General features: G+C 39.6%; 1 long non-coding RNA gene across 1 annotated transcript; it reads left to right on the top strand.

Annotated features, from left to right (window-relative positions):
• Positions 1-45,777: 45,777 nt before the first annotated feature.
• On the top strand, positions 45,778-47,354 carry LOC133282623 (uncharacterized). The gene is made up of 2 exons (XR_009747676.1): positions 45,778-45,879; positions 47,131-47,354. It is a non-coding gene; the product is annotated as an uncharacterized LOC133282623 (long non-coding RNA).
• The last annotated feature ends 24,735 nt before the right edge of the window (positions 47,355-72,089 follow it).

Here is a 72,089-nt window from a genome sequence, read left to right as displayed (position 1 = left end):
ACCTGCCTGCTGATTGTGATGGGGATCAGCATGTTGGCACACGTACAGACTGTGTGCTACCCACAACCATTTTGTCTGATCTCAAAAGTTAAGCAGAGTCAGGTTTGGGTCTTGTCTGGGGTTAGACAACAATATAGGGGGACCAAGAGATTTTCCCCAAGGCTGGAGAGTCATGAGTGGCAGGGTGTGTGGGACAGTATGGGCAAGTATCTAGTCCACTGGGCCCCTCCAGTGCTTTGGAAGCGTCGGAGATGGAAGGCAGCTGTATGGAGTCCCCAGCAACAAGCTGCAGAAACTGCTGAAGGGGACAGTGAATTATTTTAAGCCTGGTGGGCCCATGGCACTTCAGGCCATCAGAGCAGAGATGCAACACAGAGATGGACTCATGATCGAGGGGTGGACTTAACAATGGACACTATTGCCCAGGTTATTCACGAGTGTGAACACTGCACACAGTCTCTCCTGCTCTGGAAGACTGTTACAAGAGATGGAGCCTGACATGGACCAGATGGACGCAGCAGCTTTATAGGGACTGGTCCATGCACTAAGATAAGAGTGCACCGAGATAAGAGTGATGGTATATTGAAAATGTGGGATCTGAGCATGACGTGAATGGTATGGAATAAGGGGTGGATAATGTCCTGGGTTCAGCAGTAGCAGTCATGTTTCTCCTCCTTGGTAGCTGGTGCAGTGCAGTGTTTTGACTTTCGGCTCGGGAACAGAGCTGATAGAGATGTTTTGGTTTGGCCAAGGACTTTGTGAGCCTCATGCTCTGCCAGGGAGGAGGGGAAGCTGGGAGGAAGCAGAGACAGGACACCTGACCCAAACTGACCAAAGAGGTATTCCATACCACAGCACGTCATGCCCAGGATGTAACTGGGAGTTAGCCGGAAGGGCTGGGAGACTGCAGGGTTGGAGGAGGTATCGGTCGGAGCTTGGTCGGGCTTGGGGGGCGAGTTATCGGTCAGCGGGTGGTGAGGTGTTGTATTCTGTTCCCTTGTTATTTCCTTTATCATTATTATCATTGGTGGTAGCAGTAGTGATTTGTGTTATACCTTAGTTACTAAACTGTTCTTATCTCAACCCGTGGGAGTTGCATTCTTTTGATTCTCCTCTCCGTCCCTCCGAGAGCAGGGGGAGGGCAAGAAAGGGGGGGGAAGTGAGCGAACGAATTACCTGACTGGGTTTAAACCACGACACTATGATTAAATCATCACTGCAGGAAAGCTTCTAGAGGTGTAGGTATGCCTGATTAAGATGACAAATGCATCTTGCTACAGGCTGGGAGTTCTGAGTTTTTTCTTAATTCTTTTCTTCTCAGACTCCATCATGAATGTAGGTTTTAGGAATGGCTTGTCCTGTGGCTACATGGAGCAATTCAGATTAAACTGAGATAACTGAATGTGGTGCAGTGCAACTTATCTCTGAGTGACTAAGAGACATGAACCAGATGAAGAAGGATTTCATCACCACATTATTCAGAGATAGAATCAGAGAATCATAAAATATGTAGGGCTGGAAAGGACCTTAAGATCATCTAGTTCCAACACCCCTGCCATGGCCAGGGACACCTCACACTAAACCATCTCACCCAAGGCTCTGTCCAACCTAGCCTTAAAGATTGCCAGGGATAGAGCATTCACAACTTCTTTGGGCAACCCATTCCAGTGCTTCACCATACTCACATAAAGAATTTCCTCCTTATGTCCAATCTAAACTTCCCCTGTTTAAATTTTAACCCGTTACCCCTTGTCCTGTCACTACAGTCCCTAATGAACAGCCCCTCCCCAGCATCCTTAAAGGCCCCCTTCAGATACTGGAAGGCTGCTATGAGGTCTCCATGCAGCCTTCTCTTCTCCAGGCTGAACAGCCCCAACTTTCTCAGCCTATCTTCATACGGGAGGTGCTCCAGTGCCCTGATCATCCTCGTGACTCTTGTCTGGACTTGTTCCAACAGTTCCATGTCCTTTTTATGATGTGGACACCAGAACTGCACACAATACTCCAGGTGAGGTCTCACAAGAGCAGAGTAGAGGGGCAGGATCACCTCCTTCGACCTGCTGGTCACGCTCCTTTTGATGCAGGCCAGGATATGGTTGGCTTTCTGGGCTGAGAGCACACACTGCTGGCTCATGTTCATTTTCTCATCAACCAACACCCCCAAGTCCTTCTCCACAGGGCTGCTTTGTATCTCTTCTTTGCCCAACCTATAGCTGTGCCTGGGATTGCTCTGACCTGGGTGTAGGACCTTGCACTTGGCATGATGTAATAGTCTGAACTCATTCATCTGCAAAAGAAACAAAGTAAATGAACAACTTGATAACACCTTGCAGTTTGAAGATTGCTTCTAGATGAATGAGTTGCTTGTCTGTAAGTATAAGCAGAGGGCTGCTTCTCTGACATATGATAGGAATTAAGAATCTATTTCTTCAAAAGGGATTTTTCATTTGATGATATCTAGAATGTATACAGTTTTGAAAAAAATTCTCCCCTGCATCTTTGTTTCACCATTAATTAGAATTAAGCTACAATTTATGTTCAACACATCTGATTTGATTCTATACTTTACAAGAAAACTTGATATTTTTATTTCAATTTTTATTATTTTTATTATATTCTGAGTAATTCAGTGGATGATTAATGTGGGCATGTGACAGTTCATAGGCCATCAGCTTATTTGTTAAACTGATTTATTTGTAGTTCATAATTTGTTGATGGTGCTCAGTAATTATAACTAGGTCACCTGCTATTTTTTTATAATCTGCACCCATATACTCTTCAGACCAGATCTGATGTATGCAAACTGGCGCACAAACTTTTTTGTAACAGCTCTTTGTAATTCCACAATAAACACATATTCATACATCTGCAAGTGAGATAGCAGTGGCTCCTGACCTCTGAATGTGTCCTGCTGCCTCAGAAGTTGGGCTTTCTGAGACAGAGACCTAAGCAAAAAGTATTTCAGTGTTCAGAGGGGGATCGCTGATGGAGATGCCTGAATGAGGTGCCCTGGAAACTTCCAGGTGCCTCAGGTGGAGGTTCACTTTTATTCATGATGGTGCATTTCTATGTGTATTTTTCCAGATTTCTGTTTATTTAAAGGGTTAATATTGAAAAGGAGCAGATTTGAAAGCTCCTTGAATCAATTGCACATCTGTGGTCCAATTTTTGTCATACCACTCTGAATATCTCTGCTGCTAATGAAGCTGAGGGTAGTTTAGGAAATATTAGGCACATGGACCATTCTTCTCTCTGCCTGCCACCTCAGTAGCTCTGCTTGCATTACTGAACTTTTCTGTAAACCTTACCAGCTAGTTAGAATGCATTAAAAATGACAGTGCCTGTTGATTGTAAGGCTGAAAACCAGAGATTATAGTGTCATACAACACCATGCAATATATGAGTCAGTCGGCCCCCTTTGAACGCTCTTCACATCTGGCTGGCTGTGAATGGACCTACTGTCAAAGGGTCTGCTGCTGTAGTACCTGGTTCCTTATATACTAATTGCAAGTTCTGGATGCAGGAGTTAAGACAGTCTGGGGACTTGTGGCTGGAGTTCACACAGGCTGGTGAAACAAAGGATGCCCTGTTCCTCATTACGCTCCTACACTTAATGAGGAAGTGAGTTTGTTGATCACTGGCTGTGTTAAGAATCACTCATTTGTAGCAGAGTGCTTTGTGATTTTTGTGAGTTTATTTAAATGACATCTTACGCTTTGGCCATAAGGGACATGCCTTTATTTTATCTAAGATTAAATATGGCTCTTGTAGTCTCCCAGTCTGACGGAAAGAGAAACAGGGGTGTTTTGTTTCATGGGACAAGCAAGGAGGAGGGTGGGGGGAGTGGACTAAGGGAAGGATTTCACTTCAGGGCTCAGCTGATTGTTTTGGGATTGGCACATTGCTGTGCGAGTGCTTGTAAACCATTTAGAATTTTGTGCCTTGAATTTAGAAGATAGGGCTGACAGTGATGGCAGTGCCACTCTCCTGCATTCTGGCAGGGAGTTCAAGGTCAAAACATATATTGGTCTGACAGCTTGTCATGGTGAGCCTGGATGTGGAGCTCTGCCAGGTCTATGAGCTGGGGTAATGTTTTCCCTGCTTCTACCACCATGTCTTGTCTGGAGGTTGATGAGACAGAGGTGGAGGCTGCATGCGGACCATTGACATTCAGAGATGTTTTGTCCTTTGAGAACTAAATGCTGCAGCAGTTCTTTCAATGCAGCTTGTGTTGGGAGTCAGTTGCTTCCTCTTCTCTATTACAAGGGTGCCATTAATATCCAGTGCCACTACAGCAGCTAGCAATTCTTCACTGCTAGAGCAGGTGGAGATGAATGATGGACTGTTTTCCTCATGCAGAAACAGAGTTCCTGGGCTCTGACACAGACTGGCAAGGGAATTGCAAGAAAGCAGAGTGGAGAAAAGCCTTAAGAGAGAAGCCAAGAGTGAGCTATAATGGAAAAAACAGAGACCCATCTGATTTTTTTTATAGTAGCTTTAAGAGGTATTAATCAGTGATTTATGGAGAAAAAATTACTGTGATCTTTGCTCAGATACTATACGTCATTATTACTTTATTACAGACATTTATCCAAACAGGGCTTGCTATCCATCCTGATTCCTCCAGCATAAAATGCCTCCAATGTAAATTCTCCTAGCTGCACGTCTGCAGGAAAACTAGAAAGCAGTTACGAAGGGGAGCCAGTGAGTGTTTCTTGGAGGTCTTTTCATTAAGGCAGGTTAGTTTTAGTGTATATGAAGTCAGTTCACTAAGCTGAACAGAAGGGAAGTGAACAATGTGACACTCGTAAAAGGAAAAGTCTCTCTTTTTTCCTTAAATTTAACTAGTTTTAGTTGAGTTTCTGTGGTGTTTGGTAAACTGCCTCTGACTTTTGCACTTACCTAATAACAAAGACTGTTTCAACCTCATTTTTAATATGTGTATTGTTTCTTTCCCTACCCAAAAGAGTAAAAATCAACTGATAACAGTCTCAGACTCTGCAGGTCATAGTTGATACTGAGCTTCTGCCCACATAATATTTTCCAGATGAGAGACTGAAAGCTTGCCTTGCTTAGAGGAAACCATTCATTCAATCCATAAGGAGCGTTTGGCCCCTACCCAGGAATCTGAGTGGATTCCTTATTGATACTGTTATTGTTTTCAAGAAATATCTGTGTATTGAAAAGAGTGGAGAAAAAAAGATGAGATTAAAAACCAAAACAATCATGTTAGTGTGATTTGTTTGCATAAAGGGTATTTTCAGGAATAAAACACTATGGCACTAATAAGAAGCTAGGTGGTTAATAGTGTGTTTCAGATGCATGAAGTGTTTGCAGACTATCACAAGGAATTATGCATATCTATCAATCCAACAATAAAGTATGTGATTATGTTGCAGAAGACTTGCTTCCAAAAATATTAAGTTCAGCCTGGAGTCTATAAACATTTACACATGCATTTAACTTCATTACATAGCAAACAGCTGTAACTTCCTTTACAGCTATCCACCATTCTTGCTCTTGAAAGACCTCTTTTGATCTCTAGGGGCATGGAGTTTAGATTTTCTTCAGGTCTGGTGCTGACCAGTAGAAAGGAGGAAATTCTCCTCTTTGATTGCAAAAGCGCTAATGAAGGGTTTGATGCTCCAAATGCAAACTTGTATGTCAGCTTTACTTAACTGTTCCATTGTTTCCACAGGAACAGTCTCCAAATGTAAGTCAAAATATATAAAGCTATTGAAGATAATGAAGAATAAAAAAAATCATGGAGGAGTGGGAGGCTAGATCTTTTCCCTGTACAATTTTACATTGTCTTTAAATGTTTAGGCAAAGCAGAGGGCTTTCCTATGATGAATGTTGACACAAATTTCTACAGGGTGCCACATGCCAATGATTCCTGAGCTAGTACTTACCACGATGAGATTTTCTACCTTCAGGGTGTTTTAAACATTGGCCTGCTCCAGCATGAACCCTTCCATTGCATTACTTGTCTGCAGAATCAGATATGGGATCAACTACCACCCAAACCCAGATACATTAAACCTCCAAATCACTCTCTGTAATCTTAACTCATCTGTCAGCTGAGATGTGATAGTACTGTGACTAAGATCCTCTTCACTTGAGCCTTCAGTCCAGGATGCATGTGATTGGAGAAGACCAGCTACTGTCACTGGGGCTTCTACTGACTTTCTGAACCAAGCAAACTCACTTGTCTTTTTTGCTGCTTCTAGTTCTGAGTTGATCAGTTCAAGACATTGTCCATTTAAAGCAAGGCTCTACATACATAGTGTTAAAAATGCTCTTGAATTGGCACTATTGCTAACGACACTATGCCTGGGACCAAGGTATTTATCACCAATACAATGTGTTTTAATTTTTTTTTATGCTGTTTGAAAACATCTCTTTGAAATACTTCCTTTTGAAATGGAAGACAGTACCATTCAGCATGATATGGTTTAGCTTTTTCTATGTGATTTGACTTATAAGTTTTTGTGAGATACAAAGATACACAAGAATAGGGTGAAATGAGAAATAATTATGGATTATGGAATTTACCTTTTAAAAGGGTTCTGGAAACAATCCTACTGGGGTGCCCTAACAGCCAGTTACTGGAGTTAATCTCTCTGTCTCAGTGAAAAGGGCCTCACTGTGTTCTACAAAGTAAAGTCCAACATCTGAAGCTCTAGTTTCCAATCAGATCCTTGTTCTTCAGGTATTACTTAGCTATCAAGACAATGTAATTCTGGTATGACAGTTCTCGGTGGAATTTTTGATCTGTGGTCCTATGATTCTCATTCATGAGGGGAACCCTCTTTGTATCATGTAGGATTGTCGTGGTTTAAACCCAGTCAGGTAATTCGTTCGCTCACTTCCCCCACTTTCTTTCCCTCCCCCTGCTCCCGGAGGGACAGAGAGGAGAATCGAAAAGAACGCAATTCCCACATGTTGAGATAAGAACAGTTTAGTAACTAAGGTATAACACAAATCACTACTGCTACCACCAATGATAATAATGATAAAGGAAATAACAAGGGAAGAGAATACAACACCTCAGCACCAGCTGACCAATAACTCGCCCCCCAGGCCCGACCAAGCTCCGACCGATACCTCCTCCAACCCTGCAGTCTCCCAGCCCTTCCGGCTAACTCCCAGTTACATCCTGGGCATGACGTGCTGTGGTATGGAATACCTCTTTGGTCAGTTTGGGTCAGGTGTCCTGTCTCTGCTTCCTCCTGGCTTCCCCTCCCCCCTGGCAGAGCATGAGGCTCACAAAGTCCTTGGCCAAACCAAAACATCACTATCAGCTCTGTTCCCGAGCTGAAAGTCAAAACACAGCACTGCACCAGCTACCAAGAAGGAGAAAAATGACTGCTACTGCTGAACCCAGGACAAGGATCAAGCAGGACCATTACTGAAATTTTTCTCAACTGCCCTATAATATAAGTGTTTGCGCCCACCTTCGTTGATACTTAGCATTTCCAGTTCTGGATTTGGCAGAGAGCTCTGTGAAAAAGTTGTGGGTAAAATCTCATGTCACTGAAGGAGAGTTTCTGTTGTGTGAAGGCCTTAACTGCTTTCTTGGAGATACTTTTGGACACTGGTTTTACACTCATCTTTTACACATGCTTCAGTCAACTTTTCCTGACTTATTTACCATGCTGCCATGTGGATGTTGTCTTCATAGAATAAATCTCGACATCATCCAAGGAACACATCCCTCTTTTCTACAGAATAATAATCTAATGTTGCATTTCCTCACATATAGAGCAGGAAAGAGCAGTATTTCCAAACTGCTGTAGGGTATGAACCGAGGGTGACTTCTAATGTATGGCTGCTCTACATGAAGCTGGGAGTTAAGCCTTCAGTGAAATGCAGTTTCATCAGAGAAGCTTTGCCTTTCCATCTGTTCCTTAGATTTAGATTTCTAGTGTTTCATTGTGTTCATATTATCATGCAGCACTATGTCTGGCATAGGTATTAAAATGTCTGGGTGCACAGGTTCCATAATCTTACCACTAGCTTCATCTTTCATGTATTGTAATACTTGGTTTGTGGTATTTTTATTGTTACCAGTGTAATTGTATTGTGAGGGCTCTTACCCCAGCTTTGGCCTGTTAAATAAACAGAACATATCCCTGTGTCTCATGCCTCCACATCTGGAAGGGATTTAAAACTCTTCTTTTGTCTGCATGTTTTGGCTGAGCTAAGATTTTCTCTTGGAAGACCCTGCAAGTTTCAGGGTATGTGTGTATTATGCAGAGTTCGCTTTCGTTAAGTTGTGAGTTATTACAGCTATGTTTGTGCTGCGGGTGTTGAGAATCGTGGAGTCCAGTCCCTTTTAAACACTAAAGAGTACAAAATAGACCAGGAAAATGCATCTTGATTGATGTAGCTGCTGCTGCAGCTCACATGTGGTATAACTCTACACTGTTGTGTTTCCTAAACAGTGGGTTTCATAGACTGTAGTATCCCATGATGGCACCTGGTAAAAGGTCAAGAAGTAGTAGAAAGAAAGAGAGCCACCTGAACACTGCAAAATAATAATATTTTTCTAAATCTTATCCACTGTTATTATTCAGCCATAGTCTGGCATGCTTATTTTCCACCATTCACCTAGAAATCACCCTAAAAGGTGTTCTATTCATGTGAATACATTAGGATTCATTCTTCAAGTAAATACTAATATTCAACATACATAAAGTGATACTTTTCTGAAACCTGCATTTGGAAGGTGCTTGCTTGGGAACATCTCTAATTTGTCCCTCCAGCCTCAGCCAGAGGAAGCAGAAACATGAACTTTCTTCACAAAGTTTGGGAGGGAAAAATCAGTTAGTCTATCTTATACCTAAAAAAATATATATTTTTTACAGTAATATTAATAAACTCATTTTAAGATCCTTATGAGATGAAGTTTAAACAGCATCCTTAGTCATTTTGTGTCAGGCCTTAATCAATCTAAAATGGATTTCCTCATTGGCTGCCCTACATTTGCCTTGACTGGATATAACTATTTTTCCTACATAGAATCATAGAACAGTTAGGGTTGGAAAGGACTTTAAGATCGTCTAGTTCCAACCCCCCTGCCATGGCCAGGGTTACCTCACAATAAACCATGTCACCCAAGGCTCTGTCCAACCCAGCCTTGAACACCACCAGGGATGGAGCATTCACAGCTTCCCTGAGCAACCCATACCAGTGACTCTCCACCCTTACAGTAAAGAATTTCTTCCTTATATCTAACATGAACTTCTCCTGTTTACGTTTGAACCCGTTACCCCTTATCCTATCACTACAGTCCCTAATGAAGAGTCCCTCCCCAGCATCCTCATGGGCCCCCTTCAGATGCTGGAAGGCTACTATGAGGTCTCCACGCAGCCTCCTCTTCTCCAGGCTGAACAGCCCCAACGTTCTCAGCCTGTCTTCATATGGGAGGTGCTCCAGACCAATCATCCTCCTTGTACCCTCCTCTGTGCTTGTTTCAACAGTTCCATGGACTTTTTATGTTGAGGACACCAGAACTGCACACAATACTCCAAGTGAGGTTTCACAAGAGCAGAGTAGAGGGGCAGGATCACCTTCTTCGACCTGCTGGTCACGCTCCTTTTGATGCAGCCCAGGATACGGTTGGCTTTCTGGGCTGAGAGCGGACACTGAAGCTGTCTCATATTCTTTTTCTCATCGATCAACACTCCCAAGTCCTTCTCCACAGAGCTCCTCTGTATCTGTTCTTTGCCCAACCTGTAGCTGTGCCTGGGATTGCTTCAACCCAGGTGTAGGACCTTGCACTTGGCATGGTTAAACTTCATGAAGTTGGCATCAGCCCACCTCACAAGCGTGTCGAGGTCCCTCTGGATGGCATTCCTTCCCTCCAGCGTATCAACTGAACCACACAGCTTGGTGTCATTGGCAAACTTGCTGAGGGCACACTCAATCCCACTGTCCATGTCACCAACAAAGATGTTGAACAAGACCGGTCCCGACACTGATCCCTGAAGGACACCACTCGTTACTGGTCTCCAGCCGGACATTGAGCCATTGACCACAACTCTTTGTGTGCGGCCATCCAGCCAGTTCTTTATCCACCGAGTGGTCCATCCATCAAATAGATGTCTCTCCAATTTAGAGACAAGGATGTCATGTGGGACAGTGTTGAGCGCCTTGCACAAGTCCAGGTAGATGATGTCAGCTGCTCTACTCCTGTCCATCAGTTCTGTAGCCCCATCATAGAAGGCCACCAAATTGATCAGGCAGGGTAGCGGGATTTTCTATGGTCAACATTTATACTGTTAAAGTCACTTAACCTTGTTTTCTGCCATCTTCTTTATGCGGCGTTATTTCTCCCAGCTTTTTCGACAGGCTGCTCAGTTGTCTTCTGGGATCAAACTGGGTGGCTGACACCTTTCTCAAAGCATTGTGCCCCAAAATGGACACAATGCTTCATTTTAACCACTATGAGTCCAGCGTGGGTTTGAGGGATTACTTCATGATTCCCATCTCTTCATCAAGGACCGTAGTGGCAGGACAAGGGAGAATGGCTTTAATCAGACAGAGGGGAGATTGATATGAGCTCTTAGGCAGAAGTTCTTCCTTGTGAGGGTGGTGAGGCATTTGCACAGGTTGCCCAGAGAAGCTGTGGCTCCCCCACCCCTGACAGTGTTCAAGGCCAGTTTGGAAGGGGCTTGGAGCAACCTGGTCTAGTAGAAGGTGTCCCTATCAGTGGCACGGGTAGGAGCTAAATGATAGTAAGGTCCCTTTACAACCCTAACCATTCTATGATTCTATGATTCTATGATCATTGGTCATCCTTTCGGGCATCCTCCGAGGGTGTCCATCTCCTTGCAGTGAGGAGGCACCAATGACTCATGTTCAGCTGTGGTTCAAGACAATCCCCAGCTACAGTCTGATCTCCAGCTGGTCATTCCCTATCTTCTCTTTACACAGTTGTTTTTTTTTATCTGTCTCACACTTCTACAGTTTATTTACATTGTCTTGTCTTCTACATATTTCAGACAATCATTGTGGTTATATGTATCTTCTAAAATTTGAGTTCCTTCATTTGAGTTCTCTCTTACAAACTGGCCTAGTTACAGTCTGATATAATGTGCGCAAATGTAAGTGAGATACCTTCTTCCACTCTTTGACACACACAAAAATGCCAAATATTGCCAACCACACACAGACTCTTCTGTAGATAATTGCTTGAAGGTTTATTCATGAGCTGTAAAGCCTTTGTAATAGTTTAAATGAAAGATACATGTGGCAAATCATTATTTACTACCGAGTTTTAATAATATATTTATGTTTAATTTCTCAACATAAGTTATTTACCAAACTGGGCCTTTTCCAAAACATCCACATGTATTTCTTTCCGTTAATTTGTTTATCTATCCTCATCCTTATGTAAAACACCTTGTCTTCCACCTGTATTGTAGTGAAGACAATGGAGATTTATTCTTTCGTCCTTAGCTTTTGAGGCTGAATAGATTATAGACATGGAGGAAAGTTTCCAGCCTTTTATAATGAAGAGAAACTTCACAGCTTGCAGATACGTCATTCTTTAATAAAGGAAATGTTTAATGCTAGAAGATATGATTACTTAATGAGTGTCTCTTCTTCGCAAGCTCCTAGCTAGGATTGTAAACTTAGTAGCTCATTTTTGTTCCCCAGCCCTTGTTTCATGCATGAACTAGGACCCTACAACCCACCTCTCAGAGCATGAGCACAGGAAAAACAGAAGTCACCAAAGGTGTCTGGAGTACAGCTGTATGAATAACTCCATCTGCACATAAATACATGCAGAGTCAGTTCAAGGCTTCTCAGCACCACAAGCAAACATGAACTTTCTTGACCTCAGGCTTTTGCAACTGCAGAGCTGAGATGGCTACAGTTAGGTGGGCTCCTCTTCCCTCCATCACAGCCCTTTGCATCTCATGTCTCTTCCCCTGGGGACAGCAACTAGTTTGTGACATTGGCCTTAAACACTGTGAGGCCACAAGTATTTTGCAGCCACACAGCAGTCTGTTGTGCAAAGCTTGCTTTGCTCATATGTCAAAGTTAGCCCTGAATGTGCACAAAAGGCCTGGTGTGAAACGCATCATTCTTCAGATCCTTATTTATAATGAAATTGCTTGGGAGTTTATAATATTTTTCCTGGTTGCAGTTTAGAGGCTGGTCTGTATTATGAAGAGTACTTCCTTAATTATGTGAGGTTCATGTTTCCAAATGTGTGCTGTTTTCCTCAATATATCTCTTGTCACAGTGATCTGTGCTATTAAAAAAGTATTCACTTTGTCTGAGTTGCCCTCAGTTTTACTGGCTTAGCTGAAATGAGCTTCTCTGGAATTGGGCTGAAATCACCTGCAGAAGGATATTATTCACAATTTTTCATGGGATTAACCCTACGGGCAACTTTTGTGAAAACACATGGAGTATTGAAGGCATAGCTGAAAGCACTCACTACCCTTCTAGAGAAATTGGAGTGCAAAAACTAGTGATGATGACTGCTTATTCGTGCAACGTATCTGATCTTTTTTCAGGTAGAAAGAGGCACAGCGATCAGTATAGGTGTTATGTTTCTGTATGAACCACAAGGTTTTGATACTTGAATTTCAGTAAGAATGAAAAAAAACTTTTGGGTATGATTTATCCGATTTTTACTGTGAGAAAAGCACTAGGCTATATCCATGTTCTCATTACCTAAAAATTACAGTAATAATATACTTTAATGGATTAAATGAAATTGGTTTGGGCTGAAGATGAGGATCATTACCTTTTATTATACAGAAAACCAGCCTTAGAAAGAAAGGGCAGTTTGAAAATCTTTATGAAGTAGCTTTTACCTTACAAGAAACCATGCATTATATTAATGTGTGGTGACTGGGCAAATATATAGCAAAATGTGTGCTTTCTGGAGACCTTATTTTATGACTTCAGTGATTTCCTTCTCAGACAGAATGTGCCTTGATGATGAAGCTGAAATCTCTTCTCAGTTGCCAGAATTACTCCAGGTTTAACATACATGAGACAGTAGTTTCAAACCAATCATCTTTTTAAGGCAATGGACAACTTCCATTATTTCTAGTGAAGATTATGTTGCCTTATTGTTGAATATGTAATTGAAAACACTCTAGAGATGAGATAAGTGAAGCACATTTTAATATGGATTTGTAGTCATTTTGCAATCCCCCAAGGACTAGCAGTAATCAGCAGACAGCAGTTTGGAAATGTCTCTGTTTACTGAATTACATACTTGCCTCTCTGCTTTGTGTTGTTTCCTCTGCTGTATGATGCCTTTTTTTTTCCCAAGTATCTCAAACATTCCAGTCTCTTGACTGCTAAGGAGACTTCTCTTCAGATCCCATTTCTGCAGAATTTTAATCTAGCAAAAGTAACTAATACAAACACTAAATAGGCGAATGATAGAACAGTTTGAAATTTCCAAAGATGTTTCATGTTAGCAAAATTATTTCTGCTTGTCAATGAAAAAAATTAAATGCTTTAAAATCCATTTAACTTGAGACAAAAAATGTTTCATTTGCTTTAGTTTTTGCTCCCTGATTGAAGTTTTCTGATTAAATCGGTCTGCAAAGGTATAAAAGTGTAAATTTTCTTGTGGAATAAGAAGAGGATGAATAAATAATAGCTCTTCAGAATGTCTTTCAAACTCTGTTTGGTTTGAGGTCTAGACTTTTTAATGTATTCATAAGTGGTGTGAAAAAGAAGCAAGAAGTGACATAATTAAAATTGCTGATATGCAAATGGTTCAGGACACCTGCATCTAAAGAGGTTTGCAAAATTTTTTTGATAGATTTGGCAAGATTGCCTAGTAGGTAAAGAAATTTAGTATATTTAAAATCCTTCACTGTACATATCCTAAAGAAAGACTCTTAATTTTTATTATCATCACCCAGAAAAGGAAAAAAAAGTAATCTTTGGCTATTATTTTGGGTAGTTCCCTAAGAATTTAACTCATTGCTGCAGGATGTGTTGGAAGCTGGATGCAGAAATGAATTCTATAAGGGCTGAGATATATTTGTGCAATGTGTACTATTTAAAGGCTGTTTAAGACTACTACATCTAGGCAACTATTATCTCAGTCTCTAAAATGCTGGCTGCTGGGGACAAAAGAGGACATGTCAGAAAAGATACTCAGTGGCTGATTTTTTTTGTATATATTGCTGTCCTCCACAATTCTCATAAGCATGTATTCCTGAGACATATGTAGCCACTGGCTTGACAAGAGGAGTTCTCTAAATGGAGAATGTCCATTTTCTTCTTTTGTGGGAAGCATCTGGGATATTTTTTTGTCACATGTTCCTGACATGAAGTATCCCTGCCAGGCAGTTGCAGCCGCAGTTGGAACAGGTCTAGCAGGGAGAGAGCATTGTGCAACCTCATAATTGTCAGTTCGGGTCTGCCTCAGGAAATGTGACCCAGAGTTGCAGAAGTCTGTCAAGTTTCAAACCCAGTTGAATGAGTATTATCACTAAATAGACAAATTCTAAAATAACTTGAAAAAACACCTGAGATAATACATTACATAAATATCTTGCTTTGTCTTTTTTTCCAGCTGAGTTATGTAGTTGCAATCTGAGGAAACAGAAGCTAGTGTAAATTCAAACCCTACTGATTTTGGATAGTTTTTTTTCTGTTTCTGGTGATCAAGAAAATTCTGGATTTACTCACTTCATAAACACTATACACTTTGAGATACTTTGAATAGCTTCGGTTTGCAGTATGTTTGAAATTGAGTTGGATTAGCTGTAGTGTATAAATGTGAACTATATGGAATCCCTGACAACCTAAAAATAATGGTAAACTTAACCACAAAAATGCAATACTTCTTCAGTTATGGATAATCAAACATTTTTACCTGCCACATATAATAAGATGTGTTATAACATGACTATCACTGAGAATTAATACATTATTTTTCAAAGTAAGAATCACCTTAATAAAATTTGGATTTTTTTTCCTTCCATTTTTCTCCATTTTTCTTATTACCCTTCCCCACCCCTATTAGTGGTGCTTGGGAAAAGTGAGGGAAAGGGAAAATGCTAGTCCAGAAGCTTAGCAAACCTATATACATTGTCAACATTATCTAGTTAAAGAAAAAAAAAAAAAAAAAGATATTGAGAGGAAGAGAGGGAAAAAGAAAGAAGGAAAGAGAAGATGAAAAAAGGCAGGGAGGGAAGTTAAGGCAGGCAGGCAGACGGGCAGAAAGAAAGGAGAGAAAGAAAGAAAGAAAAGAAAGAAAAAGAAACAAACAAGCAAACAAACACTGGTTCTTCTTAATGGCTGTTTTGTTGAGAAGCTATTGTTCACCTCTAAAAAGGAGACAGTAAAACAAACTGAGATGATTCGGGCCTGGGAGAATTCTGAACTAAGTGACTGTTTGCCTGTGCTTTTCTTTGCTTTTCTCTGCCTCAAAGAAACAGCACCAGCACAGTCATGGCAGCAAATCCCTATCTTTCTTCACACAGGATTCCGCCAGAGCAGTTTTAGATGGATTGGGAGCCTGAGACCAGAAAAGGACAGAGTTAGCAGTCTGTGGGGCATTCCCTCATTTCATGTCGCCCTGTTGAGCTCAAGTTACCAGAAACACAGTTTGGTATGTGGCCATATTCCACTTTCTTCTGGAAGATCCTTCTTCTTTGGTAGAGAACCTGGTGGCATGGCTAAAGTCCTGAAGTGGGTCTTCCACTTGTTGACTGATTCAGGAAGAAAAACCTCAGTACAAATGTCACACACTTTGAATGGGAGAAAAAAACCCTCTCTTGGATTATACTCGAGACTTATTCAAGAAAACTTCTCCATGAGCAAAACATGAAGAAGAGCATCAGAAATATGACACTTCTGCTTCCATGCACAAGTGGCACCAAAGCCTTGGATAGTGGGTTGAGTGGCAGACAGCAGTGTGTATGCAGGAATACAGATCCAGTTTTTGGCCCTCAGACTACAATGATGATAGGATTACAGCACTGCCCTTGGGTGGCAGGTGCTGGGGAGAGGCTGGAAAGTGTTGATTCCTCCACTCTAATAATTTCGTGTGCTCCAACACATATCACAGTATGTTAGAGATTGGAAGGGACCTCGAAAGATCATCTAGTCCAATCCCCCTGCCGGAGCAGGAACACCTAGATAACGTTACACAGCAATGTGTCCAGGCGGGTTTTGAATGTCTCCAGGGAAGGAGACTCCACAACCTCCCTGGGCAGCCTGTTCCAGTGTTCCGTCACCCTCACTGAGAAGAAGTTTCTTCTCAAGTTTAAGTGGAACCTCTTGTGTTCCAGTTTGGACCCATTACCCTTTGTCCTATCATTGTTTGCCACTGAGTAGAGCCTGGCTCCATCCTCATGACACTCCCCCTTTATATATTTATATACACTAATAAGGTCACCCCTCAGTCTCCTCTTCTCTAAACTATAGAGACCCAGCTCCCTCAGTCTTTCCTCATAAGGGAGATGCTCCACTCCCTTAGTCATCTTAGTTGCCCATGTGTTTTCAACCTCCCCTGCAAGAAGAGAGACAGGAAATTTCCCAGGTGGACTTTTGCATTGGGTTGCAGTTTTGTCTTTACAGCAGTTTAAGGTAATGAACTCTTTTCAGAAATACTAATTTTTTAACAAACTCTAATAAAAGCATTTTTTTTGGGGGGGGGGGAGGGGTGGAGAAGGGTTTGTTGTTTTTTGTCTGTTTTTTTTTAGCTTTAGTATACAGTTGTGTATATTTCAGGTAAGATGAAATGCAGATTTACTTTTTTATGGGAACTACTTTCTGAAATTAATTCCTATTAGTGTATGTAAAAATGAATTTTAACTTTGGTTTTCATCCAATATCTTGTGAAGTTACAGCTGCTTTTAGTCATTTTTATGAGTGAAAATCTAAATAATCTTTTATATCTATTAGACTACATACAAAAGAAATTTTGAAGCAATTCAGTGATGCCAAAAAATAGAAGGATGTATGCAGGAATGTAATTTATATACAGAGATGATACAGTTGCAAGAATAAGTGAGAGCAGCTGTTAAAGTACTGGCAAATGATTGCTGCGCTTTATTGGCATTGAAGACCTAAGCTAGGTTTCCTTGGGTGTGACTGCATCACTTAGAGGCAATCTGAGCAATAGTGACACAAAATCCTGTGATTCCACTGGGGGGTTCTGGGATAGCACCATGAAATGGGTAGCACACTGCAGAACTTGCTGGCTGAGTGCCAGCACTATGCAAGTGTGACAGTCTTCCTCTGGGCTCCAGCCAGTGCCCTTGCACCTCATCTCAGAGGCATGAGACACTAAGGCTGAGAGAACTAGGTTTGCTCAACCTTGAGAAAAGAAGGCTCAGGGGAGACCTTATCACATCTTCCAGTATATAAAAGGTAGATATAAGGAAGATGGAGACTTCCTTTTTACAAGGAGTCACATGGAAAAGACCAGGGTGATGGGCACAAGTTAATCCTGGGGAGATTCCAAATGGGCACAAGGAGAGAATTTTCCACAGTGAGAACAATCAGCCATTGCAATAATCTCCCCAAGGAAGTGATGGATTCCCCAACATGGACACTTTTAAGGCTCAGTCACTTTTAAGGCTCAGCTGGACTGGGTGCTGGGACATCCAGTCTGCTCAAGATTTGCAGAGAAAGGTTGGACCATAACATCCATGAGGTCCTATCCTACCTGGTATTCTACAGTTCGATGAATTCGATGGCCTGTGGGTCCAAGACACTGAGTATGGTGGATCACTACACAAAGGAAGGAGAGTCCTTCTTCTCTTAATCCACGCAGGAGCACTGAACACGGCTGCTCTTTGGGATCTGGAATCCCCAGGGACCATGTTGCCAACATTGCCCAGCTTCTCTTGATGGATACAGTGGAGAAGAGAGAGCTTCTGCACAGGACTGAAGACTGTTTGTGTTGGCTGTCATCTGTAGGCAGCCATATGTTGGTACCACATAAGCAGATTACGGTGTTGTTTGGCATCTCCTCCTCCTGAGCCCAAATGTGCACTGGAGCTGGAGCTGCGGTGGTCCTGTAAGGCGGTAGCTTACAGCATTGTCCTGTTTGTGTTAGACAGACTCGTGTGAATGGTTTTCCTCCTGAAAGTGAGTACAGGGACTTATCACAATCTCTCGGAAAGACAACACATACAAAATAAAGTACCCTAAAACCTTTTTAAGCCTAGCTTCTGCTCTGTAACAAAAAGAATATTTTCTGAGAGCTATTACATGATTTTAACTGACTTATCCAGTTTCTAGCCTTTAGTAGAATAATTTGGGAGAGATGGAAGTAAGGGTGCTTATTTATTCATTCACATTTCATTGGATTAACATTTTATTATTTTAATAGAAAAAAAATCCTACTTGAAGACTGAAAGTTAGAAAGATATTCTGCTTCTACCAAAAATCTTCTTGACTGCTATGCCTATGGTAAATTATGAAGTATAAAATACTTGACAATGAACTGAGACTTTCAAGAGGACGATATAAGAGAAGCCCTGGTTTTTAGTCACATTGTTGGATGCTTGATCTTCCTTCCACTTTTGCTGCTGCAGCATGGTCTTAATGTCACTGTGAGCAGGGGAGCTGAGCAGTGTGACTCTGGCAGAAAGGGTCAGAATGTCCTGCTCGTCTGAAAATATTGTTTTTCAGGCACATGCACTATTCCCAATAACCCAACTATACCGCTTTCTTCACACTTTATCCATAAAATGGATACTAACACATCCAAACCAAGTGAATCCTTACATCCTGCCATTTTATAGCTTATAAAGCAAACTTCACTCCTTTAAGCCAAAGGATTGTGCAGCCAAAACCAGGACAAAGCCAGTGAAAAAGAAAGAAGTGTGTGTGTGTGTCTGGCTCTGTATATGAATTATGACTATTCAAGGAAAAAAAAAAAAGAATGGTTGCCAAAAAGGCAAGTGTGTAAAGGGACAGCTGGAGTTTTATGCTGGAGTTTACAATGCATTACTGTTTAATAAAAAAAGGAGTCGTTTACAGCAGCAGCTCACGCATCACATGGTACATAAGCTACCTCTGAATACAGAGCACCTTCTTCAAAGGAAATGTCATTTTCTATTGAACTTGCTATTAAAGGAACAGTAGGTGATCTAGCAAGAGGTGTGTCATGGTGTGGAAAAGAGCTGACTCCAACGTTTATAATGGTTTGGTAGTACACCTACTAGGTGCAACCATCCTTTCCTTCCCATCATACTGTTCATGTCTGAGCACTTAACTTTTTTCTCTTTTCAAGGGTAACAAGCTATAAAACCCAGGCCAAGTTTTTCAGATTTGGCAAGATCCAATAGCTGTTTGGGTGCCCACAATGAGGGAAGGTAGAAGAAGGAAGAAAAGATGGAAGATAAGCTGAATCTTTGTCCAAAGGAAAGCTGGCACTTTTCATGTCCAAATTGTCTGAAAGCCTTGAATTTTCAGAGAAGGTTTGATGCCTAGCCATTATTTTTTTCTTCCATAAAGGCCAGTCAGGCTCTGTTGGATGCTTATAAGGTATTCCTTCCTTCATTTATTTTGTATTGTCTCTTCATGCAGAAATGGTAATTATGTGTGTAAAAGCTCCACACTTCTCTCACTGCTTGTTGAAATACAGCAGCTTTAAGAGATATCTGATATAGATCAGGAGGATTGGGAGACTGGGAAGGAAGAGAATATCATGATTTAAACCAAAAAAAGTGTAAGGAGGAGAGAGGGTCAGATCAAAAATGTTAGGGGATGAGAAAGATGTTCAAAACAGTGTGAGGTTATGGGAATAGCAGCAAAGAGGTATTTGTACCATCTGGCCATTGTGGTTTACCCATGAGAGAAAACCTCTGCCTCTCCATGTGCAGAGAACAAACGACTTCCCTCTGTTATTCCCAAATTTCATCCAGATACACTCCCTTCTGTAGAGGTAGTTGAATGCTGGCTGAAATGGGCCAGACACCTGAGCTGCATCATTGAACTTGGTATTTCTCTATGTTTCTGCTGACTTTGAGGATGCCCTTCTTGGGTTCAATGCAAAGCAAACCCAAAATCCCAGTGCTAACCTGTGTACTGCTTCTAGAGACAACAGCGTTTATGCTGTCACTGAATTTCTTTTTACTTTTGCTGTGTATCTTCAATTCATATTTCAATTTTTTGTTCTCCCTAAAAAAATAGATTTTGTAATGATAAGCACAGGGGGTTGTCATGGTTTAAACCCAGTCAGGTAACTTGTGATGCTACAAGCATTCATGATTTCTTGTGTTATTCATGATACTTAATTTTCTTGCAATAGTTTCATGAGTCCTTGGATAATGTGATTAACTTAAGTACTAGTCAGCTTTCAAAAAGAACTTAATGGTGAAGAAACTCTGAACCTGTGGACTGTAGATTCTGAAACAGGGAACAGAAAATCTCCTATATAGTAAATTAAACAGCAAAACACAATGAAGGAGGTTATATGCAAGGTATAATGGCTTCCTGAAACCACCCAGACAGCTCAGAAATACCAGTTTTGCTGTATTTCTGAACAATGCACAGTATCTGGCTGAAAATGTTGCTGTTGAACAGTCATGTTTAGTAGTAATCACAAAGTACTCAAATTCTTTGGTTTTTTGTTGGCTTGTTTTCTGGGTTGGTTTTTCTTTATTGTTGTTTATTTGTTTTTCCAATGAAAATCACAGTAGAGTTAACTAGAAAAAATAAATTTAATGAAAATGAGGAAGAAATTGAAATGAATAGGCAAAAGAGTAAATAAAATACTGAGATTTTTTGAAGAGAGGCCCAGTGTAACACAGAACTGCTGATCAACCAACAAAAAAACTTTGAAAGGGAAGTTGAAGGAGAAACACAATTCAATAATAGTGTAAATAAGGCTGTTTGGTCAGGGAAGCCTAGGCATTTCTAGGCAACTCAGGATTAGAAAGAAGTTTTCTCTAAGGAGTATCCAAACAAGGAAACCACAAAGGACCAAAAAGGACCAAAAACCCAAAAGAACTAAAATGATCTTGAGGAAGAACTTTTAAAGGCGAAAAAATTAATGATAACCCTTTTTTACAAACACATATATCTTCCAAATTATCTCCAAGGCCAATAGAAGATGAAAGGATAATGAAAGCTCTTGGGGAAGATAAGAACTGGCATAAAATTAAAATAATTGTTTGTATCAGTGCTCACAGAGGAAAAGTTTAGGGGATTTCTCCCAGCAGATGAGTCACAGCAGCTTGCTCCAGTTGTGGTTTTGTGGTAGGCTTGAGTGGTTTTAAATACATGCTGCTGCCAAAAAGGGCAGTGCTGTTCTCCCCTTCTTGACCCTGGCCATGCCATCCCACTCCCTCCCTTGTTCCATGATTAGCATCCCTGCAGCCATATGGGCAGCCAGATCAAGAAGCTAATCCCATTAATTATCAGGCATGGGTCTGAGACAAGAGAAATCAAGTTTGTTTGTTTGGTTGGTTGGTTGGTTTTTTTTTCGCCTGTATTGCATAGTTAAACAGTACTATGAGATGCTATGGGGATCTGAAGATCAATCAGATTCTAAACTGTGCTGGTGAATTTGTGAAAAGACTCATCCAGAGCAGGTAAAATTCTCATTCAAGGAACAACCAAGTCAATAAACTTGAGTGTGGTGAGCAGGTGTAAGGGAGATGTGCTTGCTCTGAGCTTATGCTCTTCCTGAGTATTTCCTATCAGTCTCTGTCTGGGTAGCAGGCTAAACGGACTGCTGGCCTGAAGATGTGCTGTCATGCTCTTTATGACACCAGAAGGAAACTAGCAGCAGCCAACGGGCACCTTTTTTAAAATGTTATGGTTTTAAGCCAGTCTCATGAGATTGGAGACGTAGCACTTCCTGTGGTATTATGTTTTGAATGTATCGTGTATGCAGAGTAAGCAGGGTGGCGATTATAGTGGTCAGTTTATTTTTCCTATATAAACTGTTAACAATAATATATTTTGATATAACTTTCATGGAATAAGGGAGAAAGAAACAAGGTTTTCCATTATTAATCCAGCCTTCTGTTCCAGTGTGAAAAGAAATTAAAAAGCATGTACTTTTTACTCTGTGCAAGAGGACAGGAGGGTATCGCTGCACTCTCTCAGGGGCTACAATTAACAAGACCTGTCCTTTTTCCCTTCAAAATAAACCTTTTGATCCACACTGAGACTAAACAAAGATTTCTCTGTTTACTTTTGGAAGCACTAAGCATCAAGACACTAACGCTAGGGGATAATCTATTAAAGGAGCTTTCTTTGTATTAAAGTCCAGTCTTTGTAGAAGACTTTTTCAACAAATCCTACTAAAATATTCTTATATTATCTTAGTCTCCTTGTGGCAAAAATGCATCTGTAAATGTTCGTTGGTGCTTAACTATCTTTAAAACAAAAGAGAATAGAAGAAGTAAAAAGCATGCATCTGGAAGAATTTTGTTTTTATCAGCAGTCCCCCCACAGTTAAGGACACTGGATTTCTGCATCTCTGGTGCTTGGTTGCTTCATGTTGCAAAAGCTTCATTAGAGGATACAAACACCTCATGTACAGGTAATTTTTTTTCATGACTCACAGCTTCCACAGCCAATGAAAATTTACTGTTAAGCTAAAAAATTCAGCCTACCACATGCTTCCAGGCCTGAGGCTGCAGAAGGTATCAGCTGCAAGCACTGTGCTAAATAGTTGCATAGAAAGGACAACACAATTGATTTCCGCTGCTGGATCTCTGCAAGAGACTGAGACTTATTAGAGGGAGGAGAATGAAAGCAGATGGGAAATTTAAACTGTGTCGAGTGATATAAAGATGCATGGATGAGCCTCTTATTACACGGGATGATTGATGATGCACCAGCAACTAATACTGACCACACTTGTAAGAATGAATTTGGATGTCCAATTAGGGCTAGATTATTACTTAGTCCCAGGCTGCAAAAGAAAATCCCGCCTTTTGTCCAGGGCAATCTGAAGGTTTGGGATAGTTATCTGAAGAAGGAAACATGGTTTTGGCTCGCTTTACTGTATTGTTTTTAGCATGTCTGCCTCTTTTTTGGTCTTACAAGTTTACTTTTCTTCCGTTTTAACGTAAACTGCACCACCTGCTTCATCATGAAAGTAAGTATGCAAGGCTCAATAAGATCCTGTGTCAACATTGACTGCAACTCTAATATTCACACAATTTTATGTATATTATCTGCCCAGACTGTAATCTGTATCCAGACGGACAAGATAGCAGTTTGTTGATGCTGTGTGCTCCTGCTTATTGTCAGCAGTCTTGACAAATATGTTTTATTTCCCTTTGAGCCTGCACCAACAAGCCAGAAGGTGCCCATGGTGTCTGCACTCCCGTCTTTCATTCTTATCTGCATCAGGTCCCGGAGGTGAGGAATTTGTTGCATGTAAATGGTTGGTTTGTTCTGATTAAACATGCTGTGGAAAATCCAGATTCAACACCTATACAGCCACAGGCAAGTAGCAACACTACTGCCACCATGAGTAGTATAATTTGCATACGGTCTTTATTAACCATACATCTGCCTATTGTGGACTGGGTGAAAATAAGTCATAATGTTTGTGCACTCACTAAAAAATTGATGAAGATTTGTTTCCATTCACACCTTATAACTGTGCTAAAGACATAGTGGTCTGCTAATGAGAGTGCTGGGTTTTCTTCTCCATTGCTAAGTCATCATGTTGAGCTGAGGTTTTGAAATCGCATGAATCATAGAGTCATAGAATCAATTAGGTTGGAAAAAAACTTTATTATCATCAAGTTCAACCATTACCTCAAGACTGCCAAGACCACCACTAAACCACATCACCGAGGGCCTCATCTACAGGATTTTTGAATATTTTCAGGGATGTTGATTCCCCCACTGCCCTGGGCTGTCTGTTCCAATGCGTCACCATACTTTCAGGAAAGAAATTGTTCCTAATATCCAATCTAAACCTCTCCTGGTGCAACCTTGAGGCTGTTTCCTCTTATCCTGTCACTTGTTTCTTGGGAGCAGAGATCAGCCACCTTCTGTCTCCACGCTCCTTTCAGGCAGTTGTAGAGAGCGGTAAGGTCCCCTCTGAGCCTTCTCTTCTCCAGACTACATACCCCCAGTTCCCTCAGCTGTTCCCATCACACTTGTGCTCCAGGCCCTTCAACAGCTCTGTTGCCCTTCTCTGGACCCACTCCAGCACCTCAATGTCTCTCTTGTAGTGAGGGGCCCAGAACTGAACACAGGATTCAAGGTGCACCCTCACCAGTGCCCAGTACAGGGGGGATGATCACTGCCCTGGCCCTGCTGTCCACACTACTGTTGATACAGGCCAGGATGCTGTTGGCCTTGGCTGCCTGGCACAAGATGGCTCATGTTCAGCTTGGTTAATCAATACTCCCAGGTCCTTTTCTGCCGAGCAGCTTCCCAACCAGTCTTCCCCAAGCATGGAGCATTGCATGGGGCTGTTGTCACCCAAATACAAGACCCAGCACTGAGCCTTTTTGAACCTCATAGCGTCAGCCACAGCACATCACTCCAGCCTGCCTAGATCCCTCCTTAGAGCCTTCCTATCCTTCAGCAGATCAACACTCCCACCCAACTTGCTGTTGTCCACAAATCTTCTGAGGGTGAACTCGTTCCCCTTATCCAGATTATCAATGAAGATATTAAACAACACCGAGCCTAGAGGGACACCATTAGTGACCAGTCAACAGCTAGATGTGATGTCATTTACCACTACCATCTTTGGGCTCAGATGGTAGTGGTAAATAGTGGTTAAAACTGTCATCCAGTGAATCTAACACTGATGTCTTCAAAGATTGCTCCAAGCATTTTGGTCTGAATTTTCCTTCTGCTTTGTCTCTGAAAACTCACAGCTATTTACCATAGCAAGAGGGCGGTGCTTAGGGATGCATTTTTGGACACCAAATCCTGATCAACAGCTCCAGCAAAGTGCTCTCAAGGTCTCATGAGACATTGACTATACAGATATCTCTTAAGATGGCAGTTTCGGTTCGCAGTTTTGATGGTGTTGATGTACTTTGGGATGCTCCCAGCTGAGGCTGCCTTAGTTCATGATTCCTTCTCAAATTTGTTCCATATGTGTGACAGCCAAGTGACGGTGATGTTTTGTTTGTTGTTGTGGTTGTTCTAAGGGCTGTGGCTGGAGAAGTTATCCTGCACATATGCCTCTGCAATATTTCACAGACCAAACCTCCCAGTCATCCAAAACCCATGGGAGTCCTGCCATCTCCAGAGCCTTATGTTCAAAATCATCCTTTAAAGTGAGTTAAGGGTTTTAAAGATGCATATGGTCTGTGACAGTCAGGAAAACAAATGAAGGATGCAGAACACAGTAACATGGGGGGGTAAATTCTCTGAACACTTCTTTGGACAGGCCATAGTTACTGTTTCTCTACATATATCAAACAACAAGCTTTGCATCCAGGCATCCAGGTTTTCTAGTTTGATCTCTTGTCCTGTGCTCTGGATTGATGCAACTAGTCCTGATTTTTTTAGTGCAGTGATAAGATCAGTTCTTCACATCTACATGGAATAACAGTAAGGAAAAATGAAGATTTAGGAGGACAGAGGACAAGATAAATAAGTTTGTTGTGACACCTCATCACTGACTTCTTAAAGAGGTCACACTGCTGGCAACAGGCACCTGGACAAAAGATATAATTTGGGCAGTATGCTATAACCACTTACTTGGTGCTTACCATAAAAGCTTTAGAGCCAGGATGAAGGCATTTGAACTCATAAAATGGGAGAATATGCCATAATCTCTAAAACCCCTAGTGCTATTTAGGGACTGTGTAATAAGTGTTAAATAAAGACATAAAATTTTAGATGTCTCCCACTTGCATAGTATGGATACATCTAGTAATAGTAGAGGTTAGTAACAGCAATAGTAGAGGTTACTTATAAGATGCATACTTCTTCTGTAAAGTTTGTTTGTAGAACAACAAGAGGTACATGCAATGGACTGACTTTAGAGGCTATGTGTACTACAAAAGCCCTCATCAAAAATCTTGCAAGTTTTATTTATTTGCAAAAAACTTATGCTGGCTTGAGACAGCTGTGTATTTTGTGTTCTCAGAACTTGAAGATTCTCTCTTCTTCAAGCTTCCTGTGATCTTTAGGGTATTTTCCTGCAATGTGTGTTTTTGTGTGCCTGCCCCTGTAGTCAAACCTTGATTAAATGAGAAGACAGCCTAAGCCTCCATACCCCTTTCCTGCTTAAGAAGACAAGGAGGGATGAGTAAGACTGTGTACATTTCATGTTTAAATCCCATACTGTAAATTTGGTGGAATTGAGACTGTGTGCCTCTTTCTAGGTGAGTGTCCTAACTGCTACAGGTATTGACTGTGCTGAGGTTTCTTTCTCTTTGTGTTCCTTCCTTAAAAGTTCAGAAGTACTCCTTCTTGTCCCTGCCACTTTTTGCGTATCTTGGCATTGTTACTCTTTTCTTGGATGTGGGGCCATGTTCAGTCCTGAATAATAAAAATTTTTAGCCTGCTTCACTGTCATTACAGCCCAAAGAGAGGAAAGTAGTTTCATTTACAGTTTTAACATGTGGGAGTGCTAAGACTGATATGAAATGGCCAGCAAAGCCTTGTGAAAACTATTTATCTCACTTAGTTTAATTGTTCTTATGAACATTCCACTCATATCAGCGTTAGAGGGACATAACTGAATGGATCTACGGGCTGCTTTCTAGCTGAGAGTTGTAACAGTTCACTAAACTTATTTTACTATGAAGAGACCTAAGCTATACAATGGCACTTGTCACATTTCCCCTTTCCCTTCACTTCCTCACTGAATTTCACTGGAGAAGTCAAATGGGTAAGTTTTGTTCTTGTGTTGTTCTAAATTATTTGTTAGTTCAAACAGGAGGCACCAAGAACTCCTCTTGCTGTGGCTAGAGGAAGTTCAGACTATTACATTTGTCACACTGCCTAGATGAACTTTCTTCCGCAAACACAGCAGAGCAGATGCTGAACAACATTCACAGTTCCTGAAGAAACTTGTTACATACTGGAATCAGCATGAACCTGAAAGTGGATATGGAAGTTTATTTATTCTTCATTCTCTTTTTGGATAGCAAGGGGGAAGACATTTCTCCTTTTTTTTTTTTTTTTTTGAGCAGTAAACAAAACAAGATAATCTCATTTGCCTTAGTAAATGAACGGATGTTTCCCTCCCTGTAAAAATAAGCAGCAGTCAATGGCCGAATGTGTGGCTGTAATAAGATACATCTATATATCACATGCGTTTTCAGACAAAAGAAGAGAGAATAAAGGCCTAACTCTAAGTCAGGAGAAACTCCATGGAAGTCAGCAGCACCACCTCTGGTAGGCTGTTTATGCTGCTGTTTCCCACTCGTATTTGATTGAATTCTCCAAGTCACAGCAATCAGCAGTACCATTTCTAAAGTTCTCAGAACATCCTTCTTCTTTGTGCTACCAATGTCTCACACTTGTGGTGCTCCCTTTGCCGGAAGACCACTACTTTCTTTTCACTGTCATGCCAAAATATAAACAATACTTATGTTCTCATGTGCTGTGCCTGATTTTTGTCCAGCCAATCATTTTGTCATTGTTTCCCTGCATCTTCCCTTTTGGTACCTCTTTTGGGGCAAAGGTTGTGTGTTTTCTGGGTAAAAAACGCACAGGGTGCTGAGCTCTCAGTCCCTGATGCTGCAGTAATGATAACAGTCATGATAAAAATTCTCTGTCTCAAGCCTCATATTAGGTAAGAACCCAAGGACTGTATTGCCAACACTTGTAGAGAAACACATTGGTACAGAGGAGACATGAAATATTTTCTCCTATGAGTTTTCCTGATGGAAGGAAAGTTTCATTATACACACATGCTAGGGTCACAGTCTGATTGTTTTGGTGTGATTGATCTCAATAAGCTTCAGTTGTCCAAAAGTTAAGTGTCTAATGTAAACTAAACTTGGTTTCTCTCTGTTATGGTTGGAGAACATCATATTCTTTCTGGAAGTGCTTGTATTTACATATTTTAAGATGGAATACATTACTTATGTGTCCCACTGGTGACTAGTAACTATGGAGTTAAGTATTTAAGACTAGAAGCTGAGCTTGTAAATAGCAAAAATTGGGCTAAGCAAATCTCAGCTCAAAACTCTGGTAGTTGGATTGCTGAGATCTTTATCAGGCTGCAGGTTTCTGTGGTTAAGGACACACAGATTAAGTCTGATATAAGAAATATGGGTGAACATGGGGAAAAAATGCAAGGCAGTTTGGCTTGAAATTATTTTTCAACCAAGTGCAGGAAAAGCTGGAGTTTTGACCTTTCAAGCAACATTTATATCCTGTATTGAAAAATTTCTAAGATTAAAATAGTTTTTTTCTTTGGTAAGAGTTGATATTGCTAAAGAAATCAGAATGGTAGCAAGTCAAGCAACCCTTTTTATTAGCTGTCAAAATTAACATACAGTTTTATGCCCAGGACATTGTTTTTTTCTAGCAAACAGGTATCTCAGAATTACACTTCATCATCTGAAATTTATTGAAACATAATACATGCAGGATTGTCAGCTTCACTCCCAATAATGCGTGCCCTGCCTAGGTAGAGATGCAAATATCTATATCCCACCTCATGATTTCCACACACAGGCACAAGACACACAAGTTTTCTCCAGCTGGACAGCTAGAAACTCGGGGAGAATGTACATTTCTCTGCCCCTGGCTGTCTAGCCACTGTGTGCCTATGAGCTATCATCTGTGTTGATAGTATCCATTGCCCTTCAAGCAGTCTCTTTGAAGACCACAGTTTTGTTATATTTTTCTTGTATTTGTTTCTAATGTGACCTCAAAGGACAAAAGGATAAATGAATTTTTGCTTCAGGGCACAATCTATCTGACAAACAACACAGTGAAAACGAAAGGCTTTCTGATTCTTTAGCTTCCTTGCTCTTTGGGTTATTAAACCTGCATGGTTATGGCTTCAGAGCTACAGTTCTAAACAAACTGGCTGTATCTCATTGTTACATCACCTTACCTGTACAGCATTCATTTAACCCAAATCATAAGTTCTTTGGGAAGACAGGCCATGGTTATTTCTGATCCAGTAGAACTGGGTTTAACCTGTCAACTTTTGAACCAGGATGCCAGCAGCATCACCCTCTCCCAGGGGCAGGAAGCGTACCCATGACTAATGTCACCATAAGCATTTGTGGAGTATGGCCATGCAAGTTCTGCCCTTTCCTTTTGCAGGTACCCTTCCTATTTTTAAAATAATGCACTTTTTTTTTTTGCTTTGTTTGTCCGTTGATTATCTTTCTTATTTTATCTAGTGTTCTGTCATTAATTTCTGAGGCCTGTTCACATTTTTTGGTCCATCCATGAAGCAACCTAAACTATGCTTTGAATTCCAAGATGCATATATCTATCATCCATGCTGCCATCATAAAACTTCTTCTGCTATAGATAATACTCTTTTCCATAAGAAATAATATTATATGATATTTCATCAGCTCAGATGCCTCATCATGTTTATTGTTCTAATTTGTTATTAATGTCTTTAGGTTCTTGGTTTCATCCAAGGTCACAGTTCTAGAGTTTCCCAGTAGATGTTGCTTGTTCCTCTCTTACAGTATGTGACAACTTTCTGTATTTCATAATTTTCCATACTATGAAGGTACTTTATGTTCAGACAGCACTATCAGCATATTTTACTTACCAGAGAAACAGATTATTAAGGAGACTAAGCAGATAATTAATTGCTTGGGGAAAAATGAGGAAAATGAGTTTGAGAAAAGGAAAGATGCATGGGAAAGAAGTTATTAATCTCCCACATGGGTTTTCCACTAGAAAGCATGAAATGAAAACACTCCACTGAGGGTAACTGTCTTCAGCTACGATAAAATATTTTTTCTAATCAAGAAGCTTTATATTTAGTACTTGTTGGAGAGAGAGAACGTGCTTTTTTGCATACATGGTGATCATATCTAGAAAGCTAAATATTCTTAGTGGATGTGATCAGAAAAATATCCACAGTAGTAGGCAGCAGGACCTTCAGATACCTGGTTTACCCTCTAAATACTTCTCTTAAAAGAGTTTTGCTGAGACTGAAATAAGAAAAAGCTACGGTTTCTTTTTGTTGTGCTCTAAATTTGCACTAATGTGGAAAAGCCACAGCCTTCCTGTTACCTCTTGTAAGTGTGAAATTCTAGTGCCAGAGACAGCTTGATGATGCAAAAAATATCTCAACCCTTCAAGAAAAGATGCAAATGAAGAAGAACCATTTATAAAGAGATTTTATAACTCAGTTAAGCAGAAAGGGCAAATGCTCTTCATCTTGTCAATCTGTCAACTTAGTCTAATTATTTGAATCTCAATAATATTGAGATTTTGCATATCTAAATCATTATAATGATAGTAGATATAATGCTTTCTTTGTAAGACATTGTAAAACATGCAGTATAAGCTTCCTTCCTAAGATTCAATTATGTAAAGTGTCCCTTTGACTTCATCCAGGTACTTGGGGGATTTCTGAAGAACAGATGAGAAGCAATAGGTAACTGACACTTCAGCAACTTCCCCAAAGACTTTGCTTTTTCTTTATCAGGTAATACTAAGGTTTTTAGCAATACCTTTTTCAGGATTTTAGGCTGTTGAATATCTTACCTTAGGATTTCAGGTGTATTTTGGTCTATCTGGCATTTGTCATGATGTGGTACTACTACCTTTTTTTTTTCCACATATTCTCTGAGAATATGTGAAAATACATTTCTGATAGTGTCTGTCAGTCCCCAAACCAGTGGCTCTTCTTGATGGACAGAATAATGGGAAATCTCCCATTGCTGGCCAACATTTTGTATGTTTTGCAAGACTTAGAGGTTTTAATTACGTTTTGTTTCTGATCAGTTCTAGCTCATTTAAGCCTGTGACATTTACAATATATTAGACATTTCCAAGAGCTGGTGTTTTGAGCAATCATTAAACGTGCTGTTGTCGTGGTTTAAACCCAGTCGGGTAACTTGTTCACTCACTCCCCCCCTTCTTTCTCTCCCCCTACTCCCGGAGGGACGGAGAGGAGAATAGAAAAGAATGACTGCTACTGCTGAACCCAGGACAGCAGTATACTTAGAAGTTGGTTGTATTGTCTCTTTTCTTTCCTGATCTCAGGAAAGACCACATCCCATGAGCTGTCATTTTGAGCTAAGCATGGTTATGTATAAAAAGCTCTGTATAACGACAAGCAATTGCATGGGTGTGGGTCCTGGAGAATGTTGTGCACAGAGCATAGGGGAGAGGAAAGACTCTGACAGTGAAAAAATTAAAAAAGGGTCATGAGTAATACAAAATAATGTATCAACAAGTTACATGACCTTCAGGATTCTGGGGTCTTTGTCCAGAAGGCTGCTTTCTTACATGCTTTTTCTTCTGCCTTTCTGAAGATAAGGTCTTCAAGGAAGGGATTCTGTCAGTGCTTGGACAGTATATTCTCTTTTTGGGAAGCCACTGTAGTCTAAATTCCCCTGAGCATAAAGGCAGAAACTGGGCCAGAATGAAGGGAATAATACATTTCATGCTCTAGCCTGAATCATGTTAGACATGATAGCTGAGTATTCCCCGGTCTGAGCCTGGTATAAAGAGTGGAACCCTGTTAAAAGACAATTGATATGGAATAATATTTTTCTTTGAAATGTTAAACTAATGAAGGGTATAATTTTCTTTGTTTTGTGTTGTTTAAGGGATAACTACTACCACACCAGGCTGAAGATATTAAATCTTTCCTGCTCTTCCTGCTACCTCTGTTACAACATCCAAATGCCCAGGAAAATTTATCAAGCTGGAGCATTTTGCTGTCAGTTTCACATCCTAAAATGAGCTGAGAGCAGTCTTAATCCAGATGGTTTTGGGTACTTAAATATGTAGTCTGATGGCGGTAGAACAGTTGCAGATGAGCACTACAATTATATCTGTATGATCTTAATTATTTTGCCAGCTGCTGTTACTTTAGATTTTTCCAAGGATGAGTAGTTTGTGAACAAGTTGTGGAATGAGCTATTTTGCTTCTATGAGATGGCGAATTTATAATCAGACTAGGGACTGCTTTGGATTCTTATCAATTCTTTCAAGATTTATACCATATTATGTCCTCTGCAAATGAATTCCTAGCATACAATTTGTTTATGTTATAATCCCATCAATTTTTGTGGAAGAAACCTTTAAAATAAAAAACTGTCTTTGAAGTAGAAATTGAAAGCAGTCAGTTCAGCAATTTAAAGGGCTGGAACTGATTAAAGTTTCTATAATTTATTTTTTGAGTAACGCCATATTTTTATCTTTGTCAGTTAGGTCACCTAGTGAAACTCACATGGAAGAAAGGACATTTACCCCTATGGTACCCAAAGCAGAGGAATTCCAGACCTGGAGAGGGATGTTCCAAAACAGGGAGTCTATATAGGAGCAGCCACAGTTACTCCTGGAAGATATGCCTTAACAAGTGGAAAATGTCAATTAATAAGTGTAAGATCAAGGTTTTAGCTAATACATTGGCTGATATGCCACAAGAGCATAGAGGCATCTGATTACTAACTCTACAGGTCATGGCTGTAGGCTGAGAAAGTTGGGGCTGTTCAGCCCAGAGAAGAGAAGGCTGCATGGAGATCTCATAGCAGCCTTCCAGTGTCTGAAGGGGGCCTATAAGGATGCTGGGGAAGGACTCTTCTTTAGGGACTGTAGTGATAGGACAAGGGGTAACGGGTTAAAACTTAAACAGGGGAAGTTTAGATTTGATATAAGGAATAAGTTCTTTACAGTAAGGGTGGTGAGGCACTGGAATGGGTTGCTCAGGGAAGCTGTGAATGCTCCATCCCTGGTGGTGGTCAAAGCTGGGTTGGAGAGAGCTTTGCGTGACATGGTTTAGTGTGAGATGTCCCTGGCCATGGCAGGGGTGTTGGAAGTAGATGATCTTAAGGTCTTTTCCAACCCTAACTATTCTATGATTCTATGATTCTATATTGCTGGCTGCATGTTAAAAGCGAGGAGAAGAGTGGGGCTTGTAATGTCAGAGAATCGGTCCTGGGACAAATATTATAAATCAGTCTAAACTTGTGAGTTTAATTAATTCAGATATTATTGCTGAAAGTTAATGCAAATGCATCAGTGCCAACAGTAAGGACCAGATTCTTTTATTTCTTTCCTCTGGTATATGAATGAATATTTCTTAGTCTCTATGTTTGTTGATCAAAGGTAGGAAATGTGACCAAAATACATCCAAAATTGACCATCTAAAAGATAAGAAAGTAAACAAAATGAAGGTAAAATTTATATTAAGTCCAATGTCATGTTGGCAGTCTAATTCCTATGCATGTATTTTGGGTGGTCTGGGAGGACAATATTTCTCTTTGCATTTTCCTCACCTCAGAGCCTCTGATCCCAAGAGAAATGAGTCAGTATGTCAGCTTCGAGCTAAAATATATTCTGCAGAGATGTCATTTTATGATAATAAATCAATCAATCAAAGCCACTCGTTTGATAAGTTGGTTGTTCATATGATTTTCTTAAGTCAAAGCTTTAGATTTCTGTTGATAAACCAGTATCATTTGAACAGTTTGGAAGTACGTAGAGAAATGTTAAACCAACTTGGTTGGCATTTTAGTTTCAAAAGGTCAGTTACAGCACTAATAGCCTCAGCAGCAAAACATAAAAAAAGAAAAAGAAAAAAGAAGTCCAAGAAGATAAAGATACATCATGTGCTATCTGTGAGCTGTGTGCTTTGACTTAATGAATAGTGAATGTTACAAAACCAAATCTGGTGGTACACAGAACCTATGAATAAGAAAGAGCTCTATTCAGGATAGTACTTCAAAACTTTTAGTTTCTGATATACATCATGTTAAAGCAGTTTCTCAGACCATTGTTTATTCCTGTTTACTGAAAAAAAATACTGTTTACTGAGAGGAAAATGCAAATCCCAAAGTTCAGGAAATAAAGCCTGAATTGTTTCTGTCTGCCTAAGCAGCCGCTGTTTCTCGTTTTCATTTCCTCTCCCTTCTCTCCTGCTTCCATGGCTCCTGTTGTTTCAGCTGCTGCTCTGTTTCCCATTCATCTTGTCAATCCCTGCCAGCAGTGAGGGTCTGAGGTCCCATTCCCCTGGGGCTGGGGGCAGCTTTCCCTGCACTGCTGAGATGAAAGACCATTGCATTGTTTCTCTCCTGTGATATCACTTTCTTTGTGGTACTTCACTCACATGCACAGTGCTCCCTTCTCTCATCTGAGACCATACAACATTTCTGAGCTTTGGGGAGAAACTGAATGCCAGATTCAGCAGGACATTTACCTGTTGGGCTTCTATCATGCTGCAGACACAACTGCCCAGGAAGGTTGTCCAGAAGCCTTTCATCTTCCTATTGCTGGAGCCAGAGCATCCAGAGCAAGAAGATGAACAGGACTGACATTGATTATTTGTAAGGATGTTATTGCAGAACAAGTAATCATAAAATCATGTCATAGAGTCATGGGCTGGTTTGGGTTGGAAGGAACTTTAAAGCTCATGCAGTTCCAACTCCCTGCCACGGGCAGGAGCACCTTCCACTAGACCTGGTTGATCCAAGCTGCATTCAACCTGACCTTGCACACTGCCAGGAATGGGGCAGCCACAGCTTCTCTGGGTACTGCTCACTATTTACAAGTGCTGGAAGATACTATCACTTATTCTTCTCTTACTTATTTTATTACTATCAATTTGATAAAACTGACAGATTTACCTGTGGCATTGAGACAAAGCATTTCTTTGGTTTACTCCTTCTTTCTCTCTCTTTCTTTCTTGTTCTTTCTTTTTTAACTACTTCCATGTCTCATAGCACATTTTTGTTATATAATCAAACAGATAAACATAGAAATATCAGCTGATAAATTCAGAGATTTTTATCAAAACTGGGGACTATGAGTTCAGACGCAAGAAGATTTTCAGCAATAAACAAAGATGCAGAGCTACAGATGGTCTTTATAGTTAGGAAGGATGGACAAGTATTTCATAGCAGAGAAACTGTAGAAACTATGGTAAAAAAATGACATAAATAAATGACAAGGAATGGAGAGTTTTTTTCTAAAAGAAGGGCTCACCCAAGCTTAAACAAATCCAAGTCTTGTTCATTGGTATACTCATTAAATGGGTAAAAATTTAATAATATACTAAAAAATATTGACAATATAGTGAATGCATTAGTGGAAAATGTGACACTGAAAAAATAAACCAAAATAAAACCCATAATTTCCCTTTCTGCTCAAAGTAACCAGCAAATTCACACAGAACTCAGGGCCTTGCTTGGTGTTGTTTTAGATTAAATGGAAAAAGAATATTTCTTCTAGACTTTTCAAAAAATATGAAAGATGCTTGTGTGGGAAACCAAATAAAGAAATTGACCAAATTGAAATTAAGGAGAGATAAATATTAGCCAAAAAATAAAGTGAAAGGCCAAGTCAAAGCTGGCTGTGAATGTGAAATAACACCTTGAATGAAGTTCCAGTTCTTGTCTGTGGTGTATTGATACAGTCTCTGGGCACTTGTGGTTTATTTAAACAGGAAAAGTAGTTGCTGTGTACAACTGCCATTGCTACTCAGCAACCTGCGGAGTTACTGAGAGCTGCGATGAACTTCTGAAAACAGATATGACACTATGCAATTAATGTCTTCTGGCTGTGGCAATATCTACTGTTGACAATTCTTACTTCTGATTCCCACTCTGATACGCTTCATTGCTATAAATCAAATTGCGTTATTTGCTGAAGGATCTTGAAGGATGATCTGTGGTATGAGGGTGAAAGGTTTCTTTGGTGATCTCTTTCAGGGATCAGATGTGCAGAGCCTGAATGGCAGAGTAACCTGGCCTGCAATTTTAGGGGATATTGTGGAAGAACTCCTGCACTCTTAAAATCAACAGCTATTATTCAATCAAGATAATGAACCATAAGAATTAATTCAGTGGTTGTCAACTGACTAAGACTAAGAACAGAAGAGCAGATATTTACAACCCAACTTACAAAGAATTAGAGGATGCTTGTATGTTCTTGAGAATGAAACACTGAGCTTCAGGGTCTCAGCTTTGTGTGTATGCTTGTGAGGGCTTACCAACCTTATAAGATTAAAGGAGACTTTGTAATAGTCTTCCACTACCTCAAGGGGGTCTACAAGAAATCTGGAGAGGGCTTTTGACAAGGGCCTGTAGTAATACGACAAGGGAGAATGGTTTGAAACTAAAACGGGTGAGATTTAGATTAGACTTTAGGAAGTTCTTCCCTGTGAGTGTGGTGAGGCCCTGGCACAGGTTGCCCAGAGAAGCTGTGGCTGCCCCATCCGTGGCAGTTCTGAAGGCCAGGTTGGATGGGGCTTGGAGCAACCTGGTCTAGTGGAATGTGTCCATGCCTGTGGCAGGGGGTTGGAACTGGATGAGCTTTAAGGTCCCTTCTAATCCTAACTGTTCCATCATTCTATGATAAATTGTAAATATTAAATGAGTATTTGGATGTCTATGTAACCTAAAACTCAATGAATTGAGGCCCTTTTAATCTAGGATCATGACACTCACAAGAAGCAGAAGAGGGAAAGCACTTCTGTGTCATTCGAAGAGGTACATTGTCTCGAAGGTGTCCTCTTTGCACACCCCTGGATAATATTCTCCTGAATTATCACTTTCTCTGGTATCCCCATCTGGACATGACTTAGATTTGTGCATGTTCTTTTTCAAATTTCTATATGCTCATGTTGCTAGGTAGTCTATGCTGTAGAGGTGTTTTCACCAGCCACAGGTATGCTGGATCAACATCAGGAGCAGCAAATAACATATCATGAGAGAAGCAGGGCACAAACTGGGGTAGTGCAGCTTTCTGCATCTGCACTAACTCTCCAGTGCCAGTTCATGTGCCTACACAACCTTGTCCTGTGGCAGCAAAATGTTGCAGACTGGAGGAATATGAACATCTGATGACATGTTCCTTTTGCATGATAGCAACTTTCATGAAAGATATTAAGTGTGGTTTCGCTCTGTGCTAGTACCCTTATTATAAACAATATGTGAATGATCTTGATCTGGTTTTTATTGTGAGGTATAAATAAATTTATAGGACCCAAATAAACCCATTTTTTGACTAAAAACACATGGCAAGTACATGGAGAATGAGTCTTGGTCTTTCCCAGGGTATTGTGCCAAAGAAATATTGCAAAGGAAGTCTTCAGAATATCAGTCATTCCTTGCAAATTATGTTTTCTAGAACTTTGCTTGCTCTTTTTTCTCTCCTCATTTCTCTTTAACCGACACATTTCTTGAAGTTCTGTGCAAAAAATTGGTCGCAAAATTCCACTTGAGCTCATACTAGTTGAGCAGCAGGACTATTTCACTTGTTTTCTTTCCAAGGTGCAAGTCTTTTTTAGTGTCTCAGGATAGTGTTAATTCTTTTTTGTAACAACATGTTAAACTTGTGACCCACCATCTATTCCCAGACTCTCTTCTCCCCAGCCACATGCTCCATACCTTTATTTGTGTACTAGATCATTCTTGCCAAAGGAAAATATGACTCTAAGCTCTATCTTCTCCTTTCAAAGTATAGAGATAATTTACAGTATACTCCTTTTCACCAACAGGTATGAGAGGATTATTTTGTGCAAACTTTATGCCCACACTTTATTCCTTTATCCCTTTTCTTAAAGAAAGTACATGCCATCAAAGAAAAATAATTGCAATCAAATTAGTAAAATATTGAAAAACACATATAAACCTTTACTTGAAAGATTCTTTCAGTTTAACTCTCCAAGATAAATGAATCTAACAGTTTTCAAGCAATTCATAGTATTTTCTTCTAGAGTTTGCTTATAAGAATATTGTATAAAGTTGTGTCAAATGGTATAATTAAGACACGATATTTTCTGAGTAACAAGGTTCATGGAATCATGGCAAAAAAAGTAGTTTATTTGATTTATCTTGGTTTCCTCTAGACAAGTATGTTGCTTTTATATATATTTTATTTTTCTGGCAACCAGGTGGAACAAATACTATCGTTGTTTCTTCTGGTGCCTTTCTCCTGATCCTCTCTTCCCTTTCAGAGTTACATTTGCCCTTTTCACCACTTCTGGAGCCTCACCCACGGACTGTGAATTTTTCTGAGAAATAAAGATTCAGAAGGTTCCCCATCCAATTCCCTCAATCCCCATAACAAATGTCATCAGACCCAGCCTGCTTGAAATAATTCAATTGCCTGTATGCCTTATCTTAACGCAATGTCTTGCCTTGCAACATGCCTTAATTAGTCTGTCATGAAGCTCACTGGTCCCTATTTAGGTATTTAAACTACATTCAAGTGCGAGTAGTTTAACATTAGCAATGAATCCACTTCCTATTGGAGTGGAAATGCCTTAGCACAATAACTGTGTTTAGATGAGAAAAGCTTTGTTCCTTCATACCGCTTCATTCATTAAAAAGGTTATAAAACCACCTTACAAGATGTGTCTCTGCTCGTGCCAGGGGTTTGGAACTAGATGATTTTAAGGTCCTTTTCAACCCTAACTATTCTATGATTCTACAATTCTATGTTAATATAAAACACTACTTTGATCAGCATAGTCCTAACTGAAGAGGGAACTCAAAATTTAACAACCTAAAGATTTAGACTCCCATTGCCAGATCAGTTATTGGAAGACAAGCCAAGACATTTAGGGTCTCATTTTGCTGTAATAAGGCATTTTTACCTGCAGATGAAGAAATTGGTAATGGAAATTAACCGTGGCAAATCCCTTTCCGGTGTTTGCAGCAGGGTGAGAGAGCAGAAGCTGGAGGTATGGGGCAGGACTCTGCTGAAATCTCTTTTACATGGGTCTGAGGAAACAGATTGCATTTTAGGAGGGGATGAATTTGCAATGCTCCAAAAACTCCCGCAAAGGGAATAAAGTAAGATCACTGTAAAGAGAGCACTATATCTCACCAACAGTAAATGGCATAATTCCTACACTGAATGATACCATTGTGTTTCTCAGGCTTGATCTCATCAAAGGATATCACCAGCTGCAACAAGCTTCTGCTTTCTATCTGCCAAATGTTTCAGCACATACTGGTCTGAGATGGTATGAAAAGCTAACATCTGGAGTTTATTCAGCCACAGAAATTTTTCAAGATATGCTTCCATGTATTATTTTCATACACCTCCAATATCTTAAATGGCACTGATGACTTCATAGAACATGACATAATCCATAAAGTTATGCTTCACTGTCTCAATGTATGTGAATTCTCATCAGAGTAAATAGAAATGCTTCTTAAACAAAGTCATCCTTTAATTTTCAGTCATATTTCTTCACCAAACACTTTTTAACCTGAAGAGGGTAACAGCAACTGAGATGGCAATATCTTCCAGAAATGCTAAGGAAGGTTAGGTTTGTCTCATGTCTCACAGACACCCATGGTATTTCAGCATTAAGGCTTCTTTTTATGACATCTTGGTATTCATGAATCTTTCTCCTGTTTGCCTTGTTCATCCAAGAAAATTTTCCTAAACAAGCCTTCTTTTAACATCCCAGTTTATAAACAGAAAATATAATAGCAAGTACACTGAAAGAGGGACACTTCCGAGAGAAAAAAAAAACAAAACAACAGAATTTTTGTAAAACATTTGCCATTAAAGCTTTGCCTGCTTTTCCCTTGGGGATATACCTAAACAAGTTTTAATTAATTTGTTTACTACTTGGGGAGTGGCTATGCAAGCACAGACTAATAGCCAAATCATCTGTCCAGTGTTTCAGGTACATTTTGCAACCTGTGCTAACTACAGATTTTGCTAATAGGCTAAGAACTAGGGTTACATCATTATGCTGTTAGATATAATCAAGCTAAAAGTAAACTAAAGTAAAGTAATACAAACTTTGTCTGATCTCTTCGGTCTGGACGTACAAAAGCATTTTTTGATCCAGATTTGAATGTCAAGCTAGCCACTGCTAATGCCACAAAAGAGTTTAATTTAGCAGATGCAAGGAACAACTACTCTAAAGGAGGTGGGATATGCAGACCAGGTACTAGATGAGTAGAATAAAAGATTTTTATATTTTTGTGTGTGATATATTTACAAAAGAAGAAGTGACAAGAGAAGGGCATGATCATGAGAATAATTTGAGGTCCTTGAAAACATTTTACACTGAGAAATTTAAGGAATTTCCCATTTATCTCATCAAAAAGAAATTTAGAAGGCAATTTGCCTGCAGCCTATAATTAGGGTCTTTAAGTTCTTTTGTAATCATTCAAGTACGTAACAATATCACATAGTTAAAAGGGGAAGACAGAGAAAAAAATAAAAATGAAAAGGATACTTATCTAGTCTTTTTGCAGAGAAAGCTTTTTGTGATGACAGATTTTCACTGTTGAAGTAGATTGCTATGCCTTTTGGAAGATTCACTGTCATTTGTGATGTTATGTTTAGAGTAGATGTTTTCCAAAAGGTACTTGTTTAGTCTAACTTCATGTCATGTACTCTTGTGTCTAAATAGATGGGCTTATAAATCAATGAGGTTAGTCTTCAGTAACTAAGACTTCGGTTGCATGACAGAGGAAGAATGCTGGTGAAGTGCTTCCTGCTGAACAGTTTTTTTTTTCATTTAAAAGCTTAAAATATGAAGGATAGCACTATGACCTTGAAAACTCAGAAAAATCATCGAGCATCCACAACTACATGTGATAATGCATGAGCTAAATAGATAATATGCAGATATCTTGTATTCCAAGGACTCTAGCTGACATATACCTAGGATTGCTAGGGGGTATTACCTGGACTACTTATCTTGTCACTTAATGTCCTTTTGATTATGTCACTATATTGAAGCTGCAAACATCTGTGTCTTGAATAAGCATCAAGAGGAATTCAAGAACCATGAGCAATCTGACACCAAAGATTTAGAGTTGTCAGAATAAGTCACCTACTGGAGACAGAAGCAGTGTAGGTTTATTTAATTAACGGAAAGGTTTCCCAGAGTTGGCACTGTCTTAACTGTGGTATCATATATGACTGCAGTGGAAATTTTCTTAGGCTTCTCTGCATTGTCTGCATTAAAATAGCTGTCTGATTTTTAGGATATTTCTTTTCAGCAATAAGGTTCTAATGACTTGCCAAATATTCAGATTCTTTCCAAACTGGGAATAAAATGCAGATGCCACTGTTAAAAATTCCTAAAAGGTCTGTGCTGCTCAAGATTAGAAGTGTTGATCAGTCAGGCCACATCAGGATGGGGTTTGGCTGGCAGCATGAGAAGGGTAAAGTAGCAATTTAGAAATATTACTCTAGGTACATTTTCGCCCCACTTTTCCAGTCCGCATCAGGAATAAACTAAGACATTGTTCTGTCAACAAATGTCTATCTGTTTCTATTCTTCCTGTGCTGGTTGTTTGGAGCTTTTGAGGGGGCATTGCAGAACCACAGGAAATTCAGGGTGGAAGTACTCCAGCAAGTTCTTTCATGAGGGTTCTCTCTGGTCAGTTTAATGAGGACTCCAGCATGTAGGATCAGTCAGGTAACCTTGAGATGAAGGGCTGCAAAGATACCTGATATCCATCCTGAATGCTCACAACAGGGCATTTTTTCCATACCCAGAATAATCCAAACTGAGGCTGTTCCACTCACTCAGTTGCTTTTTGTGTTGACTTTGTAAAGAGGCTCTTTTCTGTAGCACTTGTGGTTTTTGTGGTTGCTTTCTTTTTATTTGAAAGTGTTAGAACATATTAAATTCCAACTCTGTCTTGACATCCAATTCCCATTGGAAGCAGGATCTTCTAGCCTATTACTGACCTGCCCTGTAGGGAGAATTTCAGGCACAGTGTAATAAACCAAGGAAAGATCATTTGCCAGTCAGGCAATAGACTCATAAGTTACTCATGCCATGCAGAGAATGAGGTTGTTCTGTGATCCAGTTTGTGATTTTTCTCATTTCTTCAGATACAGCAGACAATGCAGAAAGTGACCATATAACTACATTAGTCAATGAGCCCTCTTTGTTCTCCAAAGTTTGTTGTTAAGGGAACTGAAGACGTAATGCTTTTGTGCTCAAGGGGCAAAAAAATTCTATTAAAGCTGGAGACTTCTTTCTAAGTTCACCAAGGTCCTTTTCTTTTGGTACATGTCTGTTTCCCATAAATGGGCAGGAGGCTTACTGGTTGTATTCACATTTGAAATGATTCTTCATTAAGGGTCGGATGTCTGGTAGTACTTTGTCGTAATGTTTTGTTATTGTTGTTGTGGTTTTGGTGGTGGTTTTTTTACATTTTCATTTTAAACATCTGAGAGTGACCCTCAGGGTTTGGGTGGACTTTCCAGTACCTCTGCACGTATCAGAGAGCATTTCCTTGCCTGACCTGTGTGAAAGGAGTTCTCATGCAAGGCAGCACAGCTTCAATAGGAATATTCTCTTTTGTTCTTCTGATTCTTTAGAGACTATGTTTCCTCTGCCCATCTGCTTTGCTCGGATGTGTTTTTAAAGGGCTCCTTAGCTGGGGAGCTGGTTTTTGTGTGCTTTCATCTCAGGTTGCATTCATTAGCAAGAACCTTTCAAATGCAATTTGGAGTAAGCAGATGAAGCACGGTTTTTCTTGTTTTTCCTGTGTTTCTATGAAGTTTTGTAGCCATGTTGTTTATTTTACAAGTTGTAAATAATTATAAACATATTTATATTATTCAATGCTTAATTCAAATATTCATGTGGCTTTGGTATTAGCCTGGCTTAAATTAATAATTGCTTCAAGATAACTGTTTAACAAGAAGTTAACTTCATGCAAAGAATCAGTGAATCACACAGTGGGGATTCTGGAATACCTTCATTATTACCCAGGATCACCAGCACATTCTCCAGAATATTCAAATAGTGGCAGACTGTGCCTTGTTGCAGTCAGACAAAAGTCTTTATCCAAATTCGCATGGAGCACACTGGAGCACTGAGGGAGTGAGGAGGTCTGCCACATGAGGAAAAGAGGATATCCACTTATGTGAAGGTTTTTACTTGGTGTTTAGATTGGTTGTCCTGAAGTCTAATGAGTTCTACACCCGTAGTAATAATGCACTTTCTGACTTCCACTGGGGAAGAATGAAAAGCAGTAATTTGTCCTTGCTCAGGATGTTCTAGACACTCTTCTAGGATGGGGATTGTTTTGGTTCTTGGGTTCAAGTTTGTTACATGTTCAGCTTTAATGAAGATCTTGACTACCACCTTTCTTATCTTGAATAACGCAAAAAGTTAGCTCCTGGCACTATAAGAAATATCACACGTGACGCTTTGCTTTTGAGAGTTTGCCATTACCACTGCTATCTTTAAACCTACCCAGCACCTGCCTTTTTTTTTCTTTTTTATTTTCATTCTTTTTTCTTTTTTCTTTTTCTTTTTAATGTATCTGTGACCCTGGAACTCATTTAAAGTCTTACATCTGAACACTAACACTGCCAAGAGAGGAAGAGGCAGCAGTTGATAATACTTTGATCTCCAACATCTCCTTCTACTTTATTTTATAATAAAGATGTATTTTTCTCAGTGAAATATATTCTTACTGGCAACTTTGAATCTGAACATTCCAGAAAGGAAATGGTATTTGGTTTTACTTTTGTAATTTTTGCTCATCTCAAACCGTCCTGTAGGACATTTTCGATAGCATATGCCGGCTGTTTATAACATGAAAAGTCAGTTCCTTAAAAATATTTAAAAAATGGACAGTGTCAGGCAGAGAAATATAGATTAAAGTTATTCTATAATCACACATATATTATTTTTATATTTTTAGTTATAAGACAGTCGTATAAGCAGGACAGTAATGCACAGTTGGAATGGCAGCGACAGAAGATATGGCCAGCTTCATTAGTCTTGTGAAGATAAATGGACTTGTTAAGATTTCTATACAGACATATGAAATGTATTGTTACTCAGTACTTTTTTCCAAGCACACTACTGGAGATCTAAAGGATACCTTAGGTAGCATCTATGTGTATATATAAATTCTTAAATAAAATGATGCTGTCCAAGATAACGTCATGTTAAGGCGAAACATACCGGAGAGTTAATTAATAAGCATTCTATTTGTATTTTGTTCAGTATGAATCCCCTGCTAATGTTGACTCATTGGGGACAGAATTTTAATGAAAGTCCCACCCAGAAAGACCTCATATTCTAATTAGAAAACATGTAATGAGAGATGAGACAACGGAGGTAATAATAACCCATAAAATTAAACACAGTTTGTTAGGCCTGTGATTTTTATTCTGTAATTGGATTTTCACCTGTATGAAGCATCATTATCACCATGGCTGACAAGGAGGTTGAAGTCTGCCTTAAAGAGCAGTGGGTAGAGCTGACAGCTCCAGATGAATGACCAAGCAGTTGAATGGATGATTGCTGCTGCTCTCTTCCTGGTGCCCACCCTACTCCTCATTGCACAGCTGCCACCAGGAATTTGTGTGGATGTGGTATTCCTCTGCTAAGCCTGATCTGTATTATCCTTCTCTCATTTTTTTTTAATTTTTTTTTTTTCAATTTAAAGTCTACCTTCAAAGGCAATCTGATTCATCCTACTAAAGAGATTTCAGGCATACGGCAAGAAATTACCCTGCTGACTTAAGTTATCTTTCTATTTGATGTACAAGGTATCAGTAGCGCTTAGCTGATTAGAAGATAATCTCATAGATTTTGACTAAGCAGAAGTCAGATGAATTTCCACTGTGTGGAGCCCACAGGAGGTCCCAGGTTTGCCTGTTCTCACCAGCTGAGCTAACAGGAAACTCCTGAGATGTAGAAACACTTCTGCTAATTTCCAGTTTGCAAGGGACATATTTATGGTCACAGTCTCCTTCCTTTTCTTCACATTTTCCTCATCCAAACAGAAACCAACCTAATGTAGTGTTCAAAATTACTCTGGTGAGGCATTTTTGAGGGTCTTCAACTTAGGATGCCACTTGACTTTCAGGATGGAATTCGATTTACTGATGTGCATCTCAGATGTGTGCATGCATGCTTTACAAGGCGGATCTGTTACAGTGACATTGTGTCTACTTCATTAGATCTCTTACTGCAACGTTTCCATGCCATCACCAAAGTCATGCTTGTGGAGAATCTGGGGAGCTTTATCTCCCAAACTTTTACCACAAGTACTAAAAATGAGGAGGACATGTTTATTTTCAAATAGCCATTCATTTTGAAATGTGTAGTCAGCACTTAATTGTCTTATCACATTTCAGTGGCTTGCTGGTGTCTTTCAGTCCACTTTGCCTTTAGTTGTGTTCCTCATGGTAGGAACACATTCAACACACTTAATGTTCTTAGACTTTTAAACTTCTTTATATTCTCATTTATGGATAAAATAGTGTTTAACTACAACTGTCTTTGCTTATCCAAAAGCACAACATGAAAGTGCATGGAAAAAGCTTGTTTTCCTGTAAAGACTGTTTGATTGAAAATTGCATTTGAGCCCTGATTAGCAACACCCTATGCTTGCTCTTTATGGAAAATGATTTGACAGCATTTGATAGTGTGATGAAATGACTGAGTACATCCATCATAAAGAATCAGTCATGGTCATCTCTCTGCATCAATGTCAAAAACTGAAGGTCCAGAAGACTGGTACGCCACCAGACTTATGGTGATCCTTGCTAATGATTTCTATGCTGTTGATGGTGAAGTTGTAGCACTGCTCTCAACCCAAAATTAGAAAATTTTCTCCTTTAGCAGCTCTAAATTTCTAAAACCCTAAATTTCTTGTCCTAGATTTAGAAAAGTTACTGGCATTGCAGTAAGAATCTGCAAGCTGGTTGTGTGTCTGTTTTAACAGTTATTGTTTCCACTATGACTGAAATAGATAAAGGACAAGCACGAGAAACAGTGGTTCAAAAGGACAACAAGCAGTGGTACAATAGAACATATGGTGCAGATTGTACTAATTACAGGTACTGATTATTACAGGTACTGATTACAGTGTTGGATAGACCAGGACATAAATCATCACTCTGTTTACATGAGTGAAACTGGAGTATCAAGAGTAACATTTACAGAAATATGCAGTAGATCAATCAGTGCATTTAGATAATACTAAATATACATTTATAGGTTACAATTGTTCCATCATTAAGAACTGAAGGGAAAGATATTTTAAGAATAAATGAAGAGAACACAGTTATTTTACCATTGGACAGGGACTTGAAAACTAATGTGTATTTTATTTTGAGATTAAAAGGTCAGTTCATCAAAATTGTGTAATTGGTTTAGGCAGCAGGAGAGCAGACACTCAGACACAGGGCAGACACTCACCTCTCCATCCCACACTGTCCGTTGGAGGGACACAACCACAGTCTTTGAGGTAAAGCAAGTGGCAGCAGTGGAAATCAAGCATGAAATTAAGTCACAAAAGGTCAAACAGAATTCTCTTTTCAGTTGTTGCAGGCAAGTTTTATGGTCCAAGAAACAGGACCCTAACGGCCATTAGCTACATTTTTAAGAGGCAGGCAACTCTCCAAGTACGTTTCTCCCACCAAATCCCAAACAGTGCAATGAAAACAGTACTTATTAAAACAAAGTACTTGAAGTATGTTGTCAGAATGTATATGAATCAAGGGGTAAGGATTCATGGAGAAACTTGGAACACAAATGTTAAATTCCCCTCAGCTGAAGCAGAGGAAGATGATATACAAAAGAAAACTACAAATGGAGAAATGTAAAGTGTATTTACATTACTGGCCAAGGGGAAGCTAACTGGGAGTGATATCCAATATAGGAAATGGTGTATTCTTACAAATAATACCTTGGAGGTTGTTGAATTGATGTGCTTTTTTTGGCAAAGGGTGCTTTGTGGAGCATTGCAAGAAACATGCATCTTTTCAGTTGCTATGCCTTTGTCAGCATAACTTATTCACAAATACATAAATCATTTACCTACACCAACTGAATACACTTGTCAGAACAAAACCCTGCATCATGTGGAAGAGCGCCTATCTTGGAAGATATGTGACATCAGAAAATATATTTACCTGAAGAAAACTGAAGAGTTGGTGTAAGATTGTTATAATTTATATTATATAATATGTTATATATGTTATATATATAATATAATATGTTAAATATGTTATAATTTATATTGATTCTTTGTGAGTAGAAGGTGAATTTTGGAATGCAGATATGCCATTCTCTATTCCCTTTTGCAGTACTTGAGCTTGGCCAGCAGCACCTCCTGTAGTAGCATCCTGTCCAGGGTCACCAAGACATTGTTATGTTGTTTGGTTCTCCAGACATCTTACTGCCTTTTTGAACTGTTTTCTGCCTTTGCATTCTTCCAAGCTTTTGGAAATATCCGAGTGGTGTTTAGTCATGGAAATAGAGCTTCTGCTTGTTTGTAAAACAAATACAGGAATTAAATCCATCCCAAACTCCTCCCATGTGTCTCCTGTCATCCCCTCAGATTTCTATTCCTAAAAAAAGAACTCCTACAGCAGTGCCCTTCCATGTACTTCTTTTAATAATCTGTCACCATGACCCTTTCACTGGGACCTTCTTTTTTTCACTTGAGCTGGCTGACTGTTAAGTGCAAGCACATGTGTTGACTGCACTCTGGCCCTGGTTAATTTTCTTTTCAAGCAAGATTTGGTGCACATTGCTGCTTGTAGGCATTTAAAAGATTTACCTACTCTTGTTTCAATTACTCCCTGATTTCCAGTATGACTGGAAAAAAAGAAACCTCTGAAAAATTGGACAAAAGTTTTCTAGAGCGTGTGTCCAGCATGACTGTCTGTAAGAAACAGGCCACCCTTGTTTAATTGAAATATCCATGGTGTTGAAGTACCACCACTAAATAGCTGACTTACTTTAACTAATTGGAGATAACTAAGATACAGTGCATCTTTTCACTCCAAACATTATAGGCAGTGAAGGACTTAGTATCTCCATGCACTGATGGCTGACTTTTTCCTATTATTTAATAAAATCTCCATGTACAGATAACATTGCTCAGTTAAGTACACATGGTGAGTTAAAACAGAACAGTTAAGGAACACAAGTTCTTCATAATTACAAAATAATTCAAGATTTAAAATTTTAAATCAAAGTGTGCTCTCAACATATTGATTTTTTATAAAATAATAAGAGAAAACAATGTGTTTGTATTTTTTTTTAATCAATTTTCATTCTGTGTTTTGACCTGCTTGGGAAGAACATTTCTTCTTTAGTTAACAGATTTGAAAAAAAATATTCACAGCATAGTAAGAGGTTGTCTGCTTTCATAATATATGAAAGCCTAAGCCATTCTAACTTCTGCAAAATAACATTAGTGGTCAGTAAAATGCTGAATTACAGGATGAAACAGAGCTGGTAAGGTTTCCATGAGAATTTGACTGGCTTCTCTTCTAATTCCCACAGTTTGATTCAAACTAAAATGTGGTGTTTGACAACTAAAACAATGCCACAGTATAAAAAGAAGCTCTCACTGGAAGAGATGGAAATGACCATGGATATTTTAATGAGGGGTCACGCTTCTATACCAGAGATAATAATCCCCTTTCATGGCTGAGATATCTTTTATTTCATCATGAAAGCTACACTTGAGTATTACATTTGTTCACATTCAGTTACGGGATCCAAGTGTGCAATACTGCTTTGTCATCCCTTGAGCTGTGCTTTGACTCACAATACAAATGTCATACTGGGGATGAGTGACTTGACATTGGCCAGTGATTTCTTGGCTTTTAGAGAAAAAACTTACCCACATGATAGGTCCATCACACTACAAGCCAATTGTGCTCTTTCACTGTCTGTCGTACATAGCAAGACACACAAGAAATAAAATACTGCACAGGACAAGAATTGAAAGAATGATGTTTTCCCTGAGACACTAATAATCTTTTTATTTTTCCACTGTGTATTTCTTTAACTTAATCACTTGTAAACTAACAGATTTATGAATCACCCAGGACAGTTTACTTGTAAATTACCATATATATCAATAATGTCATGATAATATTAGATGCAACAATTTATAACACTAAGTTGCGTAAACTTTCTCAAGTAATTAAGTGCCTGGTTTAAATCCCACTGAAATCAGTAATTTACGTAGTGGATTTCACGAGCTTTGGATCAGTCCTGGTTTACAGTGCTCTCGGTATTCTAGTCCCGGACTTAGCTTCTAGGTAAATATAGGTGCTCCGGATGTAAAATGTACATTGTGTAAGCAAGTAATTTCACCCAAGAGTTTACCCAGATATGTGTACTATTTTTTAAAGTCCACAGTATGAGTTTATTGGGCCACAGAATTTATTAATCTTCATCTAGAAAAAGCATGTCAGAATCAAAAATCCACCATGCAATCATCTGGTTTATAAACTAGAAATCATGAGCAGAAAAAAATGTGCACTGATTGCAATACTTTGAACTGAGACAATGAAGTCAGATATGAATGCAACTGTCAACTTTTGTTCTTTTTTACATTTCAAATAAAATAACTGCATGTAGCTCTGGGAAATGCATGCAGATGTGATCCGTGGTTTCTTCATCAATTTTTCTCACAAGTGTTGTCCCCATTGATGCCAGGGAATTTATTTTTTATTTGAATTGGTGAACCAGATCTAAATTATACCCTTTGTTTATTATATTAAACTCACCTAAATACAATGAGTGAAGATATAAAGCACGTTCTCTGGAAGTATTCTAATTTCATAAACGTGAACAACTACTTCATTTAGTGTAGACTATGAATACAAAATTTTGAGAGTTACTGATTCCAGATAGAGGATTGCACAGATCTTTCAGTGGAAAGGCAGAATACCAAGAAGGAAAAATTCAAATGGAAAAGAAATACCCACTGTAGAATTTGTCTGGTTAAAAATGTCTTTTCAGTTTGTAATTTCAATGGTATCAGTATTGCAGAATCACATCACTGTAACAATCAACAAACCTTAAGTAGCATAAGATAAATACTACTTAAAGACCATTTATCCACGGACAGCTCTGAGGGTGTAAAAAAATGCACTTGCTTTTGATTAGGAATATCATACCAAATTTTAAGGAAAAAAAGGGTGTGAATAAGTAGCAGCATGGTAATTTGAATGGAAGTTAAAACATTTATCACAATATCATCATCTCTACATCTACATATCACATCTAACAAATTTCTTGCAAACTGAAAATCTAGCAATGACCATTACTGAAGACTGGCCCAGATGGAGGTCCTGTTCTTAGCCCCTACATGCACAAAAGATCTTCCCTTTGCTATTTTTTTTGTTCAAAGCTTTCCTTTTCCATTAGGTTGCAATTCTATTCTGAATCCCACATCAATCTGAAAACTTGTTTTGATTTTCTTTACTGTCTTGAAATCTTTGTATCATTCTGACATCAAAACACATTGCAATGTTCTAGGTTGAATGGTTGGTAATGCCTAAGTTGCCTTTGCTATCCAAGCCAGGGCAAAACCAGGTCCCTGGTCAGCCATCTGTAAAACTCCCTTGTGGCTTAAGTCCCATTTTTCCTGCACTGAGAATGAACTGTTCAGCTTCAGATTGGATGTCAGAAGTGAGTTAATATATGTATGTAGCATGGACAGTCAAAGGGTTAGGGCTAAAAGTGAGACAGTTTAGAGATCTCCCCAGAGGTCAGGGAGGCTGGTTAACAAAATGTTTTGGCCTCCCAGTAAAGCCCATGGCAGAATGTCAATATAATAATGCATAGGGCCATACCCTGTCACTTCTTTTTAAAATAAATAAGTACCTATGCACAGTGTAAGGCAGCAGAATAGAGCCCTGGATACTTAATTTCATAGATTTTGCTTTAGGTGTACTTTTTGTTACAAATTTCTTGTAAGAAATCAAGCACATTATGAATTAATCTTGCCTAGAAGTGGGAAGTTTATTAGCAGCCAAAATACCTCCTAGCGTGCTTGCAGCATTGCATCCAGAATGAGCATACACATATAAAGTGTACCAGGAGCCAAGGCATGCATTATCACATTCAAACACAGAAACATCTCTGTTATGCATGATGCATAGATGCAGGTAGTGAGAAAATACAGGACAATTCCTTCTCTGTTAGCACAAAATTGCTTCTTTCCACGTAAAAATGTCTCCCAATTGTGTGTTGTCTTTGTTGCATTGTCATGTGTGTCATGTTAGCACCTGTTAACCATGAAAAGGGATTTACATAACTCTGGAATTATGTTGAAGATGCATAGGTACATTAGCTATTAATTATAAAAGAGGATCCAAAAAGTGCTAAGCAGGGGCTCTGTGCCAGATAGGTTTGGTTTTGTACGAGCTACGGCTTCTGCACAGCCATGAGCTCGCTGCACAGCCCATCCCCTTGCCAGCACCGAGAGCACCATTACCTGTCCTAAGGTCTTGCCACCTTTGAAGAACTAATCAATTGCTCTTATTAAGTTTACTACCAATGTATGAGGGCCTTTACTAGCAAAGCACAAACTCTTGTTTGCAGTAAGTGTTGGAAGTTTCCTTAGGAAAGTGTATTCTGGTTAGAAAAATGGATATTGTATAACAGTATTTTACATAAGTAGGGAGTGCTCTTGCTAAACTCTGGTTCTGATATGGTGGGGTCTGAAGTCCAGAAGGGACCAGCAGGTCAGATCAGGCAGCCTGACATCACAGGTTTTAAATTTCACCCAATATTTCCTAAATAGAGTACATTGACTTAGGCCGGAGTTTTTCAGCCTGATTACTTAATGTGGGGTACTAAACCATTGCCTAACACAAGAGTGGACTCTAACTGAGACACCCGCAAACCCCAAGAGCCTCTCCAAAGGAAGGAATTGATGGGTTGAGCAGTCCCTTGTGGTACAGGGATATATATGTATACAGATATAGAACTTTCAAACTCTCTTAGCACTATGGCTTTGAGGGAATTTCCTTTTAGCCTTCAAATGTAGCATCTCCTTTAGCTCTGTGCATGCAGGGGGAAGAGGAGAAACCAAAAGGATAGGTCACAGTATATGGGAGCTCTGACCTCTGCCAGGGAGCATCCATCCCATCAGCTGCTGTAGGAGGGAGGAAGAAAATGGCAGTAAAAATTCTCTGTGAACAGAAAGAGGAATTGTTTCCTGGCTCCAAGGGCACCGGGAAGGGAAATACAGTTACAGTTGTGAGAACAAGGAAAAAGCAACCCTGAACATAGTTTGATCTGATGGTCCATGAGAAATGCATTGCCAATTCTTTTGAATTGATGGAGGGAGGTGTAAAAGTTTTACAAATTGCCTGTAAGGTTATCAAATGAAACCCTGAGTTGGAAAATTAAAATAAAATAAAATAAAGAAATTAAAAATAAAATAAAAGAAAAAGAATAAAATAGCAAAATAAATTAAAATAAAATAAAACAAAATAAAATAAGTATATTTTTTAGACACTTCATGTTGCCACGAGAACATGTTCCATTTGTTCTGGATTGGGGTTTTTCTCCCCTTGATTTATATTTCATATTTTCATTTCAACAGAACCCAAAAATATCTAGTACTTCCTCCATTCATACTCCTTTTGTTCTTTGAAACTTGCCATGAGAAGCCCCAGATGGCAGCTAGGTGACATTACTATTGTTTCTACAATTTTTGCTTATGATTCTTTTTATCTTGCAAGGACTGCATTCGCCCTGTTTCCACAGATTGAGGTTTAGAGCACTTTTCAAGGCAATTATTTATTATGTTCCCTAAATTCTTCTATGACTCACTGCTTTCTAAGAAAAACCTTCTGTTTTCTAGGAAGAGCATTTCTTCTTTGTTCCAAATCATGAACATTTTATTACTTGCAGTGTTTATGAACATGCAATGATCAGAACTAATAATCAGAACTGTTAACGAATGATTTCTGATAGGACTTTTCTAGCTTTCTTCTTTACTGTAATCTCAGCAGTAAACAAGGTATTTTAGACATGAAATATTTTAATTACCTAATGTTTCTGCAATACCAAATGTTATACATAATGCTCAATAAAGAATAATCAATATTGTTATTTTCCACATAAACTCAGTGTCCTGATTTCAAAATTAATTCTATCTTCTGCCAAATCGGAGTGATCATATGTAACAATATTGATGTTGTTAGCTTTATATGACAATATACAGAGGAATCCCTGAACTGAAATGATCAAAATGCATCCATGTTTATGCAGACAGGTTCTCCTTTGCTAAGGAAGTATTTGGCCCAAGAGCTGACTAATTGTCGTGGGACCTCCTGGTGCCTACTAGTGCTCTCCTAGAAGAAACTGTACTGAAAACCAAGTGAGTACATTCCACTCAGGCAAAAAATCTTCCTTGATATACAGCAAAAAAGAAATTGTAAAACTGTGCATGCCATCTGGCAGACTCAGGTTTAAAAATATTGCAACTTTTAACAAAGATTTATTGAAGGAGTCAGCCCAGAGTGTGCTTCTTGAGGTCTCTCTAGAGAACTCAGAAAGTGATGGAAAGGTGATTCTGACTGAGGCTAAGTGAAACTTTCATAGAAAGGTTATCCTAATTTAGGGGAACCTTTCATCAGCAAATCTGAAAACCTGTCCTTATTCTCAAGTAAGAACAAGGATAGATGGAAAAGATGATTGTGGAAATACTGCCAGTGCGAGCCTGTGTTGTGAAATAGCTGCTGCCTTCCCCCATTGAGCAACCTAGTCTAGTGGAAGGTGTCCCTGCCCATGGCAGGGTCTTGAAACTGGATGAGCTCTAAGGTCCCTTCCAACCCAAACCAGTCTGTAACTAATGCACGATTGTGTTGGGGGTATTTTGTAGGTGTCCTGATGCACAACAAAAAGACAAAAATCGTGTTCAGCTAGAAGGTGAGTGTTGCCTACAAGTGGGTGCAAGAGCTATGGTAACTTGGCCTGTCTTCAACTGACATTTAAGTGAGTTTTCAGACTAAATATGGTTTGTATGTAAGGTGAGGCTATTACAAGATCCTTTGCAAAAGAACACTAGAGAGCAGGGACGTTTACACTGACATCCTCCTCTTGGGATGATTATACTGACATCCTCCACTGTACCTCCTGCTTTTCAGCAGAGGCAAGAGAGGGAAAAGCAGCTCTGCCTGCCACTTTTCAGCCTCTTTCGGATTTTTTTTTTCATTGATGGGAACCACTTCAGAGTTTTGCTTAAGCCTTCTAAGAAGGGAATACGTTTTCATGCTCAGATACATTTTCTTTCTGCCTGACCTCCTGGCTGCATGGTTGCATTTGCACTCCATTCTCTCTGCACCGAAGAGCACTCACCCAGCCCTCACATGATGATGTTGTTCTGCAGATTAGCACAATGTGCTTGACACAGTGCACTCATCAAACCACATGTTTATAAATGGTGTTCATGAGAGGTTTTCCAGTCATTACTGCTGGTCAGTTAAATGGAGATCAGTGCAAACTGCTGCTTAGTAAGTCACTGTTTTAACCCCTACAGCTTGCAGAAGAAGTTAGGAGTTGTTTTCAGAAAGCAGTAGGAAAGTAAAAAGCTATTCTCACAATAAACACTGAATGGCAGGCTGCTCTTTTGAAACAGTCGTTTGGGTTAGGAATGGTGAGACATTCAGTTAAGACCTACTCTTTTATGTTAGTAAAAGTACTTTCCTCCCTTTAGCACAAATTATATGGATCAATATTAGTGGATTTGTTAAAAATAACACGCATTTTACCCAGCATATTTTTCAACTAAAACCCGATTACGCTGGTTTTGAATAAAGAATAAAGACAGATATTCAAATGTACATCCACACTCCTTCTTCTTGGTTGTACAGAAGAGGTGCTGGGAATTAATCAGTCTGACAGGCCTGCCAGTCAGAGCACATTATGCCAAGCAATTCTTTCAAAGCTGACGATGGGCTTGGGTGCCTAAAAAATTTCCTCTGTTCTTTCCAGCTGTATCCTTTTGTTAAATAAAGCCACACACTCTTTGCAACCCTCTGCAATCCTGGATAAGGGAAGGGCTTTTTTAGTGTGGTTCTCTATTTGGCATAAATTAAAGCAGCCATAAAGCTCCTCTGCCTTACATCTAAGCCAAATTAACTCCATGATTCCCCTGCCAGAAGGGAAGTTTGAAAAGTCACTCATAAACCTGCCTTCCTTATCAGCTTTGCTCATAAAATGACAAATCCAGCAATTTTAAAAATTTGCTGCCTGTCTCAGAATATATCATGGTATTACTGTGTTTGTTTAATATCTTGTTCTCACCTACATTACTGTGAATCAGTAAAATCAGTGAATATATTTACTTACTACCTATCACTTGATGCAGAATTTGGATAAATATAAGAGATATAACTTTTGATGTTAAAACAAAACTACTAATTTTAAACATTCAAAGCCATTTTTAGTATTACTTTTGAGGAGGAATGAAAGGAATTAAATTTAGATCCTCAAAACCAATGCCTAGAATTCCTAGGAAAAAGATTAAATCCTATATTGCCAAAGCAAAAAGATAGTGGGTTGACTGAAGGATATTGACTTATCTGAGTTTACAAGTAAATAAGCAAGTTTCAGTTTTGTTAGAATTCATCACAGCTGGTTGGACCCTGCAAGAGAAGTTGTGGGTTCATCCAAGTTATCTGTGTTGCTCCAGTGCCTACAGCAGTGGTTTGGTTAGCACTCTTGTTAGCTCTTAGAGAGGAAGACCACTGCTACGAAAGCTATGGGGAAGAGAGTTCTTGGAAAAATCCTTCTCCTCCCCTGCACTGGGAAAGCTGGTGAGCAAACCAGAAGAGAGGAAACCTTTGGTGTTGTGGGCACCTTTCCTTTTGGGGCTAGAGAAATTTCTTTCGTGCCAAAGCCAGAAGGTGCTGGAGAACCCATCACAGACCGCAAATATGGTGAGATTTAGTAACTAGCTTTGCAGGGGGGAACACAAAAATACCCCCTAAACCCCCTCCAAAACACAAAACACCCCCCCCAAAAAAAAAACCAGACCCAAACAAAAAACCCAAACCAAAAAATAACCCCAAAGAAACACACAAACAAACAACCAAACCAAAAAAAAACAAACCAAAAATCCAAACCAAACATTGAGTCAATTTGGATCTGCCCTTGGAAGTAAATTTTCAGCCAAGATGAATATAGTGTGCTAAGTATGCAGCACGTACAGTACAAACTTAAAGCTTACGTAAACCAATATATCCTCACCAACACATACACACACACACAAAAAGCCCCAAAAAATCTCATCCCAAAACATTGCCACAATTCTGATTTAAAATGGAAAAAAGAAAACTCTTTTCTTTGTCTATGTCTTTTAAAGTTAAAAAGCTGTTGAATTACTTGGATTTGTCTATATATTTATTCTATTTTTTATATTTATTTTTTTTTTCCAGAAAAAACAAGCACATTCACAAAGGTAGACAGGTTCAAATTCCAGGTCATGCTTATCAAAGCACACAGGATTTCTTGATAGATGGTGAGTTTTCTAAAGGGCAAAGTTACCAACTATGCCAAATATAATCTGACATCCAACAAGAATACAAGGTGAGAAATAAAAGTGCCAGAACCTTTTTATAATCTGAAAAGACTTTTTAAGAAATCCTTATCCCTGCTTTCCCCACCTTCTGCATTTGATAGCTTTTATAACAATTTCACTGTTCTACCAGTAGAAACTTTCTGGCAGTCATTACGAGACTGTTGATTATTGTGTACTTGTCCTTTGAAAAATGCTTCTCTTTGAAGTGTCATTTTAAATGTATTATTCTTATAAGGCAAGTTCCAATTTGCCATGTAAGTCCTGTTAGGATTAGCTAGTCTTCTGTTATATAAGTAGTACTCTTCTTATTCAGGATTTTTCAAGATTTTGAATAAATAGTGGCTATCACTTGCCTTTAAATTAAAATAAGAAATATGTTTATGCTTTTGTTCTATTATTTTACAAAAAACACCCTGAATTTTTTTTGTTTCCCCAGCTCAGTTCTTAAGTCAAACTAGAGAGCAATAAACAAAGCATGTGAAAATCCTGCCTTGCATTATTTTCCAGGACATGACATTAAAAACCCCAAAGAGTTTGTTAGCTCTAAGGGTGAGTAAAGCAATACTGTACCTGACGTTTAACATGAAAAACAGGCAATCCTTTTTTTCTAATTGGGTGTACTATTATTTTCTATCAGTATTATGATTTCTGCTGATTTACTTCCACTAAAATCAACAGGAGAAGAATGAAGGAGTGACCTGCCTTACTTTTAATGGTGGATTATGCATTTTCACAAAGAGCCTGATGCAAGGCCTTTTGTCTGAAGTGAACTGAAAAGCTTTTTACTCACTTTTATGGCCTTTCTATCAGGTTCAAAGATGAATAAAAGTCTCATAAAAAGCTGCTGCTGCTCCTGCTGTATTTAGAGAAGTAACTAATAGCAAGGCTAGAAGGAGATCAAAGGGCTATCATGGGTAATTAGAAAAGTTGGGGAAATTCTTATACAGCAAAACCTGTACAAAACCAGAAAAAAACCCAAAGCAGTGTGTTGCTGTCCTCCCAAACAGAAAATATGTTTCTTATTTCTGTTGCAAAACAGGCTCAGGAAATAGACTATGATTTGTTTCTCTGTGCTACTTTAACCAGTCATGGTAAAATGCAGTTATGCCAGTAAGAAGCAATAAGAGTGACCTAGACATATGACTGCTACTTGCTTTTTCATTAGGAAAGCAACAGTGAGAGACTATTTCACTGCAGGCAGAGAATTAGAAGAGGATTAGGTTCATTTGCTGCGCTTTTACTTTGGACTCCATGTGGTCCCCATCTGGAGTCATCGGAAGAGGAGTGCTTGACAACACATGCTCTCCAGCTTGTATTTGCTGATGTGACACTCATGACCAAGGCATGACACAAAATCTCCCCAGGCTGCCCTGGCCACCCGAAGCCAAGCCCTGTGGTGGGCTGCAGTTGTAGTCCACCCTGACCCCCTCCACACTGGTGCCTATCCCTGCTTCAGGCATCTTCCCCTTCTTCAGGCTTCCTGCTAAAGTTGAAGGACACATATCTGCCACTGAGAAGGCTCCTTTATTTTGGAAAATGGTGTTTTATTTGGGATTCTGTTGGGGTAGAGTGAGGGGGTCTGGAGTGGGAACCAGCTTGCAAAATGCAGTGCTTGCAGCATCGTCCCCAGGGTCCAGCTTGCTGTCCCATGTGGCTGCATCCCCAGCTACGATATTCGGGAACAGCATTTGCAGCTGCCCAGAAACACCAAGTGGGGATGTATGACCAAAACACCAGCTGCCATTTACTGGGGTCCCCTGCTACCAATGGAAGAACTATTGTCCTGCAGCAGGAAGAGGGATGAACCCAAGAGAGTGTGTGAAGATAATGTGAGGTCTAATTAATAGGCATGGTATGGGGATGAGGCACAGTCAGTCATGCAGGATCAGACACAGGGCATGCAGGAAAGACAACAGATGGCATGAAAAACCACTCTTCTCTTCTTCTTCCTCAAGGACATCATACTGATGGGAAGCATGCCAAAATTTTCCAGAGTCTCAAAGCCTGAGTAAAGAGTTATTACATTTCTATGATTCAGAAAACAAGTATTTTCAGTCAGTTTCAATCACAGGGTCTTCTCCAGCTGCAGAAGACTCCCCACATTTGCTTCACACAGTAACTTTGAACCAAGGAGAGATGTAGAATCCAAAGCCTAGAGTGTCATTTCTCTGCTTCTACAGCTAAGACAATGAAAACCTTGACAACATGATGTTGTCACTTGTCTATTTCTTATTTTACACTGGTACGAGGTAGCGCATCCCCTACAGATGGCGAAATCATCAGGCATCCAATCTCACATCATGCTGACCTCTTGTTTCCCTGTCCCCCATTCCTTTCAAAGATTTCTTATTTTTAACAGGTTTATGAATTTGTGCTTGCGTGCTGCTGTGTGGTCCCACCTAGCTATCATGGTGATGATTTTCAAAGTCTTTTCCAGCCTAGTTGTTTCTATGATTCTATGGCAGGTTCAAGCCCCAAGAGCCAGCCAAGGGAAACACAAAGCTCTGTAGAACAAGAATGTGTTCATATTGTAGGTGTCACTCTGTGATATGGGTCTGCCAGGAACCAAGGGCTGGCCTCTATTACCCATCACACTTCAGTTGGAGGTGCTGTCTTTCTTCAGAGACATAAAACAGAGGTTCACGCAAATTGCTGTCATTAAAAACGCTGCAGCACTTTCCCTGCAACAGTAGGAGGGACACCTCCTCCACTGCTCAAGCCAGATTTTCATTTGACATGTTGCTTATCTAAAATTTTCCCGATGGTTTCTACTAGATAAGGCAATTTAAGTTTCCCTGATTGCTGCCATGTTCTGTGAGCTGCTTTTTCCTGTTGCACAGCTGTTGTGTTTCACCTCGAGGTAGCTGTACAGCAGCTGTTGACAAAGTGATTCTACATTTACAACATGTGTAAGTGTGTTGGTGAAGTTTGTAAAGCATGCTGAGCGCTTTCTGAATTAAAAGCAAGATGTTCATGCAAATGTGTTGTAATTACTATTATGCACATCTTCCTTCAAATATGCGCTTGCAGAACCTTAGCCTTAATGAAAGCTGCAAACATACATCTGAAAAGGACTCTGAATTCTCTCCAGGCATAATAGCTGCATCAGTAAAAGATGTGGTAATAGCAAATAGCTCTATTCATGTGAACTTATCAAAGAAAAACAACTGTTTTGCTCAGTACAGCAACATCAAAGACATCTTCATTCATTCATGTACTACAAATCAGCTTCACTGAGGACAAATGATGAGTAAACACTGAAAGAGAGAAAATAAGATAAGGAGCATGGGAGGTTTAACAAAGAGAGAACATATTTTGCTCTTCCCCCTGCCCTACATGGATTTAAGTGCCAGACCATGAGACCCAATTATGTTATTGTTGAATTGTCTTTGAAGCACTATGCAAGCTTTTATACTCCAAGGAGTCACAGGAAAGGATGTTGGGGTTGTTTTTATGTTCACCAGTTCTTAATGGACTTCATATGGTCTCTGCTATATTTCAAAGCAGCCTTCCTTATCACAACTAAAGCATGGCTCTCTCATCTTCTTTGCAAATTCTTTGTAACAATTTTACTGCTTTTTCCCTCTCCAAACCCATACACACATATATCTCTGTCCAATCCTGCAGATGCGTGTGAAGCAACAACCTCAGTGAAATGTTAGTTCGAGGAGCAACAGCATAAGTATAAAAATTAACTGCAGAAAAACTATATTACTGTCTGTCGTGATGTATCTGGTCCAGACCAAGCATAGAATCCAAATTTGATGCTGAGGAAAGTGAGAACATAGAATCATAGCATCATAGAATAGTTTGGGTTGCAAGGGACCTCAGTAACTTAATGGAAATATCACCAAATCACAGCATGGTCATGCTTAGTGGAGATTATTTCTGCTCTGGTACCTCTTGGCTGTGTTTATGAGGCAGCACCAGTAGCAGAGCCCAGGCCTGACCTTTGAGGCACCTGATTTATGCTGGTCCCAGGGAGCACAGAGCCATAAGCAGAACAGAACTCCTGAGCAGCAGTCTCATTTCTTGGACTTCTAAAAATCTCTAGGACTTTTGTTTTAAGTCTCTTAGGTTAAGTCTCTTTATTTTTTACTTTATTTTTTATTCTGTGCACTACCGAGGGTATGAATTAACTGTGAACTTTGACTTCAGTGCGACTCATACAAAAAAAAACAGAAAATAGTCATGAATAGTCCTTGACTATTTCAAAGTATGATGTTAGTCACCTGAATAGGTGAATTGCAAAGCTATGGTCTTAGCTTCTTGCTTCCAAGTTTATAAAAAAAAATAAAATAAATAAAAATCTTCTTATCTTCTTATCAGGCTTTTCCTCCAGAAGTAGGTGCTCACTTTGTTTGAGTGAGACCAGCTTCCACATTTTAAAGCCTGAAACCTTCATCTGAACCTGATGTTACAGCTGGGCAGGATTCACAGCTGTGCATGCTGATGGCACTGTGCAGATAAGGCAATATTTGACCAACCACTGGTTGTACTTGGAGGAGAGTACTTGGAGGAGAGTTTGGGATTACACCCAAGTAATTCACATAGATGTATAGAAATCAGGATTTTTAAGTTGGATTTTTTTTTTTTTTTAGGGAGGTCAATTTTTATTGTTCTGATTTACTGACAGATGGAGATTGAAGTACAATGTCATCAAAATAGTTTGCATAACATCTAACTGTAAAATAGTATAATTGGTATGTACAAATATTGTCTTACTAAGGAGAACAACACAGGAATTATAAAGTTAATACAAACTTGTTTTAAGAAGGTGAAAACCTAGCTATTCTTAGTCATATCCATTTAATTTAAATATCACTAGCCCATTTTGTTTTTTGCCAGTATACTTAGAACCTGCAAAGTAGTGCTTTGCCAGAAAATGGGCTATGCTCAACCTGGGCAGACAGGCTAAACTTCAACTGAAGTGAAACTCCTGAATGTGCATCCTGTAGATGTGCAGGTGGCCTCAGCACCAGCTGCTTTGATTTATTGTGTCAAATGACTTGTGGAGCTGCTGGAGAAGAGGTACTGACTCTATCTTCACATGGAGCATAAAAGGAGGACAGGGACACTCCTAAGGAGTTGGAGTAAGGTAAGGTATGAAAGTCTGCTAAGGATGTCTCAAGCTGCAGCAGCCCCAGTATGTAATTCTTCAGTACAACTCTGAAAAGACACAAACTCTGCTAAAGGGACTACTAAAATCCACCTGGAAACTTTAACGTTCCTCAAAAACCATTTCTCATTTATATGTGAAATCCAGACATGGTGCAAAATCACAGGGACCTTCTACTTCACTGCAGTTCCTCATCAGAGCAGCACTGCAGACATCTCAAATGCTTAAAGTTACTTTATTTTTTCAACCTGTTTAGATTTGTCTGAGTCTGTACTCTTCCACACATAAGAGCTCTTTCTCACTGAGCAATCTCTATACATACATCACATTAGAAGCATGTTATCTTTTTAATGTCTTTTATTTCACTGCTTGGTTTCTGAAAACTTGTTGCTGAAGTCTGAAATAGTCCTCTCTGGAGCTGCCTGTGCAGAGAAAATCTGATGTCTCGTCTGCAGCCAGGCTGGCTGACTGCCCAAGTGGGGAGACTAAAGTGAATCTTTTAAATTTAAATTTAAATACTCATAGAATAGTTAGGGTTGGAAACTCTTTTAGTTGCGTAGGAATGAGATCACTTCCTTAGTTAATAACTACCAGGGTTGCTGGTTTACATTGTTCAATGGAAAAAAGAATAAAAATTATAGATGCTATTAGCTGCATAGATTTCTGAGAATTTCACATTTTATTCTGATATGATTTAAAAAAGTAAAAAAAGCACCATGACTGGCAAGCATGCTGTTTCTTTCAGGTGGCTGGAATGTACATTAATAATTTACATCATAAGGAAAAAGAAGTATAAATGACATTTCATGTATTGTTAGTCTCTGACTGATTTGTCTTTGTTCCTATATAAAATTAATGCAGAGATCTTTCAGTTAGCAGAATTAAGAAGCAAGATGCCATCACCCAAGAGCATCCAGGCAGATCATGAGGCTATTTTGCTTCAGGTATTAAAGCTAGCTTTAAATGGACTGAGCCAGATACCTCCATGCAGCATAATGCTGTGTAACTCAGGCAGACCCTTCTTTGCACTCTACACACACCTACCTGCTGTATTGCATCATTTGAAAGCTAGCTTGGAAACCTTTGACTTTTCAGCCATCATGATTTAAAAAAAAAGGAAGAAAAAGAAACGTTTACTTTGTGAGAAATTAATTTTTTTTATAAGGAATGCTTGCAAAGTCCCCTGCTACTTTCACTCACATAAATAATATGCAAATTGTATCTTTATCTAGACAGTGTTTCTCAGGGGACAAGAGGTAAGAGAGTGATTTAGTCAATCTTAGATTCACCTTCTTGATCTCTAAAGCCAGATGTAGTACAAAAAAGAGGCTAGTTACACAGAAAGGCAGAATCTACATGTAGGAATATCAAATACTTCAGAAACTAAACAAAAAACAAACCACCCTCAATGGTATGTATTTCACTTATTGGTAAAATGATCTTCCTTTGTAATTTATTAAACCAAAGTTTTTTGTGATTTTTTTCTTGGGCTTTGTTTTCTTTTTTTTTTTCTTTTGTCTGTTTTAATATTTGGCTTCTTAACCCTACACCTACAGTGAAACTTGCTTTGTTGTAATTTTGAGGAATGATGCAATAGCAGTCAAGAAAGGAAGTTGAGCCTTTTTACTATCATCTCTCTGTGTCTCACCTTCATTACAGAATATTTTACTCCTGGCTGGGGAAGACTGTGAAGCTTAGTTTGCCTTTAGAGGGAACTTTGAAGCTACTAACATCCTTGCAAATGGGATAAGTGTTGCATTACAGTGGTTTGCAGATCCAGATAGGGCCCTTATCTGCTTTGAACTTCGGTAAGAACCTCAGAAAAATTCAAATGCCCTTAGAAGGCAAGAACTCACTTTCCTCACTCAGGTTCAGATTTCCAAAGCATAAAAAGCTTTTCTTTCTTATTTTTTTTTTTTCCCATCCCTGAAAGCAGGACTAATGAGACCACAGTGAAATAAGAGCCGAGAGCCCCATCCTTCCAGTTTAGGTTCCTCTGAGGGAGCCCTTGTGAACAGGGGTATACTCTTAATATGAAAGAAATTGCCTGTGTGAGTATGGATTGCTTACTGGAGCATTTGTGTAGTCAGGCCCTACAGTATCATTCTATTCAGGCTGAAACAGCTGAAACCTTTTGAAATTGTTTGGACTATGCATGCCAGCAACTTAAATCAGAAAGGTTTTCTTTTACACAGTTGCAGTTTTCTCCTTTTTTTTTTTCTTCTCCCAGAGTGGTAATTATAAGCATAGTTAATCCAACTCAGGCTGTATCAGGAGATAGCTATAATTCATTCTGGCAATGTGGCCTTGCCAGCCATTTATAAACACTGTGAGAAAGGACTGGGTTTTGCTCTGCTCTTGTCCTCTGAGAAACACTGCTGAGACTGCAAGATGGTATTATACATGCTGTTTGTAGCTTAGAGGAAACAACTTTTCTTCCAAAACTCCAGCAAACCACTCATCAGCAAAGAGATAACTTATTATTGCTTCCATTACAGTAAAAGACTGCTTCTTATCTTAGCTCTGATTTGTTCGCAGTTATTCCCCAGCTCAGTGTGATGTCCCTCTGGAGTGTGGGGCTCTTTGAAGCTTGATGCAAGTGTCTTGGATCAGGGTAAGTGAATCTCTGTGTGCCTCTGCCTTTCTGAAACCATGAAACTTATGTCAGGAAAAACATCCTAAACAATAGTCCATTATCTTGGTTCAGAATGACTTTTGAGTTTCCTACAAGCATCACTGCTGTAAATGTCCCTGCAGAAGTCAGGAGGGGCTCTCCTTAAAAAGCAGCTGGGAAGTTCAGTCCTTGGATGAAATCTTGACTCTGATGAAGTCAGGGGGAGTTTTGCCATTGACTTCCCAGGGAAAGGCTATTGTTTAGCATTGGCTTTATCTGAAGTCAGCATATGTCAAGTGAGTCCAAATGGATTTTCGATGCCTGCATTTCCACTAATTGCCTGTTACTTTGCCTATTGCATTATGTGGAGGAGGCAGTTGCTGGTGTTGGTTATTGCTTGCACCAAGCAATGGCTATGTGTCACACAGACCTTGATGAACCTTTTCACCTCTGCTGTGATGCAGATGCAGACACATTGTGCACTACACCATTCAAAGGGTCCTTGAAAGTTCAGAAGTTCTATTTTTATTAGCTGTTAAAGTTCCAGTAAGTGAGAAATGTATCCGCTCCGAGATAACACAAATATAGCGCACTAGCGAGTGGTTAACAGGATTTTTACCGTACTTGAAAAATCTCACAGCAAAACCTTCTTGGTGCTTACTAAACTCTCAAATAACTTTGCCCTCAGAGAAACTGGAATCAATCCTGGAAACAGTTACCAGGCACCCACCAAGAGCCTGGAGGGGGTGCTCAGTGCAAGTTCAAGGAGTCTGCTCAGAGCGGAAGTATTGTTTCCAGGCTTAAAAGTTAACCAGCAGACTGAATGCTTTGCTGGAGAAAGGCTAGAGGACCAGTGTCCTGGAGAATCAAGCTCGCAAGATCAGTAGAAAGAATTTGAAGGGACAAGACTATAATTCCTAAAACTAAACCCAGTTCTCATCCCAAAAGCAATCTAAACAAATCATCTATGTCTCTTTTAAATAAATTGCTGCATAAACAATCAGAGAGTATAACTTGATAGGATGAAATTGGCAACCACTATGTTCACAGATTAATATTTAATTCACGAGTACTTTCATTGAAGTTATTTGAGTGAGCAGAGATTTATTAAATTGACTAAAGAGATCCTGAATCTTGTCTTTAGTGAAAGGTAAACACTTAACAGCTTAGGTCTGAGAAAGATTCCTTGAACCAGTAGCTGCATTGTACATCAGTGTGCCAGCTCAGATGGTGAGTGCTCTTTATGAGAGAAATTTCCAACCATCTCCCTATCCTGCGCTTCTGTTTGCTTCAAAGAAGGACTCACACATCAAGGTGTGCATGAATGGAGTAGTTTTTGAATGAAACTAAGTGGATTTCAGGTGCATTCCAGTGGTACCTTTACTACACCTTGGTTACAAACTAGCAGCTGGCAACCAGTTCCCAAGACTACACTTGGAACTTGTGTGAAGGAATCATGATTTAAAATCTCAGAAATGTGTAGAGTGAAGATATTGGACCCTAAGCATCACCTGATTTGCCATGCAGATGCACTCCCATTGCTCCTCACAACTTAGAACTGGTCCTGATGAACCAGAAACAATGGGCTGTGTTTTTTAACAAAATGTAGGCTTTGAGGATGAAAGAAAAAGCAAATTGCGACTGCCGTCTGCAGTGGCACAATCTGGTGTTCCCATGCCAGGCTTCACACCTCTTCTGAAGTCCTCTGCATGCCTAGAGACCAGAGATTTGCTGAGTCACTTGTCCTTCAGCTTGCCCTTGAAACCCAACACCTTGGGTATAGCACGAGTGGCTCTCACACTTGCTCCTGCAGATACGCAATTATCTGCTTCTATTATCGAGGAGGAGGGACAAAACAATGATATGACCTTGTGTTCAAGTAGTTGCTGTCCCTGTCCTCAGCAAGGAATGCTTAGGCAAGTAGCAAACACATCAGTCTCCCATGCCTGCAGAGGGGAAGAGACCAAAAAAACACCATCTAAACAGTTAAACAAAGCTAAAGGCTGTAAGTACAGCTTCTGGTAATTTATAATTACCATTTCCACATGGCGCTAAATGCTAATGCAAAAAAATACTGAGGACTCCTTTCTAATATGTTTTAAAGTGAAATTGGAAGCCTATTTCTGTGTAACAAGTCACTAAGTACAACTTCTTGGAGAATAATAGTCAATGTTTTATGGGATTGCTTGTTAAAGCTGTATCTAAATGGGAAGGACCCCAGGGAAGCTGGCATGAACAGCAAACATTCAAAGAAGTAATTTGTGGTGACAAGTGATTCCTTCAGTATTTATTTAACATTTAAAATTTGTCTGAATGAAAAAGGGGGCCAAAGACTGACTAGGTCTGTGATTTGCTCCTGACTGTCTGCCTCTGTTCATCGCAGGTTTCTTCAGGTTAAGGATGCTGGCAGGAGATAGCTCAGCTGATTCCTGGAAGCCATGAAGGCAATGCAATTTGCTCATTGTCCTGTGTGGTTAACTGTGCTCCCTCGGAGCTCATAACACATGCCACACTTTGGGTTTTTTCTGTTCCCCTGGTGAAAAAAATGGGAACAGTTTGTTTCTTAAATGCTTTGTGAACTGCCTTTTCCAAAGTGCAACTGTACCATAAAGAACCAGGACACTGTGCTGCACCTGGGAGACTGTTTCTGAAAAAAAGACAAGACACCAAAAACCCAGAAATATGAAGAATAAAATGTCATTATCCAGCCTTCCCTGATGTCCTCTGCATCCACAACCACACTCACCCCTATGTGTCGGACCATACAGTAACAACCCAGCAGACCAGTTTGTCACTAGCATAAGGAGCCTGCAGCAAAATAAGCTGTTAATCAAAGATGAAAACTAGTTTAACCCATATTTTTGTACTGAGCCTATCAATTAATTTTAACAGGAAGAGCTTTGACATGTTTATGAGCTTCATATTCTCTCTCCTATCTGAAATCTATGCAGGACCACATCATCTCTCCCTGGACAGCCTTGTGTCTGCCACCTCACAACTGTTCAGAGATTTTAATGCAGTCTTCCAAATATATATTTCTTCCACCAGTGAAAAAACAGGATTTGACAGAAAGAGAAAATATACGTGATAAACATTATCTCTTCAATGAATATACCCCCAGTCAGATTAATGGTGATAGTCTTTACAGAAACACCGAGGTTTGAATGGCTGTACCTTAATTAAATTATGATAAAGACCAGATCTAGAATGGAAAACAAATACAAAAAAAAATCCTGCAAGGCCAAAGGAGGTTCATTTTGAATTTGCAATTAATAGTTTGAGAAGAGATTTATCAGTGCTCCCCAGATATGTTTTCCCCCAGGAAAATAAACCTCAATAAATTATCATGTTGTATAGCACTGATAGACCTGGGGTTTTAATTAGCTCATTTTCATCTTTTTATGTGATTAGTGTTTCCAAAAGATATTTGGTTCAAATAACTCATATAAAATTTGCTGGGTATTCAGTTTGAAGTCTGTTTAGCTACCTGTCCTTCTGTCTTCCAGGCTATTTGGCTATGTGGACAATACTCAGTCACCATAAACACAGTCGGGGTTTAGTGTGTGTGACAGTGTGAGTTTGAAGGGTTGTTATAAGTAAGGATATTACAGTCAGTCTTTTTGCACTTAATGCCTTCTTCCATCAGAACAGGAAGGGCAACTGGTATTTGCATCTTCTTTATGTTCAAATCGTTATGCTTTCTGAACTAAACCTTGAGGCTACTTATGTTAGCTTCCTAGTATCGCATTTAATGCTTTTCTTTATTAGGAAAAATCAATACTGTAGATGCAAAGATAGCTGTTCCTATAGTAACAACAGATATTTTTCCCTTATTGCTATTATTTGGCAATTATTCTAGACTCCTGAAGGAGCAAAAACCTGAGTCATGGTTGGAAAGTATGTTCATAACCTACATTTATCCTCTGAATGGGGTCCAACACATTTGCTCTATATGCACATTGTTGAGGCACTTGAGGGTAAGCTTTTGCACTACGTAGAGTTTGCTGCTTCTTTACTGAAGTATGCCAGCATATGGCTGGTGTTGTACAGACAGGCTGGCACAAGAGCCTCCCCAAGTGTTTTCCAATCTGCAGAGGTATAACATAATCTGAACTCTCAATATGACTACTAGTAATGGGAATATTTCTATTCAAAATTCAGTCTTCCTCCTCCCTTGCTTGAAATGGAGCCTTATGAAAATTGGAGTTTATTAAAGATTAAGGTTAGAAATCTCATTCCACACTTGCTCAAAGACAACACCATCCTTGATTTTCATGGCACAAAATTCCTTTCAAAGGTAGCTTAACATTTGTCAAAAAGAAGTGCTGTGGACATGTGGCTTGAATGTAACTGGATTACATGGATGCTCTGTGTGTGCAGAGAAATGCAGGAAATTCCATTATAATTACCATTAAAGGATTTTTATTGTGTCTGTAAAATCAAAGAAATGGTAAAGATAATCTCACACCTTGGCTAGAAAAAGAAAATGGACAAATTAAAAAAAAAAAAGCGAACAAAGAACAATATATTCAGAAGTGTAGCGATATCTATTTCACTGTTATACTGTTGTATTGTGGGTGATGTCAGAAGTCTCTAGGAGGTATATGAACATGGAGTAGGCAGAAGAGAGAACAAAAAACCAACCACTGGTGTCTCAAATCTGGCACTTTTCAAGTGGCTTAAGATCTGCATCCTTCACATCACCATTGCAAGCCATACAGGTATCCATTATAACCACACACATTGTCATATGTTTTTGCTTCCCCTCAGCCCAGGGTCCACGGCAGCTTTCCAACAATTCGTGTGTTATTGTACTTCTGCCGTTACCCGTAACAAAGTATGAAGTTCTTTCTCCTTTGAAATGATTTCCCATGCCATTCCCAGACCTTGGTTATCTTCCAAGTCCTCTCTAATCAATCTAGCATTGTAGGATGTCAGCTCTCATTTTCTTTCCTATGAGCTTATGTGACTATACATTTTTGATTTGTGGCATAACAGCCTTCTTTCTGTTTCCAACTTTTGTTCACTAGTTCCTTTCTTCCCCAAGAGGTTTTCTTCGCTTACTCTTTGGCCTCTCACTGAATCATCACCACCTCCTTCTTCCTCTGTGTGATGTAGCTGTGAGAATATTTTCAAGCAACAGCATATCAGCAAAATGTGTATTTCCTCATGTTATTGCACTTACTGGAGGTCCTGTGCTCTGTCTTGGGAGAAGGTACATAATAAAAGGAGCAGTCTACACTTTTACCTCTGGGCTGTACTGAAGCCAAAAAAAGACTTAAATCAAGAATAATACCCAACTTGTCAGGCTTCCGTTGGTGAAGGGTTGACATGACTGTGGGGCTACCCTGTGCCCTAGATAAGTGAGTTCCATGAAAGCTTAAGAAAAGGCTTTGATTTACCTTTACTTACCATTTGCCTCCCCCCTTCCCCCCATGCCCCCCCCCCCTTCCCCCCCCCCCCCCCACCCCCCCAGCATTGTTTCCTTCTCTCTCTTATGCAAGACTGACTTGTGGTTGTGTCATTCGGAGGGCAACATTGAGACAAAATAACCTCATCCTAATGTGCTGGTGCTAGTGCCCTACCTGATTTCTCCCGCCACATCTAAGCCCCTGAGGGACAAAAGAGGGTCAGCAGTGAGGAGCTATTGCCTTTCTCTCCACCACAACTGTGGGAAGGGCTCTGACTCTACATACAGGATTTACTGTAGGGAGTTTCTGCCCTGCTGAGCACCAGGCAGAGACTCTGCGGTGCTGGGTGGATTAGGGGTTAAAGAAAAGGGGAAAAAGTAAAGCAGGACTGAAAAGCAGTATTGTTCTCCCTTCCCCTGCACTGTAATCCACAAAGAAGTGATGGTTTTCTTCTGTGTATTTGCTGTGCTGATGAGTGATGGAGTTAATTTGCTTTATACTGGGAGCTTCTGTTTCCAGACTGATGTTTTAGGGCTCAGGTAGAGCGTTAGGTCAGATTGGTTAATTTTGTTGTAGGGAGCAAGAGCTGGGTACAACAGGTTCTGGCTGTGATCCTTTTCTGGCTCTTTCTTGGTCATGCAGGACTGACAAAATGAAATATTTTTATTATTTTGTTTGTGTACTTCCTCTCCCCCTCCTTTAATGTGTGTAAATAGTGGTCCTCAGAATGATATCTCAGATGAAAAACTTGATTTTTCCAAGAGAATAAAAGGATAATTTGTTAGGATTCAAACAGCATAATAGAATAATGCTCTGCTCTTCTGGAACAGATTTTATTAATAAATGTTTTCAGTTATCACAGGAGAGAAATAATTGCACCATCAGCATGTATGGAATAATCCATTCATCCCAGAACCTACGATTTTTTTTTTTAAGTATTGCATTTCTTTTGATTTTGAGCCAATGTATACTTGCAGGGAATTAAGGGGAGGAAATGAATACGAAGCAGGATGACTGGTCAATAAACACCATGGTGATAAGGTTTCATGTTCTTCTTCCTTGCTTGGCATACTGCATCACTGAACCCTGTATGATAAATTGTACCAGGGAGGACACAGTTTTCACTGTAGTGACAAAAAGACACATATCCTAAGCAAAGCTGACATTTTGGCGAAGGGAGAGGTGAGAGGAGACGTATGCAAATAAGTGATGCTGTTTTGCATTAGATGGGAGTTTCCTGCTGTAATCAAAAAATAATAGCCACAAATTTTGTCCAAGAGAAAGGTAAGTCTCAGGAAACAATGAAAGGTCTTTTTCCCCCCAATTCAGACTCCATACATCTTTCATGAGCAAATGTTGAAGTGAAATAGTGAAAGCCATGGCAACAGCAAGCACTGTTGCTGGTGTGACTGGTGGAAGCAGGCAACATGCTCCCAGCATGACTCACTGTCTTCGCAAACAAACCCAATGAAAGCATCATCCGTGCCTGGAGATGTGTACCTGGGTGGGACAGACCCCATCCAGGAGCTGGCTGCATCACCCTGTCAGTGTTCTCTGCGGTACACAACCACGGCAATCTCTCTGTTGTCTGATGAAACCCACCAGCTGAATATTGGCTGTGTGGAGCATAACATGACCATGCCCCTTTCCGCTGCCTGCCTGCTCCCATCAGTTCATGTGGCCCCAGTGTTTGAGCCAAGGCCATCATAATGGAGTGCCATGCTAAAACGAAAATGCCCCTTTAATTATTCTGCTTTTATTTTCTGGCTCAGCCAAGATTGTTTTTCTGTACAAAATAAACTGTTTCTCCTTCTAGATAATTCGCCTTGTTTATCCCACTGGCATCTTGCTTCCTTTATTGTTGCTCTGTTTTTTTTAACATCAGTAGCAAAGAAAGGGAGGACAGCAGAGGCAGCCCCATGCTAGATCCTGTCATCAAAGGAGGATGGAGCTGCGAGAAACTGACTCACACATGGAAGCAATGAGAAGGTCTGAGTGGATGCCCAGTGAGCTGAGAACAGATAGTCTCAGGGTGCTTGAGAAGGGCAGAGAGCTTGGTCTGGTGCACCCTTGTCCCTAGGGAATGGGTGTGAGGACAACAGCAGCTCCTGCTTGTGCTCCTGGATAAAACAGCCTCTCAAAGAGGGGTGGCATTGCACTTGAGGGTGTCCAGGAAAAAGTTGATACATTGGCATTTGTTATTTCATATTCCATGGACATCATGTATACCAATTTGTACACTAATATATAGCAGATGAATCCTTTCTCATCCTTTTTCCCTCTTCTTCAGCTCTTTTTTGTCCTTGTCACCACTTCTTGCACTCTTGTGAGTTGATGTGTCTGTTTCTTATGGAGTCCTCTGACCAAATGTAGCACTGAGATAAGCATTTCCTTTACACCTACTTCTGAGGAAACCTGGTCCCAACACCTTTCCACAGGAGATTTGAATTTCATGTGGTGTTTCAGGTAGTGGGAGACATCACTAGACCATGTTGATCTATTTGGGCTTTATGAAGGTGGGGTGGAAGAATAGACCAAGACATCTGTAAGAATAA

Source organism: Pezoporus flaviventris, unplaced genomic scaffold, assembly GCF_033815535.1.
Source record: "Pezoporus flaviventris isolate CSIRO_AGI_PZ_B2104156 unplaced genomic scaffold, CSIRO_AGI_Pfla_v1 ptg000131l, whole genome shotgun sequence".
Lineage (NCBI taxonomy): Eukaryota > Metazoa > Chordata > Aves > Psittaciformes > Psittacidae > Pezoporus > Pezoporus flaviventris.
Note: the sequence above shows the minus strand (reverse complement) of the source record. Positions and strands in the feature narration are given on the sequence as shown.